At 35.1% G+C, this 72,089-nt stretch overlaps 3 protein-coding genes, 3 long non-coding RNA genes, 2 other non-coding genes and 1 pseudogene across 11 annotated transcripts in view; 3 read left to right on the top strand and 6 right to left on the bottom strand.

The window, feature by feature from the left end:
* Window positions 1-411: 411 nt before the first annotated feature.
* TRNAE-CUC lies at window positions 412-484 on the bottom strand. The gene has a single exon. It is a non-coding gene; the product is annotated as a tRNA-Glu (tRNA).
* A 20,998-nt stretch (window positions 485-21,482) lies between these two features.
* LOC110905799 lies at window positions 21,483-23,143 on the bottom strand. The gene is made up of 3 exons (XR_002573428.2): window positions 23,067-23,143; window positions 22,091-22,156; window positions 21,483-21,649 (listed from the first exon to the last, which is right to left on the bottom strand). It is a non-coding gene; the product is annotated as an uncharacterized LOC110905799 (long non-coding RNA).
* Window positions 23,144-29,760: 6,617 nt separating this feature from the next.
* On the bottom strand, window positions 29,761-31,421 carry LOC110905800. The gene is made up of 3 exons (XR_002573429.2): window positions 31,345-31,421; window positions 30,369-30,434; window positions 29,761-29,927 (listed from the first exon to the last, which is right to left on the bottom strand). It is a non-coding gene; the product is annotated as an uncharacterized LOC110905800 (long non-coding RNA).
* A 524-nt stretch (window positions 31,422-31,945) lies between these two features.
* LOC110907222 lies at window positions 31,946-32,967 on the top strand (annotated as a pseudogene).
* A 6,160-nt stretch (window positions 32,968-39,127) lies between these two features.
* TRNAE-CUC lies at window positions 39,128-39,200 on the bottom strand. Its single transcript has one exon. It is a non-coding gene; the product is annotated as a tRNA-Glu (tRNA).
* Window positions 39,201-42,060: 2,860 nt separating this feature from the next.
* LOC110909144 (protein PIN-LIKES 7) lies at window positions 42,061-46,009 on the top strand. Of its 2 annotated transcripts, XM_022154160.2 has the most exons (9): window positions 42,061-42,404; window positions 42,739-42,818; window positions 43,154-43,278; window positions 43,358-43,479; window positions 44,071-44,415; window positions 44,497-44,597; window positions 45,319-45,371; window positions 45,451-45,636; window positions 45,727-46,009. In XM_022154160.2, the coding sequence occupies exons 1-9, from the start codon at window positions 42,270-42,272 to the stop codon at window positions 45,849-45,851; spliced, it is 1,272 nt and encodes a 423-aa protein (XP_022009852.1). In that variant the 5' UTR covers window positions 42,061-42,269; the 3' UTR covers window positions 45,852-46,009. The 2 variants fall into 2 exon arrangements, with proteins under 2 accessions (XP_022009852.1, XP_035838675.1); XM_035982782.1 differs by lacking the exon at window positions 42,739-42,818 and having other exon boundaries at window positions 42,270-42,404.
* Window positions 46,010-46,158: 149 nt separating this feature from the next.
* Window positions 46,159-54,526, bottom strand: LOC110909145 (exosome complex exonuclease RRP44 homolog A). Its single transcript, XM_022154161.2, has 24 exons — window positions 54,310-54,526; window positions 54,078-54,215; window positions 53,455-53,612; window positions 52,294-52,349; window positions 51,962-52,084; window positions 51,753-51,877; window positions 51,410-51,650; window positions 51,158-51,314; window positions 50,450-50,690; window positions 50,197-50,353; window positions 49,725-49,793; window positions 49,505-49,630; window positions 49,353-49,405; window positions 49,155-49,261; window positions 48,951-49,005; window positions 48,724-48,823; window positions 48,505-48,616; window positions 48,282-48,402; window positions 48,101-48,160; window positions 47,503-47,608; window positions 47,318-47,413; window positions 47,165-47,246; window positions 46,550-46,615; window positions 46,159-46,440 (listed from the first exon to the last, which is right to left on the bottom strand). The coding sequence occupies exons 1-24, from the start codon at window positions 54,361-54,363 to the stop codon at window positions 46,242-46,244; spliced, it is 2,802 nt and encodes a 933-aa protein (XP_022009853.1). The 5' UTR covers window positions 54,364-54,526; the 3' UTR covers window positions 46,159-46,241.
* Window positions 54,527-61,855: 7,329 nt separating this feature from the next.
* LOC110909146 (glutamate receptor 3.6) lies at window positions 61,856-67,418 on the bottom strand. The gene is made up of 8 exons (XM_022154162.2): window positions 67,248-67,418; window positions 66,131-66,439; window positions 64,687-66,017; window positions 64,272-64,549; window positions 63,586-63,617; window positions 63,042-63,448; window positions 62,504-62,937; window positions 61,856-62,129 (listed from the first exon to the last, which is right to left on the bottom strand). Exons 2-8 carry the CDS (start codon window positions 66,432-66,434, stop codon window positions 62,099-62,101), a joined length of 2,817 nt encoding a protein of 938 aa, XP_022009854.2. The 5' UTR covers window positions 66,435-66,439; window positions 67,248-67,418; the 3' UTR covers window positions 61,856-62,098.
* Window positions 67,419-71,883: 4,465 nt separating this feature from the next.
* The window catches only part of LOC110909147, a 2,875-nt gene continuing 2,669 nt past the window's right edge, over window positions 71,884-72,089 (top strand). For 2 of the 3 annotated variants that reach the window (XR_002575182.2, XR_004878704.1), the window contains exon 1: window positions 71,885-72,089. This exon is cut by the window's right edge. This is a non-coding gene — a long non-coding RNA (uncharacterized LOC110909147). The other variant, XR_002575184.1, reaches the window with a different exon arrangement.

Here is a 72,089-nt window from a genome sequence, read left to right as displayed (position 1 = left end):
CCCTCATACGGGTTTTTTTCTTTTTCTTTCTGTAAGTCAAGTCTATTGTGCATATGTTATTATGTTGCATGAAGTAGCTTGATTAATCAGTTATAGATTAAGAACTAATCATTGAAGTATGAAATATTTGAGCCATTCCAAGTATACTAAAGAATACTTTGTGAAAAGACTAGTCATCTCTTTTATATCCATTTACTCAAATACGAACATCGGTCAACTGAAAATATAAATAGGTAAATAACAGTGACTGTTAATTTTTTTTATTTTTAAGTATCCAACTTAATACTTAACTATTTTATTAGTTGTTTGATGGAACCATAACTATTTTGGGCCTACTAATGGAATGTGTCAGTTTAATTTCCAGGCCCATATGACTCGATCAAACAGCTTTTGAAAAAAAAAAAAAAGAAATTCCGTTGCCGGGACTTGAACCCGGGTCTCTCGGGTGAGAGCCGAGTATCCTAACCAACTAGACTACAACGGAATATATACTACGAATGTAATATATAATTCAAAAACAAGAATTTACAACCTTATTAATAAAAAACAAAAAAAGTGTAATGTATCATCCTTCTTGCACAGGGGCGGATCTATGCCACTTTTGTGGGTTTCCAATAACCCATTCGGTTTAGAAAAAATGGGAAAAATTAGTGAGAAACTTGTATGATTTAGAAAAATTTAGTCTCATTAATGCCCCTTCCACATATCAAGCAGCTATGAACGACATGTTTGGATTGGACCCTTCTTGCGCAGGTATGTGTTGGCCTTTCTTTTGTTATATTTTAATTTATAGTCAAAGCATGGAACAACATACAAAACATCCGCAAACAACATTGGAATTATTAGCTCAACAGCAGTTCTTTGATATTCTATCTACATATTGTTTTGGTAACCTTGGCTGATACCAACAGTTTGATAAGGTCTCAACGCCCATTGGAATGAATCCACCTGGGAAAACTGACTTGTTGACCAACAGTTTCCGTCTTTTCAACTTTAGGACAAGTCGTTTTACAGGGACAGAAGTATTGATAAGCCACTGAAAGTTTATTCGAGACAAAGAAAGAATATGTATAGGGTCCATGGGTCTTTGGAACTGCTCCAGGAAGTTCTAGATATCTCATTTGACCCACTCACTCAAGTCAACCACATATGATTCAGTTAAGCAGGGGGAGCTACAAGCAGTTTAGTAACCTCCATCTACTACTATCAATTTAGAGATCTGAAGCAGTATTTTATTTTTGTCTTTGTTTATTGCATGGAGATTTGCCCCATCTCGAATAGGGACAATCATATATTTGGCTCAGGTAATCTTCTACTTTACTTAAACGATTCAAGTAAACACAACATCAGGATACATAAATCAAATACTATAGTTAGGGTGTGCAGTTACCATATGGCGCGACGTTGTTCGAGCCACATGTAATGATGATTGCCTCCTCGATCATTGCCTTATCCTCAGTGTAAAGGCACATGTTTGACAAGGATTTTGTGTGTCTCAAGCCGTCTGCGTCTATCGGACCACAATGCTTCACAACAGGACGCAAAAGATATAACCAAACAAAGTTAAGGCTATAGGGTGTGGTCATAACCCTCAAGACCCTCTACGTCAGTGCCATGTCACCCACCTCTAATCCACAATCCAAAACCACTACCCTAAGGGTGTGGTCATGACCCAAACAAGTATCCCCTTATTTATTTTAATTTATCTCTGTCTAAAGAAAAAGGAATCCAGGATATAGGTTGCTATGGACGTGTATCACTCTATCTTGAGATTTGCTGCAACATACTAATAAACTACAAAGGTCACAAGGCACAATAGAAAATTTGATTGTCTCAGGAATCTAAATTTCCACACAATGAATGAGCAACTGTGCATATACACACACGTCTGATTTTGATTGTATTTTTTACAAAAAAAAAAGATGGAAAGGTCATTAACATAAAAATTGAACATCGTAATAACAGTACACAAGGGCATTTGAATTCAATAACAAGAGGAACTAAAAGCTCATCTGTCACATCTTATTGGTTTATTGTATTTATAACAGGATTTATTAGGTACTAGCGGAATAAAACCCACGTTTGATTAAACTAAATATTTTCTTGATTCATCGTTAGTGGTAGCTTTAACAATAGACTCGAAATCAAGTTCCAATACAAAAGATTCAAATTTAAAGCATGAATTAAGAGCAAATGAATATCGAGTTTAGACCAACCATAATAAGCCAAAGCTGCCTCTTCAATTGATGAAAATCATACTTAAGAGTAGAGATGGGCATATTCGGTTCCTTTTTATACCCGGAACCGGTTCCTAACCGTACCCGGTTCTTGTATGAGTGTCACTGGAACCGTATCTTGGTGTAACCGGTTCCAGTTCTTACCCAGGTTTTAACCATTAAAACTGGAACCGGGTGTAACCGATTCGGGTATGGTTGGAACCGGGTAGGAACCGACGGGTTTTTTGAACCCGGAACCGGTTCTTCTATACGTCGGGTAGGAACTGGAACCGGTTTCAGGTCGGTTCTACCGGGTCGGGTTTAGAACCGGTTATTATGCCCATCTCTACTTAAGAGGGAAATTGCTCAAACTGGGCATTTTCGCTAATATCTGAATTCTTCAAATTTCATTAGGTTCAATCTATTCAATATTTTTAATAACTTGGAGTCTTATACACTACTTGATCAAAATTCTCTTTAGGTCCAACCAAAGCCCTTATCACACAATCCTGAAAAGCTTGCAATTTATAACTTCTTGGCCATAGAATATTTTTCAAGTATAGTCACGGTGGCAAGACAACACATCGAGTAGGTTGGGTAACAAAAACTTATTAGTATGGGTTGAAATGGGCAGTTGGTTGGTTGGTTAACCCGCAAAACCCAATGATAGCAATATCAATTTAAAAAAAGTAACTCTTTCAACAACTTCAAACCCGTTTGGCTTATTCCCTTTTCGGCTGAATTCTTTCTATTCAACTCGTTCTAGACTTCTAATCCTAAACTATCTGTCCAATTTTAAGCGAATTAAATACAAACTTCATTCTAAAAGCTACCCAATATAGGTTTAAAACACAAGAAACATTAAATATTAAAAAGGCAAAAAAATAGACCTAAGTCAAATCAAATTGGCTTAATTTGTCAAGAAAATATACATCAATCAGCAAGTATTAAATGCATTTTGTTTAAGGTCATGAAACTAAAGTTAAGGCATATATGTACCACCCATAACAGAGATAAAACAGAACCAGAATTAACCCATTTATAGGTAAAAGGGACAGATTTGCCATATCTTGAGGTATTCTAGAAAGTACAACTTTGTGATCATTGAAGTATTCTAACTTATGATACCAACTATAGGTGGCAATTAGGCAAAACAAGTAACTTTGAATTTGGTTTGGTTTGGCTTCAACCCGACAAGATCACATTCGCTTAATAACTAAATCGCTAAGCTGAAACCAATATTTTCAAATTGTTCATAATAACACAGTAACACACAGGTAAATTCAATTGCCACAAGAACACACATAAGTGGGTCAATATACAAGATTAATCTTAATACGGATATCATGCAATTCTACCTACACCCAAATCCATCATGAGACTGTCCTCTTATTTAATCAATAGCCGTATCAGTCGAATTTTGTGCACAATATATTTAAGAGAAGTGAGGATAACTTTTGTGGATTAGATTTTCTATATAAAGATCCTTAACAGGGCCACACTTATTTTCATTATCAATTCAAAAACAGAAAAATAATTGATGATAATATTCACTAGCCACTGGAACGTAGAAATGGTATTCGGTTTCTAGAACTTGCAGTAAGTAGCAACATAAACACATGTGAAGAAACTAATCCATGAAGCAACAACCTAAACACACCCGTACAAGCATGAAGTCTAAAAGTACTTAACACTTCTAAACAGGTGTTTCAAATTTAGCTTGGAAGTCAAACTAAAAACAATAGAAAAGCTTGAACAAGAGCAAAAGGTAGGCAAATTATTCCCCTGAAAAACCTTATTACCAACAAGAAAGATAAGTAAAAATATAGCAAAGTCAACAACAACACTAAGAACAATCCTTGAAAAATCAACCACCTAAGCACTAAGAACAAGCCTCATAGTACCAATACATTTGGCAAGAACGCAATTCTCACAACAATAATAGGATCAGTAGAAGTCTCAAAGTACAAGACACATTGAAATGAGTCTTTAGGTGTTATAATTCTCAGTACTATAGGATCAGTAGAAATCTCAAAGTACAAAAGGTAAATCATTTCTAACAAATACAGGAAAAAAAATATTTCATTATAAAGAATGAAGATACTATAGGGGATTCCCGGTAATGTAACTTGTAAATGATGAGACATCTCCATTAGTATGGGAATGTACAAATGAATAGCAAAAGAGCATGCTAACTAACAGGGCCGGCTCTGTAAATTCGTGTACCCTGTTCGAGCTCGAAAAAACGTGCCCTTACGCCTTAACGAAATTGGGCTCACTAAAGGTCTAAACCTAATGTCAATGGGCTAATAACTAATCTAAACCATAAAAATAGTTTGGTAACTGGGCCTATGTTGGTGTTTGTATGGGTATACCCTATTAAAAAATATATTTTACATATACATATCGGGTTTTTTCATAAAATGAAGTGCCCTTCGAAATATCGGGCCCTGGCCGGTGGTCCCCCCCCCCGGCCCACCCCCAGGGTCGGCCATGCTAACTAAAGAAAACATAAAATCTTTAAAAAATATCTAGGGTTTTAGTCAATAGGAAGTTTGGTCACTATGCACTTTAAGGATAGGGATGGCAATCAAACTCGCACCCGCTGGGTAAACCCGAAACCCGACACATTTGGGACGGGTTTGGGTTCGGTTAATCGGGTTTGGGACGGATTTGGGAATAGTTTTTATTTTTTTCGCGGGTTTGGGACTTAGTGATATACCCGTTTACCCGACCCAATTACCCGATAAAGTGTACCCGTTTACCCGATTGTATACCCGATATAATTTCTTTTATATTATTAAATATGTATATATATGATACATCCATTTTTTACACATATAGGTATTCTATTCCGTATACATTGTAGTTATTTGATATATATTTTTATAATGACAATACAAAATATAACCGGTTAGTAGTTACCCGATAAATACCCAATGGGTTTTGAGATGAGTATATCCAACGGGTAATCTTTTTAAATTAACGGGTTTACCCGAAACCCGCGGGTATACCCGATACCCGATGGGTATTTACCCGCTAGAAACCCGACGGGTTTTGGGACGGGTTTGGGACAAGCTTATCTAACCGGGTTTGGGTTTGGGATTACCTAAACCCGTCCCAAACCCAACCCATTGCCATCCCTATTTAAGGAGAGAGGAGAAGATAATTTGCTATTAACAAAACACAAAAGCAATTAAGAAAAGACAATGACCTTGTGTTCTTCATCTGATGTTACTACCATGTTAAAGGTCTAAAATTTTCACCAAGAAAACGTCAGGATTTCACCAAGAAATCAGATGATCGTCAAAGTCCACAAGGGAAACAAATCAACAATGCATGCATAATGATGGCTTCTAATCAAGCCACTGATACTAACAGGTCCACAACGGAAACAAATCAACAATGCATGCATACTGATGGCTTCTAATCAAGCTACTGATAAAAGATTAACAGGCTCAAATTATGAAACCTTGCAATAAAGAAAAAGTTAAAAACATTAAAGATATATAAATCTAACACATCTACACTTAGAACAATAAAATTTTAGTATTTTGCCAAGAAATTAGATGATCTTCGAAGTCCATAAATGGGTTTGAATATGATAGATAACCTTATCTATGAAACAATGCATACATACAGATAGATGCGTTTAGTCCATAGTCAATATTCAATTTTCAGGTCTCAGTATGATCATGCAAGATGATGGAATGTACAACTTTGTGATCAACACAGTATTCTGGCATATGATATCAACTAGAGGCCACAATTGGGTGGGTCAAATGGATAAATTTATAAAATGGTTCAAAATGATCTTGTTGGATTGCGGCAAACACTTTTTGAATCTTCTAATTGAATAGTGTATATATAATTTATTTAAAGCTTCTATTGAAAATGATACATGAGGTTATTCTATAGAAACACACTTTCAAGGGAGTTTCGACCTGTTTTGGCACCTTTTCACCCAAGTTCTTTTTATTCGACCCGTTTTAGTCCTCAACTATCGGTATCAATAGTCAACAACTTAGATGCATTTTTTAATCCCAAAAAACATTAAACCTTAAAGAAAAATAGTAATTACTTAAGTTTTGCTAGGCATAATTAATGGAGAAATTACTTACCAAAAAGCACTCAAAAATGCCAAAATACAACTAACCATGTTTTGACCCATTACCCAAGCCTGAAAAACAAACTTGTCGCTAGCAGGTTGGGTAACAGATTTTTTAGTCCAAGTTCAAATGGGCTGTTGGATTGTGGTTAACCCACAAAAATCATATAACGAACAACCAACTACTAGATGCATTTGGTTATTTAAGCTAATGAAACTAAAATTAAGGCATATAGCAGAAGACTCAACATAGCAGCACTTTGCTTGTCCATGAGCTACTATTTCTATTTTAATATATAGAAGGTAATATCTACACAATTAATACTAGAAACAGATTATTAAAAAACAACAATGATTATTAAAATAAAAAAGTTATAGGTCACTTGGCAATGAACAGAGTTTAATTATAAAAAGAGTAAACTTCCGTTTTGCTCCCTGTGGTTTGGTCACTTTAATGGTTTTGCCCCAAACCTTTAAAAATAGCCAATTTCCTCCAATAGTTTGCTATGGTTTTTCCATTTTGCTCCCCGCCTCTAACTCCATCCAAATTGTATGTTATTTGAAAGGGTATTTTGGTAACTTCAAGTTTATAACTAAGGGTATTTTAGTAATTTTAAAGATAAGATTTAATTATTTATTAGATTTATATATACATCAACCAAACCATACAAATCCTCCGTCATCCATCTGCAACCCTATACCTTAAAACCCCCAAATCCTCCATCATCCATCTTCATCGCAGATGGCTTTAAGAGTAGCATCTCACTCTCATTAACAAAGCATCTTCATAAGTCCCTTTAATCCTCACTACATTAGGGTGTTCAGACAAATGGTGCTGTACTTTCACAAATATGACATTTCAAGATCCCAATTCCAATGTAAAACATAATAAATTCTAAAAATTGATCTCTAGATAACATCTCCAGTATCTATAAACTCATTTAACAGAGATAAGAGGGGGGGGGGGGGGGGGATCGGTTGTACTAAAAGAAGATAGCTACTTGATTTGGAGCACCAAACACACAGTCAAACATCCCAGTTAGAAAAGTGAACAGATCTAATAATGCGCTATTTACAATCCGCTGAAACAAAAAACGTCAAATCAGGCACCAATTAATTCGCAACAATAACACTGAAGATGAATCCGAACAAAACCTGAATACTGACAGATTTAGTAAGGGTGGCGGAGTGAGTGAACCGATCATAAGTTTAAATAATTGGTGGTTCATGGCGGAGGTGGAGTGGCTGCTGGAAGGTACCGGACCACCAGAGAATCAGAGATGATAGGCAGAGGAGAGGGGCTGGGAAGTTTTGGCATTGTTTGAAGGTAGAAGTAAGACATCGGAAAACAAGTCAAATGACAAGAACACAATAAACTTGACCGAAAATAACTTAGGAATTTAAACTTAGAAAGTTGAGATAATATATAAACCCATTTATTAAAGAGTCAAAAAAGAAAAAGTGAAGTCAGGGCAAACCCATATGAAAAACGCGATCAGAGAAACAACCTAAATACACCTGATCAAGAGTGCGGAGCACACAACGGTTTGAAATGGATGTTTAGGTGTTCCCCTATAAAAGTACAAGCCTCAAAGTACAAAACACGTTGAAATGAGTGTTTAGGTGTTCAAGTAAGTGGAATCGCAACTCTTGAATATATGGTAAGTCATTTCTTAAAGAAAAGGAAAAAATATATCTCATCATCAGAAATGAAGAAAATTGGAAAAACAAATCAAATAAACCAAACCAAGAAAGTGGAACTGAAATCGCCCTTATTGAAAAACCAAACCCTCATACAAGAGCCAACATACACTTGATCAATCGTGAAGCACAAGCCTCAAAGTACTTAACATGTTCAAATGGATGTTTAGGTGTTCTAATATGGGGAGACATTTCCAAGTTAAGAGTGTTGAACCAATCCCTCATACAAGAGCCAACATACACTTGATCAATCGTGAAGTACAAGCCTCAAAGTACTTAACATGTTCAAATGGATGTTTAGGTGTTCTAGTATGGTTAGACATTTCCAAGATAAGAGTGTTGAACCACAAGTTAAAAATCAAAGAAAACAGAAAAGGTAAAGACTGAGAAGCTCATATAAAAAAATACCAATACCAAAGAAGAAATCAGCATAAAAGGATTAGCAAAGGAAAGACCTTTGTCAAGCACGAAATCCCCACAACATCCTATATACACCGGATAAAGCGCAAAGTACAAGCCTTAATGTACAAGACAGCTTGAACCGAGTTTTTAGGCATTAAAAGGGTTTCCGGTTCTCAAATGTAAGATGAGACATTATCACTAGCATGGGAGTGTCCAACCAGACACACTCAAAATCAACAGAAGTTAAGTAGAAAAATAAAGACCTTTATCAAGAAACCAATTTCCACATCAGTGACAACTTATTTACATCTCATCAACGGAAAAGTACAAGCCTCAAAGTACAAGACACGTTGAAATGGATAAGTAAGTGTGTCATGCAAGTGGGATCTCAGTTCTCAAATATAAGGTAAGACATTTCAGATACACTATATTAGAAAGTATCTCATCATCAAGAACGAACAGAATTAAATAACAAATAAAATGGTTTAAACAAGAAAACAACAAATGGAGTGGAACAGCAAACACCTTGATTAAGAGATCAATCCTTGCTATAACAACCAGCATACACCCCAGTCAACAGTTAAGTACAAGCCTCAAAGTACCGAACATGTTTGAATGGGTGTTTTTAGTGTTCTAGTAAGGTGAGTCTTAGTTCGCAAATGTAAGGTGAGAGACATTTTCAAGATAAGAATGTTCCAACCAAAAGGTAAAAATCAAAGAATATAAAAAATCTCATTCCCAAAGAAGAAAACAAAAATTAAAAAATTGAAACCAGCAAAAAAGGATTAACAAAGGAACCACCTTCATCAAGAACAAAATCCCCACAACAACCTACATATACCCAATCAACCGTGAAGTACAAGCTTCAAAGTACAGCATAGCTGGAATCGAGCTTTAGGTGTTAAAAAGATTTTCCTGTTCTTGAATAGGGGTAAAAAATCATCATTGTTAGAAAAAAAAAAATACATTAAAACAAAAATAAACATAAAATACATTAAAACAAAAGTAAACAGGTCAAATGACAAAAAGTACCACAAAATTTTGTAAAAAACCGATCGCCACAAAATCACCAAAAAAATAAGTACTGGGGTAAAATCAAACACAACAGAAAAGATTGAGAACATGTGTAACCTATTTAAGAGAGAAATTGAATGCAAACAGACTACGAAATCCAACCATACACACTCAATATCAACAAAATTAAGAACTTTATCAAGAAACCAATTTCCACATCAGTGACAACTTATTTACACCTCAATACCTCATCAACGGAAAAGTACAAGCCTCAAATTACAAGACACATTGAAATGGATAAGTAAGTGTGTCATGCAAGTGGGATCTCAGTTCTCAAATATAAGGTAAGACATTTCAAGTACACTATATTAGAAAGTATCTCATCATCAAGAACGAACAGAATTAAATAACAAATAAAATGATTTAAATAAGAAAACAACAAAATGGAGTGGAACAACAAACACCTTAATTAAGAGATCAATCCTTGCTACAACAACCAGCATACACCCCAGTCAACAGTTAAGTACAAGCCTCAAAGTACCGAACATGTTTGAATGGGTGTTTTTAGTGTTCTAGTAAGGTGAGTCTTAGTTCGCAAATGTAAGGTGAGAGACATTTCCAAGATAAGAATGTGACGACCAAAAGGTAAAATCAAAGAATATAAAACATCTCATTACCAAAGAAGAAAACAAAAAATAAAAAAAAAGTTTGAAACCAGCATCAAAAGGATTAACAAAGGAAACACCTTCATCAAGAACAAAATCCCCACAACAACCTACATATACCCAATCAACCGTGAAGTACAAGCCTCAAAGTACAGCACAGCTGGAATCAAGCTTTAGGTGTTAAAAAGAATTTCCTGTTCTTGAATAGGGGTAAAAAACATCATTGTTAGAAAAACAAATACATTAAAACAAAAGTAAACAGGTCAAATGACAAAAAGTAGCACAAAATTTTGTAAAAAAAAAACTGATCGCCACAAAATCACTAAAAAATAAGTTCTGGGGTAAAATAGAACACAACAGAAAAGATTGAGAACATGTGTAACCCAATTACGAGAGAAGTTGAATACAAACAGAGTACGAAATCCAACCATACACACTCAATATAGTAGCAAAATAAAGAACGTTATCAAGAAACCAATTCCCACATCAATGACAACCTATTTACACCTCATCAACGGAAAAGTACAAGGCACGTTGAAACGGGTAAGTAAGTTTGTCAAGCAAGTGGAATCTCAGTTCTCGAATATAAGGTAAGTCATTCCAAATAAAGTAGAGAAAAAATATCTCATCATTAAGAATGAAGACAACTAAAAAAACAAATCAAATTATTTGAACAAGTAAGGAACAAAAATGGAGTGGAACCACAAACACCTTGATTAAGAAATCAATCCTTGATACAACAACCAACATACACCTGATCAACAGTTAAGTACAAGCCTCAAAGCATTGAGAATGTTTGAAGGGGTGTTTAGTTGTAGTATAGCGATTCTGAATTCATGAATGTAAAATAACGGAAAATAAGAAGCTTTTTGTTAATATAAAAATATCAAAAATAACAAAACTGAAACCAGCCTAAAAGGTTTAGCAAAGGAAACACCTTCGTCAAGGAAGAAACCCAACCGACAACCTACATATACCCAATCAACTATGAAGTGCAAGCCTCAAAGTACAACACAGTTAGAATCAAGCTTTAGGTGCTAATAGGAATTTCCTGTTCTTGAATAGGGATTAGAAAAACATCATTGTTAGAAAATAAAAAATAAAAACAAAAGTAGACAAGTCAAATTACAAAAAACAGCACAAAAATTTGGACAAAAAACGATCAAGTTCTGGAGTAAAACAAAAAAACAACGGAAAAGATTGAGAACATGTGTAACCCGATTAAAAGAGAAGTTAAATACAGAGTAGAGAAAATCGAGACCAAAAAACTTGGTAAGTAGCAAAAGAAAACAAAAATACAAAAATCTCAATTGGACTTTACATATGAAAAAAAAAAGGATTGAATCAAAAGAAACAATCCAGAGTGTATGAGTTAACATGTAACTGTAGAGTACGAGCATTTCAGAATGTTTACATAAGTACTCGATGACAGATTATCAAATTCAGTCACTAAATTAAAACCCTAACCCCGTACTTTCAGAACCAGAAATTCTTGTTCTTCTTTTAGAAAAAAAAAAAAAAAAACAGAATAATCAAATTAGGGCTTCTATTGGATTACTTTCAGAACCAGCAATTCTTTAGAAAACAAAACAGAATAATGAAATCAGGGCTTCTATTGGATGTAAGATCATCGTCAATTGAAAGGAAAAAGAGGAAGTGGCGGTCGTACCTGATGAGTCTCTGCTACATCGTGATGATTGAAAAACCCTAACCGTTCGAAACCCTCGCAAGGAGCAATGCTTGTTTAAAAAGACACTGAATAGTCAAATTAGGGTTTTCAGATTTTGAATCGGACCGTTTGGATTTGGTAAACAGATATTTGAAAGAGGCGGTGTTGTGTTGTTGTTTGCGCGTCAACAAGTCAAGACCGTTGTTAACTTTTTTATTTCCTAACTTTTTCTTCTCCATCTATTTAGACACTTATCAACACCAACCGCGCTATTTACGATCTCTATAGGACTATAATTGTCAGAACTAACATTGTCACTTTTGGTCTGGTGATTGTTCATATACGACTGGTACAAAACTATACGAGTCGTATAAAAGACATAATGATTATTTCCTTCAAAATTTGGCAATAATGTAGGTGTTGAAATTATTTTTTTAATATTAGTTTTTATATATTTTGTACTGTACCGTATCGTATCGTATTCTTTTTCAATATTCGTTTTAAGCATTTTATACATTTTCAATTGTATTGTGCCGTGTCGTATTGTGTCTTATTGTATCGTATCGTGTGGTATCGTATCGTATATTTTTTCAATAGTAATTGCAAACATTTATACATCTTGTATTGAATCGTATCGTGGTATATTGTATTGTATTATTATGTGTTATATATTAAACGTAACCAACCAACCATTCGAAACAATGTAAATAAACATCAAAGATTTAAACAATTCTCAACGTATGTGATGTATGCTTTTAGTTGATTTTTAAATGTGACTTTTAGGCGAATTTTCTTATTATAGTTTTTATTGTAATGATTTTGAGTATCTGTATTGGATAACAAATAAACGATTTGATTGTATAGACTATAGAGTTAGTATCATAACTGAAGTTATCATGTTTGGAAAGTGTCTTTCTTATAACACCAAATGATGATGTGGTCTTTGATTATGTACATGGGTCATGGCCCATCCAGAACCGGGTACAAGCCCATGCACCCCAAATCAATATATGAGCCTTAAATGCCTAGCCATAGCCCACATGGCAACTCTAGGCTACGAGGAAGGGGCTTCAAATCTAGGGCATATATACTTATACCCTGGAGGCTAGAAGAACACCAAGGAAGCGACCCTCACTCATACTAAATACAACCGTGGGTTATCATGATAACATGCAAGGAATTTCTAAATGTCAAGAACATATCACTTGGTTAGCTAAAGAAACATAGGCAAAACATGTGACCTACTCGGCTAGGCATATCGCCGTAACACTAATCATCATCATAATAATAAGAACAATTTAAAACACTATAAATACCAAGGTTTTCACCTCAGCAAAGATATGGACATGGGCGGAGCTTTATCCGATTTTTTCGCTCGTAGTGTTAATTTTACTGTAAAAGTTTTCGAAAAAAAAAATTGTAGTGTAAAATATTGGATTTTTAAGAGTCCAACCCTCACCGATTTGGATTTTGAGAGTCCATCCCTCACCGAGTTTTCATTCAAGCTCCGCCACTGGATATGAACACTTGATCCCTCACTCAATACACTTATTTTCCATTGTTGCTCTGTAAGATTAAATATATTACGTATTAATATTTAATCTATAGCCATCATAATCATTTACATTATAGAGATCAAAATATATTAGAACCTATTATTTAATTAGTTGGTAATTGTTGATGGACCATATTACCCTTAGTAACTAATTAGGTTTCCTCCTGGGTGCTTATATAAGGAGAGTTATGTGGAGGTTTAGGGGTTACTCAGATATACAATTCACACACCCCATTAGCCATAACATCATCACGAAACCTCCTCTCCATAACCGATACCCCTTTTCGGTTCTCTAAGTCCCCATCATCAGTCAGCACCCTAAGGAGGAACCAGATCAAGATGACAGGCATGTCGAACTCCATTACTGGATTCTCCTCTGCACTATCTGCTGTGACAGGTATGATTTATATTGTTTTCTTCATGCATAAACAGAACTGAACCAACATGTGGTATCAGAGCATATGTTGATTAGTCAGTTCTGTTTTCGTATCCATAATTCTGGGATTGAAACTTGGAAAACGGATTATTTTTTTTTATAATTTCAAAACCGTCACAGCCGGTTTCGAGTCATGAAGATCGACTTGAAATCATGATTTTCGGAAAAAGATTAATGATATGCTCATTCGGAATTAACTTGTTTATGTTTAGCCGAAATCTGTTTAGAAAAAACTATTAAAATTCAGGTTTCGGGTTCCAGAATTTATGTTTTATGTTTTAGGGTTCATCATGTTCTTGAGAAAATTCGAAGTATTCTGTTATGATTTGGAATATGATTTGGATTATTAAGTGTTTTTCCTGGTTTTGATCTATTTTTGTCCTCTAAATTTTTTAGAAAAACTGTTAAAAAGATAAAGAGATTGCAATTTCGAAATCTGTTGACAAAATTAGATCAGCTTAAAACAGGAAAGAATATCTCTTAATCCCTTAGATTTCGAATTTTCGGTTATGATATCACAATTAACAGCTGTTAGCGAGGTTGCTACTCGAGACCATGAGGTTGCTACTCGCAACCATGAGGTTGCGACTCGCAACCATAACGTGATCACTCGCAACCATGAGGTTGCGACTCGCAACCATAACGTGATTAGTCGAGACCGTAGTTGCGACTCGCAACCATAACGTCATTAGTCGAGACCGTAGTTGCGACTCGCAACCATAACGTGATTAGTCGAGACCGTAGTTGCGACTCGCAACCATAACGTCATTAGTCGAGACCGTAGTCGAGACCGTAGTTCGATCCGTGCTAACGGGTGGTTTGCTATTAAATGATTGGTTTTGTAATTATTTAGTTAATTAATGAGGATCAAATAATGTTTTACAAAACCAAAATGGCTTTACTTGAATGAGCTTCTGATGCATCATTTATGGCCAAAGCTGACTTGATGCATCTACTTATCATCCAAGTATTACGAAAGCTATGTTGTGTGTGCATCATAAGCATGAATGTCTTAATTTCTGGCCAAAGCTGATTTAATTCATTCATAGATGGCATACTCAACAAGTGCATAACTAAAGTGTTTGTCTCAATTTCTGGCCAAAGCTGATTTGTTACAACCACTTTGCACATATGCTTAAATGATTACACTTCTGGCCAAAGCTGTTTTGTCTTCGTTTAAGTAGAACTTTAAGTAGTCTATTATTTTGATGTTAGTAATAGACATATCACAACCTCTTCACATAATGATCCTTATATTAATGATCCTCAATTAATTTTGTGATCATTTTGTCTGCCTTATTCTTAGTACCCATATTTTTTACTCACTATAATTTTCTTCTATAAATCTATATCTCATCCACTCTAATTCCTAAGCCTAAAATGTTTTGCTTTATTTAAAGTTTCTATAAGAATTAGCTCTTAAATTAAATCCTTGATTATCTCTTAAGACACGGTAACCCTATTGCTCTCTTCTGATAAGGCACTACAGAAGAAAAGTAGAGCATGATGATTAGGGTAAATCGAACATGATGTCTCTTATGATAATCAAGAACTCTCTAACATAATTGCTATCACTAAAGTTATTCCAGATTCAGTTTTTCCTAAGACTAATCTATAATTGTGGAATAATCACAAGAACTCCTAAGGCGCATGTCTTCATTTAAAATTATAAATTATAAGGTTAAGTGGTATATGTGAATATATTATAATGTACAATACCATGACCCATAAAGTTAAGGGCTTACGCATGGAAATAAGTACATTTTCCAGTACATTACATACTAAGTTTTCATTTGTACGATTTGATGCATTATAAATCAGCTATAACACTCAAAAGTACCAAAGTATAACGAGTGTGTTGATAAGCAACATATGTACATAGAAATAAATGTTTGAAACTGGAAAATAAGATGTTATTCACCTTACAACCACTAAAACCTTAAGAGAGGATTGTTCTAAAGTCCATAGACAAATTACAAGTGCTAATCCCAACGTTAAGGTTCTTCAAGGGAAAATCTCACTGCATAATTATGTCATTAGACTAGGCATAAGCAACGAGACTATCCATTATTCTAAAGAACAGTTGGATAAATTAATTAGATAGAAACTTACTAATGATATTTAAGTCTGATAATTTTAATATTCCAATTAACACATGATTAGTTGACTCTAGTTCCATACGTTTCCTTACCAGAACTCGACAAATAACTAACATGAGAGTTAGTGACAAAATTAAATGTTAAGACTATAAGAACCATAATGAACAGTCTTCCAACAACGCTTTTCGATACCTTATATATTCTGATTAATCAGAATATAGTATCATGATTAAGCAATGTTATGAAGGTTATGAGGTTTGCATGGTCATCATAAAGTCACACTTATCTTAAACTCTCCTCTTATTTGTTCTAAATATCTGGATAGAAACATTACTAAGATGAAACTAGATGATTCCTTATTTTTTTCACAACTTTTGTCATTATGCAAATGAGAATTTGACAAAAGGAAAATGAGACTTATAAATTTCATCCATTAGAACCAAAATTCATGAGAAATCATGACATGGTTAATGAGGATGATTATTCATCTAATCTCATTTTAAGTGATTTTAAATCATGACGTTAAAGCCCTAAAATATGACTTGGCTTAGGGAATAAGCATGGGTCCATCATAAGTCATTCATTGACATTTGTGGAACTTATTCCAAATGGAATATTCAGACATAATTCATTTATCATTTAACAGACTATCAACTTGTATCTAAATTTTGTCACATATGGCCCACGGTCTTAGAAGAAATTTATTCATACATATACTTTATAAGATTTCTATTAAATATGTTCCTAAAGTTTCTTATGATATCTGGACATTAAAGAAATCAAATAAAGTCTAACGTATATGTGATAGGTTCCCGCGTCACGTAGCTCATTGAAACTTTTCTTGTAGCATTTTAGAGATATTAAAGATCAGTGGGAGCATTAAGTGTCTTAATAATAACTTGCAATAGTTGCAAGAGGTGGGGAGTGAAAATTTTACATTACCTTATAAGTTTGCACCTCTTGTACAAGACACCGCTCCATCATGACACTGTTCTATCATCAATACTTGTCTCCTCAAATCTAATGCTACTCTTACAAAAGTTTCATTGTTTCTTAATTGTGGGCACACTTAGATTTCTTACCTAAACTAACATAATCCTCAACAAGAGAAACTACAACAACTAACGTCATTAACTTGTTTCTCTATTAGAATTTGTTGGTCGTTTCACATTGACCCTACGCATGCTGAGTTCCTAAAGATTTCTAAGTTCGGTGGGAGCAGTCAAAGTCCTTATCATGATTTGCAAGGAATACAAGAGGCGGGGGGAAGAGTGTCATTAAATTTCACTCTGAATTTAACTCCGATTACACCTCTTGTACACTATACTGCACCAACTCTTACAAACTTAGAATGAAAATGATAGCAACCTAACCAAGAGCTAATCCATAAAATTGAAACTTCTAATGAACCCAATAATCAACTCAGGAGGTCATCTAGGTTTAAAAGCCTACTAACTTTGATGATTACATAACCTCCCTAATTGAAGTTGAAATGGATTTTGGAAATGTTTACTGATCCTATCTCTTCAAATTAAGCCATTAGTGTAAATCAATCATATGAATGGAATAAAACAGTTTTCTAGTAAAACTGATTTTATGTGTTTGTGTAACATTTGGGATTTGATTGAATTACCTTAGAGTGTTCATAACTAAACCAAATCCTAATATAAGCGTTAAGACACTCAAAAGCATGATTGGTTGTCAAAGGTTGTTCTCAGGAAGAGATAAATTATTAAAGAATCTTTATTGCATATCTAACAAAAGATTTCTTTGAGGATCATCACTGTTCTAGTAACTTATAATAGTTTTAAGCTACATTAGATGAACATTAAAACGATTTTCCCTAATAAATGGCTGACACATTTACATGTTCATTAGATAACAACCTAAAGTTTCAAAATGAAGGTTAAAGAACACTTTATTTGTAAGCCAATAATATCCATGTATGGGTTAATGCAAACATCATAATGTGATGAAAAGCTAACGTAATTATTTTCATCAAGAATCAAGTGGATTAATGTACCTACCTCAAGATGAGTGGGAGCAACCAAAATAAACTTGTCTATATAGATGACATTCTTTGACAAGCATATGTTACATAAGTCAAAGCATTGTTAACACAAACTTTGATATAATAAAACTCAGAGATATCTCTTACGTGATTGATATCATAACATACTGAGATAGACCCAATGGGATATTAGTTTCGTTCCATAAGTTTAACATTAAATGGGTCCTTACATATGTAACAATCAATATTGCTCTCCTTTAGAGGACAATAGGATAAATGAGATTATTTATTTATGCTTCATTAATTAGAAGCCTTATGTGAGTTTAAGTCTATACTCGTTTAGATATTACTCATATTGCAACACACTAGATATGTCTAGATTAATGTGTAGCATCTAATGGAGTATTACAATATCTTTAAAAGAAACGAGAGATTACAATTTAAAGAAGAAGTGAGAATTAAAACCGGTTTATTACTCTAACTTTGAGATATTCGAAGATTATAAAATGCAGTTTCGGGTATATCTTTATGTCAGCAGACAAAACCTATTTCATGGAGGAGTCATAATGCACTGATATTAAACAACCTGAGTTATAACGACATAACATGGTCACTAAATGTTGTTGGAAATTTAATCAGTGGACTCATAAGTTTATTAACTCCATATAATGTTTTGAAGAATTAGTGTGATAAAGTCAGCTACCATAACTCCTTGAACAGTAACAGTTCAAGAGGTGCTGCATTAAGTTTCGATACGCAATTAATTATTCGTTTATGAACGAATTGAGGAAACTAAGTTTTGTATCGAATACATTCATGATATGCTTAAGGATCCTATAACTGAATGGCTATTACCCATAAGTCTTATTAAGAGAGCTCATAGACGGGTATTAATTAATAGTCATGCGCAATTGCATATCGTACTATGAATGACTAAGTATTAGTTAATTTTCCTCAAGTTTGATTTTGTATGTCTGTTATAATATGTTCAACCGGTATAATGGCATATAGACAAATAAAAGTTACAAATAAAACAAAGGGCTTACGCGTATTTTGATCATGATGATTAGGTTTTAAATTAAGGCTATAGTATGATTAATGGGGGTCCTGAGTCGCATAATGATTCAACGGCTGTATTTTTCTGCTATAGTACTTGTTTAAGGCTAAAATGAGTGTTAACTCCTGATCAGGCTTATCTAATACTCATAGTAAATGATTACTCGGCTAAGTGGGAGAATGTAAGATTAAATATATTACGTATTAATATTTAATCTATAGCCATCATAATCATTTACATTATAGAGATCAAAATATATTAGAACCTATTATTTAATTAGTTGGTAATTGTTGATGGACCATATTACCCTTAGTAACTAATTAGGTTTCCTCCTGGGTGCTTATATAAGGAGAGTTATGTGGAGGTTTAGGGGTTACTCAGATATACAATTCACACACCCCATTAGCCATAACATCATCACGAAACCTCCTCTCCATAACCGATACCCCTTTTCGGTTCTCTAAGTCCCCATCATCAGTCAGCACCCTAAGGAGGAACCAGATCAAGATGACAGGCATGTCGAACTCCATTACTGGATTCTCCTCTGCACTATCTGCTGTGACAGGTATGATTTATATTGTTTTCTTCATGCATAAACAGAACTGAACCAACATGCTCAAGATGTAGGTGGATCGTTGTGTGAACTAATGTGCATGCCCAATGTTAATAATAAAAAAATTGGACGTTTAGATACTTATTAAGCCCAAGGTACTTTAAACATTCAGAAATATCAATAAATCAAGAACCATAAAACATGTCTATTATCATGAATAAGTTAACCAACAAATCATATAACAAAAAATACTTGTATGATTTTGAAGTTGAATTCTACTTTTATCATGAGTTGGATAGGGATATAATTGTATGTATTTTCTTCATTCAAAAGTGTACACTATTGAAAATTTGGCGGCCTGACTTAACAAAAGAAAGAATTTCCAAGTCTACAATTGCTGATACAGATCATTCCCAACTCTGTTATCCACACATCAAACCCCTTTTACACTTGCTACATCCCTCATACGAATGTGTTCGTTTTTTCTTGAGTCAAGTCTATTGTGCATATGTTATAGGAGGTAGCTTGATTATCATACGAATGTGTTTTTTTTTTTTTTTTTTAAGTCAAGTCTATTATGCATATGTTGTATGAAGTAGGTTGATTGATCAGTTGTAGATCAACAAGTATCTTGTGTGTAAAGATTTACTGAAACGCTTTTTCTCCTTTTTTATAAAACTAGTAATAAGGCCCGCGCGCGTTGCGGCGCCAGGACATCGCAAGTATCGAATAGATTTGTTCAAGTGTTAGGTAATGCGTTAAGCATATGAAAACGCGTTTTTCCCAAACTAGTGTGGGTGGAAAACTTATTTACCAAAATGGGTAATTTGAAAAATATTTACCAAAATGGGTGTTTTTTAAAAACTCATTTTTCTCACTCTTAATCTTAATCATCTTTTCAAAAACATAAGAAAAGAGTTTCACAATAAATAACAAATATATATATATATATATATATATATATATATATATATATATATATATATATATATATATATATATATATATATATATAGGGAGCCGCTAAAATGAAAACCACTCCCAGTTGTAAGAACCATGAGAACTACTCTCCCCCAATCAGATTATGCCAACTTAAAGGGTATTTTAGTCATTTACACCAAATGTCAAATCTCTGCTCTCTCTCTCCATTTAAATCACCTGACTTTTTAAATCTCCTCTCTCATCTCTCATCTCTCATCTCTCATCTCTTCCTTTTTCTATATTCAAAGTTCCATTCAAAGATCCAGACCACAACAAACACCCCATGAAACCACAACAAACACCCCATGAAACGCTCAACGAGGACAGTAGAGAGACAGAGAGAGACGGCAGAGGTAGGTGGACGACGGCGATCGAGGGGATTTTCCGGCGACCCGCCTGAGAAGATGACGATGGTGAGCGACGGTTAGTTGACAAGATCGAGGGGGTTTTCCGACGAAGCACAACCCTTTACCTGTTTTACTACACTTTACCGGAACCGGTTTGGGAATTGAGCCTGGTTTTAGGATACAGAAAATGTTTTCCACAAACAAACCCTCTTATGTTTGTTTTTGTATGATCTGCTTCTGCATTTTAGTTTTTGTTTTTGGCTTCATGTTCGGACTATTTCTGCTAGGAACAAGCTATGGCTTCTGTTGCTCACCTTCATCACTCCCCTCTCTCCGGAAACAACCTTCGCCATTCGCGTATTCCTGGCCTTCAGTAACCAACCCTTACCTGCAAAAACCTTGTCGGTTTTACCGCTTTGCCTCTATGATTTAAGCCAATTGATATACTATCTATTCGACAACCGATTCCCTGTACCGGTGGTGGAGGTGGTAGTGCTGGTGTTGGCAATGGAAGCTGTGGCGGAGGGGGAGGTAATGGTGGTGATAGTTGCCCGGACAAAGGGGGGAATGTCACACCCCAACCAATGGCGGAAACATCGGGATGAGACGAAGTGTGAAGATTGCTAGAGACATCATAACGCTATTTGTGACAATATTTAATAAACCGATTTCATTTCATAGATAAATAGTCAAACATACAAGGAAATCCAAATAACAAGTTCAAAAGAAATTCGTAGCAACATAATCAAAATTTGATACAACATTTAAACCTAACGTCTATATGTGTATCTAGGCATCATTGCTACTTCATTTTCATGGCATCATCATCATCAACCTGTAACATGTTAAAATAAAATTCAATGCAAAAGCAAAGGCGAGTACACAAGGTTTAAATAGCATAGCATAAGTATAAAAACATTTTACTCAAATCCACATGGCAATTTGTAAGCGAGGTAATTAGCATGCATAACATTACATTTAAACCCAAAGTGTCCACTAGTATTTAGCATCCCTCGCCACAAATGTGACGAGACCGTATAGTATAAAGACCTAACAATCCCCCGTCGGGTGGTGTGCTACTCCTATAGCGCTATAATTGTTAAGCGAGGGTATAACATAGTAATGGCATAAAGCATGTATTATCTAGCATAACAAGTAGCATGTATAACGGATTGAGTTCATAAAGCATGTTTATGTGTGTGTAAGTGTAATTTTGTATGGTATCATGTTACAACCCAAAAGTGGTTTAAAATGTAAATGGGTCGAGTGTACTCACGGTTTTGCAAGCTTTCCCACTTGAATCCGTGAAGAGTTGATTTGATGGGGGGAACACCAAGTTATCCTACAAGAGGAAGGTCAAGGTGTATGAGTAATTTGGAAGAAAGATGGGATATTCGGACTTTAAGATTCAAAGAATGAAAAAGTAAATATTATGAAAATATTCACTATGGTATTAGCACTTGTCTTGACACTATAGTAATCCCTAAGGATTTTTATGTGATTTCATAGGTTCAAGACCTATTAGAATCGTGACAAGGAACTACACACATAGTGATAAACTTATTAGCTTGATAGGGGATTTATATAATCACTACCAAGGGTTCGGTTTTAAGGTTTATCATAGTTATAATATACATAATAATTTACTTAGTCATGTAGGAGGCGGGAGGTTGGACCTTCCACTTTGGTACCTCTTGGTGTCATATAAGTCAAGTAGGAGGTGGGAGGTGAAACCCTCCACTTTGGTACCTCGAATGATTTATTAACATGTGGTCATGTAGGAGGTAGGAAGACGAATCTTCTCTTTAGGAACCTCATAGATATGTACAAGAAATAATACAACTAACTAAGCAAAACATCAAGTGGTGTGTGGACATGTATGTAGGTTAGCCTAGGCTAGCCAAGTAGTCACACCATCTTCAAGTTCAAGACTTGACACCACTTATGAGCTAAGAACTCGATTAAAACAGAAAGTTTAGAGTGTTTAGACACTCCTATTAAGTGTAAAACAACCTTGGTTTGGCTTTACTAATCATACAAGAGACTAGAAGCATAAGAACACAAGTTTGTTTGAAGTAAACAAGAGTTTAGAAAGTTTTTAAAAACACAACAGAAAGTTTATGGACACTTTTAGGGTATTTCCAGGTCTGATTTCTCCAAGGAGAGATCAAGGAATCAAGCCCAAAGATTATCCAAGCATTTAGAAAGAAGAATCAAGTGATTTGGTTGAGTTTTGAGCAAGTTATGCTCACTTTTGTAAGGAGGTATGAATCTGTCCGAATTTCTGAATTGCAAGAACTTTGAGAGTGATTTTGTAGAGATTAGAGAGTGTTGAAAGTGTCTAAGTGCTTGGAGAAGGTGGGTATTTATAGGGAAGGATTAGGGTTTAAGTTTGGTTGGCATTTAAGAGTTTAGTTGGGGGTTAAAACAAATAAAAAAAAAGAAATTGTTGCTGCCTACGAGGCTTGCACACGGAAGGCTGGCTGATTCAGCCATCAACTATCTTCTTTTTGTTACATAAAAGGTTAGATATTGTATTAATTATTTAAACAACTTTCCATTAATCAAGATTAATATTCATAGGTGGTTTTAACACTCAAAAAAAAAGTTGCCAAAGAGGCTGTACTCGTTACCTTTGTTTCTTTCTTTTTATTTATTTATTTATTTTTTTTTTATGAAAAGTAATATTTGAAATGCCAACATCAACGAATGTTGATGTTTGTTGTATTATTATTATTATTATTATTATTATTATTATTATTATTATTATTATTATTATTATTATTATTATTATTATTATTATTATTATTATTATTATTATTATGTTATTAGGATTATTATTATTACTAATATATTATTAGAATTAACCACGTATCTAATAGTTAACAAGCATGTATATGTTATGAGTACCAGTACGTCGGGTATCGGTTGCGCGTATGAATTCGAGATTGGTAACGTATAACCCGAGTATTGCAACACGTGTAAGCATGTATAAAAAATAGAATTTCATTATGACCAAAGTATCAAACGAATGCACATATCAATGTATAAGCATGTATAAACAAAAGATCAATTTCATTACGATCGAAGTCCCAGATTTACAACGGTTTGAAACGAAATACGAGATACAAAAGGAATAAGCTTCCAAAAATAGAAATACGAACAAGACTTGCTATAAATGGAAAGTACGAAAATAGCCGGGCGTTACAGTCTCCCCTCCTTTAGGAAATTTCGTCCCGAAATTTAGGAAGACGTAGGGAAGAGATGAGGATATTTCGACTTCATTTCACTTTCGAGCTCCCAAGTAAATTCAGCGCCACGTTTTCCTTCCCATCGAACTTTAACAATAGGAATTCGACTGCGCCTCAGTTGCTTGGTTCCTTGGTCCATGATTTCGACCGGTTTTTCCACGAAGTGAAGCGTTTCGTTGACTTGCAAGTCTTCGAAAGGAACGTGGAGTCCTTCGTCAGCTAGACATTTCTTTAAGTTGGACACGTGGAAGACGGGGTGTACGTTGCTGAGTTCTTCGGGCAGGTCTAGTCTATACGCAACCTCGCCAATCCTCTCGAGAATTTTGAAAGGACCAACGTAGCGAGGTGCGAGTTTCCCTTTCTTGCCAAATCGAACCACGCCCTTCCAAGGGGATACCTTGAGAAGCACGAAGTCACCTGTCTCAAATTCCATAGGTTTGCGTCCTTTGTCAGCGTAACTCTTTTGTCGGCTCCTGGCTTTCAATAAGTTGTCTCGAACCTGTAAAATCTTGTCCGTCGTCTCTTGTATAAGCTCGGGACCGGTGATTTGGGCTTGACCAATCTCGTGCCAACAAATAGGCGAACGGCACTTGCGACCATACAATGCTTCGAAAGGTGCCATTTGAATACTCGCGTGATAACTGTTATTGTACGAGAATTCGACCAAGGGCAAGTGTGAATCCCAGTTGCCACCAAAATCTATTACGCATGAACGAAGCATATCCTCTAAGGTTTGGATAGTACGCTCGGTTTGACCGTCAGTCTGAGGATGGAAGGCAGTGCTAAGGTTGAGTTTAGTACCCATAGCAGATTGAAAAGTTTGCCAGAGACGAGACGTAAAACGAGCATCACGATCAGAAATGATGTCGATGGGAATACCATGACGACAGATTATCTCCTTCATGTAGACCTTAGCCAATTTCTCGACTTTGAAATCTTCACGAATAGGGAGGAAGTGAGCTGACTTGGTCAATCGATCAACGATTACCCAAATGCTGTCATGACCAGCAGTAGTGCGAGGAAGCTTAGTGATAAAATCCATGGCAATGCTCTCCCATTTCCAGATAGGAATTCTTGGTTGTTTGAGTAAGCCAGAGGGACATTGATGTTCAGCTTTCACTTTGGAACAAGTGAGACATTTTGAGACGAAGGTGGCTATATCCTTCTTCATTCCAGGCCACCAATAGGATGTACGCATATCATGGTACATCTTGTCGGCACCAGGGTGAATAGAATACTTCGTGTTATGGGCCTCCTTCATCAGGAATTTGCGAAGATCATCACGGTTGGGAATCCAGATGCGATTGAGATAGTATAAAATGCCATCAGATTTGGACACGAGACTATTTTCAGCACCACATTGCATCTCGTTGTAGAGGTTACCCTCATTAACGGACGTATACTGAGCGTTACGTATGCGATTTTGAAGATCGTGGACGAGTTGGAAACAACGGATACTTTTGACATGAGTTTTACGACTAAGAGCGTCGGCTACTACATTCGCTTTACCTGGGTGGTATTTGATTTCGCAATCGTAGTCGTTTAACAATTCCACCCAACGACGTTGACGCATGTTTAGTTCCTTTTGGTTGAAGATGTGTTGAAGGCTCTTATGGTCGGTGAAGACCACACATTTAGTACCATAAAGGTAGTGTCGCCAAATCTTCAATGCAAAAACGACTGCACCAAGTTCAAGGTCGTGGGTAGTATAGTTTTTCTCATGAATTTTGAGTTGTCTCGATGCGTAAGCGATAACCTTGTCACGTTGCATAAGGACACAACCAAGGCCGAGGTTTGAAGCGTCGCAATACACGACAAAATCATTGTTACCATCAGGAAGCGTTAGGATAGGAGCATTGCATAGCATGTCCTTGAGCGTTTGAAAAGACTCCTCTTGTTTGGGACCCCAAACAAAAGGTCTCTCTTTTTGAGTCAAGGAGGTCAAAGGAACAGCGATTTTTGAAAAGTTGGAGATAAAACGACGATAGTAACCAGCAAGACCAAGAAACGAACGGATTTCAGATGGGGATTTAGGTGCGATCCAATTCTTCACAGCTTCGATTTTAGCGGGGTCAACGTGAATTCCAAGTTCGTTGACAGTATGACCAAGGAATTGAACCTCTTTTAGCCAAAATTCACACTTGGAGAATTTGGCGTATAGACGTTCAGTACGAAGGAGTTCAAGGATAAGGTGCAAGTGTCGCTTATGCTCTTCTTGCGTCTTGGAATAGATGAGAATATCGTCGATGAAGACGATCACAAAACGGTCCAAGTATGCTTTGCACACGCGGTTCATTAAATCCATGAAAACAGCAGGTGCGTTGGTCAAACCAAAGGGCATAACCACGAACTCGTAATGACCATAACGCGTGCGGAAAGCGGTTTTAGGTACATCTTCTTCGAGTACTCGAAGTTGATGATACCCAGAACGAAGATCGATCTTTGAAAAGCAGGTCGCGCCTTGCAATTGATCGAAGAGGTCATCAATGCGAGGAAGAGGGTATCGGTTTTTGATAGTAAGCTTGTTGAGCTCACGATAGTCGATACACATACGAAATGATCCATCTTTCTTTTTGACAAACAAAACGGGAGCGCCCCAAGGAGAAGTACTAGGGCGTATAAAGCCTTTGTCAAGAAGCTCTTGAAGTTGACTCGAGAGCTCTTGCATCTCAGAGGGTGCTAAACGATAGGGGGACTTAGCGACAGGTGTAGCACCAGGCACTAAATCGATGCGAAAATCGACAGAACGAGCAGGAGGCGGACCAGGAAGATTGTCGGGAAATACATCCGGAAAGTCGCGTACAACAGGAACGTCGCTTATGCTTGGGCCTTTGTCCTTCTTTTCCACAATGTGGGCGAGAAAGGCGAAGGTACCCTTGCGTAAGCACTTGTTTGCTTTGATACACGACATAAGCTTAAGGCCTTGAGAAGGCGTTTCACCATAGACGTGTAGGGAATCACCGTTTGGAAGAGGAAGGCGGATAAACTTTTCAGAACAAACAACTTCAGCACGAACTCGCCTAAGCCAGTCCATGCCTACTATGATGTCAAAGCTACCCATTTGCATAGGTATAAGGTTGATCGAAAACGTATGATCGTTGAGAATCAAGGAACAATTGGAGAGAACGGAATCGACAGTGACGGTTTTACCATTAGCGACCTCGACAGCGAAAGATTTTGGCAACTTAGAGCGTTTACACTTGAGCAAGGACTCGAATTCTAACGACACAAAACTTTTATCGGCGCCAGTATCAAATAGACAAGAAGCATAAATATGGTTCACAAGGAACATACCAGTAATGACATCATTCGCGTTTTGAGCTTGAGCAGTAGTGAGAAGAAAGGCTCGGCCTCGAGCGGGTTGTTGAGCCTGTTGTTGCTGCTGCTGCTGTTGTTGCTGTGGTTGCTGTGGTTGCTGTGGTTGTTTTCGTTGAGGACAGACATCTGCCATGTGGTTGACATCACCACACTTATAACATGCTCGCACACGAACGGTTTGGTTCTGAGGTTGATTGGGAGCAGGGTGTTGAGCTACCATAGCCTGGTTTTGATCGGGCTTCAGGTTGTTGCGACAACGGTTGGCAAAATGCCCTAGTCTGTTACAGGTGAAGCATTTGCGACAGGGGGTGCCAGTAGGATGATGGTAAAAGCATTGGTTGCATTTGGGCCACGACCCAACGTAGTTTCCTTGTGGTCCAAAGGTTGTGGGATTAGCGGCTGGTACGGTTTGTAAAGGTTGTGGGTTTGGCGGAGTGACGACCGCACAATTTTGGCTCGAAGCCTTCCGCTTCTTGCCTTGGTTTTTCTTAGACGGTTGGGAGGGTTTGAGCTCATCAGGAGCGTCAATTGTAGCTTGGTGTGCACTCTTCGTTGAAACCTTGTCAAAGGTTCCATGAAGAACGCAGTTGTTGTTAAGTTCGGTGGCTATACGAAAAGCATCTTCGATGGTTTGGGGATTAGCAGAGGCAAGGTGGTTTGTCAGGGAAGGTGCAACACAACGAACGAATTTGGCTATGGTCTTAGGAACGGTCTCAACTTGTCCAGGGCAAAGAACACTGAGTTGTTTAAAGCGCGTAATCAGGCCATCCATGTCACTCCCCTTCTGAGTAAGGTTCCAAAATTCGTTCTCCAATTTTTGGAGTTCATGAGGGGGACAGAAGTGGTCTTTCATAAGCTGTTTGAGATCGTCCCAAGGCATAGCATGTGCGACCTCGTTTCCTCTTTTGTTACGTTCAGTCGTCCACCACTCGAGTGCCTTTTCACGAAACACCCCAGTTGCATTCAAGGTTCTTAGTTCGTCAGGGCAACCACTTTGCAAGAAGGTAAGCTCGATGGCATCAAACCAGTTCATCATGGCGGTAGCGCCATTCTTGCCAGTAAATTCTAAGGGTTTACAAGCCATGAATTGCTTAAACTGGAAGGTCGGTTTGGGTTTGTCTGCCTTTGAGTCAACAGAGCCATGCGGTGAATCGGTTTGAATCTTGCTAACGATGTCGGGTAGGACTTTAGCAAATTGCTTGGCCATAAATTTCATGCAATCTTTTTGAGACATGGCGGTGGAAGTCGAACCCTTCTTTGACTTGCGTCTCTTGGAGGAACTAGACGACATCTAAAAGATTGAAAAAGAGAAGGAAAGGATGAGACTTGATCATTAGTTGAAAATAAGGTTTGTGTATGTAAAAGCAAGTAAATGTTCATGTATCAAGTAAAGTTCACATAGAGCATAAGTTACCACATGCATTCAACAAGTATAACACATAAGTTGCGTAAAGAGGGTATAAATTTAGTTTGTTCACGAGAATTATTATTGTTTGTGATTTCGGTAACGTGCGAAATGATTAAAACGACATTTCGAAATGAATGAACGTTCAAGTATAAAATCACATATAAATTGAGATACATAAAAGAGAGGCTCAATAAAACATAGGATTGTTTCGGGTAGAGAAACGTCGACAATTCCAAAGTGGGTCGAAAGTCCTTTCGATTTAGAGATATTGTGCTTTGGCCTATAAGTAAGATACTCTCGTCGAGAAGCGATTAACGGTATCTTACCCTTCCGGTTACTACACATCTCTAAATGATTGGAACATTCGGGACTTTGGCGAGAATAAAAATCAAGGAATGGGACTTAATCGACAAGATGCGGGTTTCACCCCTAACTTGACGATCTCGTACCCTAAATGTGGTTGGTACTTGTCGGCCAAAGATAAAATTTTGACACTTTGACAAGGGTCCACTAGAGTTGAAATGGAAATTACCATTAAGTTGTGGATGTCACTCCTAGCTTAATGGTGAATTTCGTGCAAAATAGATTAAAGGTAGAGTGAGAGTCGTTTACCAAATTGTGGGTTTCACGCCTATTTTGGTAAAGTTGTCTCGTTGATGTTACAAGAGTATAAAATAGCATAAGTGTATTCGTGTTAGCCTTAGGAAAGGCGCATAAATTTAATAACAAGAAGTGTAGCTAGGAAGCATGCATGGTAGAGTACAAAAGTTTTAAACAACAAATAAGAGACAAAATTCCTAGGACTATAGATTAGGGCAAAAACATGGCAATTTTCCTAATTCCCTATAGTTATGGCTCTGATACCAATCTGTCACACCCCAACCAATGGCGGAAACATCGGGATGAGACGAAGTGTGAAGATTGCTAGAGACATCATAACGCTATTTGTGACAATATTTAATAAACCGATTTCATTTCATAGATAAATAGTCAAACATACAAGGAAATCCAAATAACAAGTTCAAAAGAAATTCGTAGCAACATAATCAAAATTTGATACAACATTTAAACCTAACGTCTATATGTGTATCTAGGCATCATTGCTACTTCATTTTCATGGCATCATCATCATCAACCTGTAACATGTTAAAATAAAATTCAATGCAAAAGCAAAGGCGAGTACACAAGGTTTAAATAGCATAGCATAAGTATAAAAACATTTTACTCAAATCCACATGGCAATTTGTAAGCGAGGTAATTAGCATGCATAACATTACATTTAAACCCAAAGTGTCCACTAGTATTTAGCATCCCTCGCCACAAATGTGACGAGACCGTATAGTATAAAGACCTAACAATCCCCCGTCGGGTGGTGTGCTACTCCTATAGCGCTATAATTGTTAAGCGAGGGTATAACATAGTAATGGCATAAAGCATGTATTATCTAGCATAACAAGTAGCATGTATAACGGATTGAGTTCATAAAGCATGTTTATGTGTGTGTAAGTGTAATTTTGTATGGTATCATGTTACAACCCAAAAGTGGTTTAAAATGTAAATGGGTCGAGTGTACTCACGGTTTTGCAAGCTTTCCCACTTGAATCCGTGAAGAGTTGATTTGATGGGGGGAACACCAAGTTATCCTACAAGAGGAAGGTCAAGGTGTATGAGTAATTTGGAAGAAAGATGGGATATTCGGACTTTAAGATTCAAAGAATGAAAAAGTAAATATTATGAAAATATTCACTATGGTATTAGCACTTGTCTTGACACTATAGTAATCCCTAAGGATTTTTATGTGATTTCATAGGTTCAAGACTTATTAGAATCGTGACAAGGAACTACACACATAGTGATAAACTTATTAGCTTGATAGGGGATTTATATAATCACTACCAAGGGTTCGGTTTTAAGGTTTATCATAGTTATAATATACATAATAATTTACTTAGTCATGTAGGAGGCGGGAGGTTGGACCTTCCACTTTGGTACCTCTTGGTGTCATATAAGTCAAGTAGGAGGTGGGAGGTGAAACCCTCCACTTTGGTACCTCGAATGATTTATTAACATGTGGTCATGTAGGAGGTAGGAAGACGAATCTTCTCTTTAGGAACCTCATAGATATGTACAAGAAATAATACAACTAACTAAGCAAAACATCAAGTGGTGTGTGGACATGTATGTAGGTTAGCCTAGGCTAGCCAAGTAGTCACACCATCTTCAAGTTCAAGACTTGACACCACTTATGAGCTAAGAACTCGATTAAAACAGAAAGTTTAGAGTGTTTAGACACTCCTATTAAGTGTAAAACAACCTTGGTTTGGCTTTACTAATCATACAAGAGACTAGAAGCATAAGAACACAAGTTTGTTTGAAGTAAACAAGAGTTTAGAAAGTTTTTAAAAACACAACAGGAAGTTTATGGACACTTTTAGGGTATTTCCAGGTCTGATTTCTCCAAGGAGAGATCAAGGAATCAAGCCCAAAGATTATCCAAGCATTTAGAAAGAAGAATCAAGTGATTTGGTTGAGTTTTGAGCAAGTTATGCTCACTTTTGTAAGGAGGTATGAATCTGTCCGAATTTCTGAATTGCAAGAACTTTGAGAGTGATTTTGTAGAGATTAGAGAGTGTTGAAAGTGTCTAAGTGCTTGGAGAAGGTGGGTATTTATAGGGAAGGATTAGGGTTTAAGTTTGGTTGGCATTTAAGAGTTTAGTTGGGGGTTAAAACAAATAAAAAAAAGAAATTGTTGCTGCCTACGAGGCTTGCACACGGAAGGCTGGCTGATTCAGCCATCAACTATCTTCTTTTTGTTACATAAAAGGTTAGATATTGTATTAATTATTTAAACAACTTTCCATTAATCAAGATTAATATTCATAGGTGGTTTTAACACTCAAAAAAAAAGTTGCCAAAGAGGCTGTACTCGTTACCTTTGTTTCTTTCTTTTTATTTATTTATTTATTTTTTTTATGAAAAGTAATATTTGAAATGCCAACATCAACGAATGTTGATGTTTGTTGTATTATTATTATTATTATTATTATTATTATTATTATTATTATTATTATATTATGTTATTAGGATTATTATTATTACTAATATATTATTAGAATTAACCACGTATCTAATAGTTAACAAGCATGTATATGTTATGAGTACCAGTACGTCGGGTATCGGTTGCGCGTATGAATTCGAGATTGGTAACGTATAACCCGAGTATTGCAACACGTGTAAGCATGTATAAAAAATAGAATTTCATTATGACCAAAGTATCAAACGAATGCACATATCAATGTATAAGCATGTATAAACAAAAGATCAATTTCATTACGATCGAAGTCCCAGATTTACAACGGTTTGAAACGAAATACGAGATACAAAAGGAATAAGCTTCCAAAAATAGAAATACGAACAAGACTTGCTATAAATGGAAAGTACGAAAATAGCCGGGCGTTACAGGGAAATTCGACGACAATTCATCGGTAGACAGTTTGGGGCCATTTGGGGCTTTACTTAGTGGTTGGAGATCAAGGGTTGCTGCTGATCCCCAATTTGCATTCAAGGTGTTAATGGAGGAAGTTGTGGGTGTGAGTGCAACCGTGTTTGGTGACATGGCAACGAGTCCAAATTTCGGTCTAAACGAGCCTGATTTCGTGTTTTCGACACTAGTCGTAGGATCAATTTTGAATTTTACCCTTTTGTATCTATTAGCACCCACCATGTCATATGGATCAACAACCCTCCCTTTCATATTCGCCAATTCGCCAAACAAGCCACATGTTTGAGCCCGGTGCATATAGTGCGGTGAACCGGCTAGGGACATTTGTGTACAAAGGAATATTGTTTGCAGCAGTGGGGTTTGCTGCTGGTTTAGTTGGGACCGCGTTGTCCAATGGGTTGATCAAAATAAGGAAGAAAATGGACCCCGGGTTCGAGTCACCTAACAAGGCTCCACCTACTGTATTGAATGTGGTCACATGGGCGATTCCTATGGGTTTAAGTGCTAATTTAAGGCACCAAAGCCTGAATGGGATCGAGTTTTTGTTGGCGAAGGGGTTGCGGCGGTTGTTGTTTAAGAGCTCCGTGTTCGGGTTGAGACTGGCGAACAACGTTCTTAGTGGAATGAATTTTGTGATGTTGGCACGGGTGACCGGATCGCAAAGCGCTGCTTAGTGGTGAACACAAGGTTGCCGATGAATAGGTTTCGAATGAGCTAGAGCTGAGCTTAAACCTAAACTCAAACTCAAGGAAAGTGGTAGCCTGTTTTAGTTATAGAGGGTGTAAATTAATTGGAATTGATATGTTTCAAACAATTTAATGCTGAATTCTATCTGGTCCTTTCCAAACAACTGAAACGTTAAATATCATGAAAAAGCATGAGAACGAATAAAAACAACAATTAAAACCATTTTTTTATAATATAAACCTCGTTATGATTATAATTATAATACATATTAAAACTAGGTTAGTGGTTCCGGCGGAGGCGGAGGTGACTTTTTCACCGATGATGCCCGGCGACTTGAGGTTGGCAGATGAATTTGATTTTTGCGTTTGATTTTTCTGATTGTCCCCGCTTTCCTCCGCTGATTTGTTTTGGTGGTTTGTTTTGATCTTGATAATTGATTGCATTTAGTTGTTTGTTTACTGCGGTGTTCTAGATTCGAACCTTAGAGTGGGTTGAGTTGGCAGTGATTTGTAAAAACAAAAGTTATACCGTAAACTTTTTAACGTAAAATGTAAACTTTTTAACGTAAAAACGTTAAACATAAAATGTAAAAAATTTACGTAAAACGTTAAAAGGTTTACGCAACAGTAAAAAGTTTTACGTAAAAAGTTTTACGTAAATCGTAAAACGTAAAACGTAAAAAGTGTTACGTAAAAACGTAAAACGTAAAAAGTAAAACATAAAACGTAAACAAATAAAACATAAAAAACCGGCGCGTAAAACATAAAAACGTTAAAAATGCTGAGGTAAAAAACCGGCACGTAAATCGTAAAAAAACGTTAACATAAAAAACCGGCGCGTAAAACATAACAAAACCGGCGCGTTAAAACGTAAACTTTTTTATCGTAAAACGTAAACTTTTTGACGTAAAACGTAAAAATACGGCGCGTTAAAACGTAAAAATTTTAACGTAAAACGTAAAAAAAAACGGCGCGTTAAAACGTAAAAAAATTAATGTAAAAAACGGCGATTTTCTGTTGCGTTCGGTTTTGCTTAAAAACGTTTTTGTAAAAAAAAAAATTAAACCGTAAATTGTTAACGTAAAACGTAAACTTTTTATCGTAAAAACGTGAAGCGTAAAAAGTGTTACGTAAATTTTTTCGTAAGTTTTACGTAAAACGTAAAACGTAAAAAGTTTTTCGTAAGTTTTACGTAAAGGTTTTCGTAAGTTTTTCGTAAATTTTTTTCGTAAGTTTTACGTAAACTTTTTCGTAAGTTTTTCGTAAAACGTAAAAAGTTTTACGTAAAACGTAAAACGTAAAAAGTTTAACGTAAAACGTGAAAATTTTAACGTAAAACGTAAAAACTTTTACGTAAAACGTAAAAAGTTTAAAATTTTAATGTAAAATGTAAAAAATTTACGTAAAACGTAAAAAGTTTTACGTAAAACGTAAAAAGTTTTTCGTAAAACGTAAAAAGTTTTACGTAAAACGTAAAAACTTTTACGTAAAACGTAAAACGTAAAAACTTTTACGTAAAACGTAAAAAGTTTAAATTTTTAACGCAAAACGTAAAAAGTGTACAAAAAGGGGCGCGTTAAAAAAAGTGAAAAAAACGGCGCGTTTAAAACGGCATGTAAAAAAACGACGCATTAAAAAACGTGTAGAAACGGCGTGTTTTAAAAAACGACGCTTGAAAAAACGGCGCGTAAAAAAATGGCGCGTTAAAAAACTTCGGAAAAAACGGTGTGTAAAAAATTTTGCGCGTTAAAAAACGTGGAAAAAAACGGCGCGTAAAAAAAGTGTAAAAAACCGCGCGTTAAAAAAACGCCGACTGAGAAAAACGACGACTTAAAAAAACGGCGCGTAAAAAACGGCGTTAAAAAACGGCGCGTTAAAAAAACGCCGATTGAGAAAAACGACGGTTTAAAAAACGGCGCGTTAAAACGGCGCGTAAAAACGGCGCGTGAAAAACGGCGCGTGAAAAACGACGCGTGAAAAACGGCGCGTGAAAAACGGCGCGTAAAAAACGGCGTTAAAAAACGGCGTTAAAAAACGGCGCGTTAAAAAATCGGTGCGTTAAAAACGGCGCGTTAAAAACGGCGATTGAGAACGGCGCGTTAAAAAACGGCGCGTTAAAAACGGCGCGTTAACAAACGGCGTGAAAAAACGGCGCGTTAAAAAAACGGCGCGTTAAAAACGCCGATTGAGAACGGCGTTAAAAAACGGCGCGTTAAAAAATCGGCGCGTTAAAAACGCCGATTGAGAACGGCGCGTTAAAAAACGGCGCGTTAAAAATGGCGCGTTAAAAAACGGCGCGTTAAAAACGCCGATTGAGAACGGCGCGTTAAAAAACGGCGCGTTAGAAACGGCGTGTTAAAAAAACGCCGATTGAGAAAAACGACGCCTTAAAAAAACGGCGCGTAAAAAAACGGCGTTAAAAAACAGCGTTAAAACGGCGCGTTACGCTTGAAAAACGGCGCGTAAAAAAAACGGCGCGTTAAAAAAGGGCGTTAAAAACGGCGCGTCAAAAAAACGTAAAAAGTTTAACGTAAAACTTAAATTGTAAAAAGTATAAAAATCTTTTAAAAAAAATCTGAATTTAAAAATGTTTTTAATAAAGAAATTATGTTTAAAAAATAAAAGTAATAAAAAGTAATTAATGAATAGGACAAAAAAGGTAATTTAAAATTAATATATATAAAAAGACAAAATAGAGTTATTTTACTTAAATACCCTTTTGTATTATAATATTAAAGACATAATAAGACAAAAAACTTTTAATATTAATATTAACTACTTTTAATCACATCCATCCATCTAGTTGATCTAAGGGCCATAAAGTGGTTCTCATGGTTTTTACAACTAGAGGTGGTTTTCATTTTAGCGATCCCATATATATATATATATAATATATAGGATTAGGTTCAAACGTGAACATTTTCTCCAGCGTGAACTGCGTGAACTTATCTGGGCCCTTGATTTCGTAGATGATAGATCTTAGATCAATGGCAGAATTGTAATTAAAGGTTTAATAAATTTAATTTAAATTTTAATCAAAAGGGTAAAATAGGGAAATTTCATATTAAAGATATGGAAACTAATTAAATTGTAATCCCCTAAAATCCCTATATCAGTTTCAATATATTCAACCCTAGATCTAGAATCATTAACTGCCGTCTCCCCAACCATCCTTCTTCCTATACTACACACACAAAACTCTTAACCATTATGGGAGAGAGATCGAGCGGCAGAAGATGAAGAACGAAAGAGAACAACGGGAGAGATGGGAGGGAGAAAGAGGGGGTCGCACGGCGGCGGCGGCGACTCACGGGTGGCTTCCAATAGAATATAGGGTTTTGTTGTTTAAATCATCATTCAGACCCAATTTCAGATCTAAATGTTAACACCCAACAACCCTTGTCACCGTCGCAAAAATGTCCACCAGTTCTTCCATTTTCATCCTCTTCTTCACCATTGCCACCCTCTTCACATCCAATACGGAAGCATCATCCGTCGATTTCGTCAAGAAAATAGTCTCTTCTCACTCCATAGTCATCTTCTCCAAATCTTACTATCCGTACGTATTTTTCATTTCATATGATATCCCTATCAGTTCCGCATTCGTTTAATTGTGTATTAAGAAATTATTTATATTTTTGATTTGTTTATTATTGGTATAAATGTTTGAAAATGTTTTTTTAATATTGTGTTGATCATCAGGTATTGTAAAAGGGCTAAAGGTGTATTCAAGGAGTTGAATGCGAAACCGTATGTACTCGAGATCGATGAGAGAGGTGAATGGTTTTGGATTCTTTTATTTGCACTTCTTGTTATTGCTCTTGTGCTAAATAATTTCTTAATTTGAATTTGACAATACGTTGGATGATATTAATTGCTTAACTGATTGTAAAGATTGAATGCCTTGAAAATCCTGCTAGATGTTTTAGTCAATAGAGGTGTAAACGAGCCGGGCGTTATGAAGCTCGAGCTCGGCTCGGTTCGAGCCTACTTATTTTAGCTCGAGCTCGCCTCGCGAGTTAAACCAAAGCTTGATGAATGGTAATTAAACATCTTTCAACTTCACATTTGCGTTGATGTTTTGTTTTGTATCTTGCTGGTTGAAACCCTTCTTTGAGCGTCTATCCGATGTACACATGTGTATTCTGATTTTGCTCTGTTTTTAATGCGATGTACACATGTGTATTTTGATTTTGCTATAATTTTTAACCCAATGTACACATGTGTATAGCGTCTGCTTTTGTGATATCTAATAATTTTTTGTGCATTGAATGTGTAAAGTTGTTGATGTACACTTGTGAATTATGCAAAATATTAGCTGCTGAGTTTTTTTGTGATATTTTAGGAGATGTCGTTAACGAGAAAAGTGGAGATGGAAGGTCGATAACGATGATTCACGTATGAGGTCGATAAGGATGATTCACGTATGTTTGTTTGCTTGGTCGATAAGGATGATTCAGCATGCAACGCGGCGAATAGTTGTAAAAGACTATGTCTTTTTTATTTTTCCGATTATGTTGCGTTTATTGTTTTCACGAAACTGGAACTTGTAATTGTATGTTTTTTTTTTTTTTTGTTTGGCAAACATTATGGAAATTGTTATTTGCTTAATATAAAATAGGTTTACAAGTTTTGTTTGTTTATATGTATGTATTATGTAGCTAATTACACATATGTACCATGCTGAGTACACATGTGTACTATTCAATTTATATCAAAGTACACATGTGTATACCGTTGAAATATGAAGGTTACGTGAATCTTAAAAATCATAATCCGAATTCTGGTGGCGAAATCTAAAAAATATAAATGAAATAAAGATAATGTGGATAATGAATTTAAAATAGGAAAGATGTAACTTCATTCAATTATTAAAATAATGATTTAAATATAATTTTTTATATAATTACAATCATACCCTTAACAACTAAAAAGGAAATCAATGGTCCAGATCAGTTCACGCAGTTCACGCATGGGATTAGGTTCACGCTGGAACCCTACCCTATATATATATATATATATATATATATATTGTTGGATCATGATAGTTTGGAAAAAAAATTAACGTTTCTTTAATTTAATTTTGCTATGAACATTTTGTTTAACTGAAAAAAATATGTTTCTTTAATATTGTTATGAACATTTTGTTTCTAACTCTTTTAAAATACAAACATGTTTAGTCTTTGATAAATATTTTCTAGTTATTTTATAAATACTTATTTGTAAAACGAGAAAGACTTTTATACTTTTTTTTCTTCAATCAACTCATTATTTTTTTTATATATAGCTAACTTATTATATTTTTATTTTTATAAGTTTAAACTATTACTGATTACATATTAATCTAGTTTTATTAATTTTTTTGTCCAATAAGTTGATGTTCATGCTTAATAGGAGTAAATATTACCATTATCTTCGCTTTCGTTTATAATCCGGAAATTACATGAGCAAACTTTATATTAAAATTATTTATCTTACATAAATATAAAGGGAAAATAAAAGAAAAACATTAAAAAACAAAAATGAAAGAATTAAAATAAGTTAGTTAAAAAATAAAATAAACCGTATAATGAGTTGTTTGGTAAAACAAAAGTGATATTGAATAAAAATAAAAGCAAAAAAATGCAATGTATTTGTTTAAAATAAAGAAATAAATAAAAACACTCATTGGTAAATAATTTTTTAAAATAACCTATTTTGGTAATTATTTTTTTCACCACCACCATTGTGGGAAAAAACTTAAAAGAAAACACCTATTTTGATAAATATTTTTCAAATCACCCATTTTAATAAATATTTTTTCCACTACCACTCTTTTGGGAAAAAACTCGACTTTTAAGTAAGTATAGAATATCATACACAGTATAACTAAAAAATATTGTATTCGCAAAAATACTTGTTATGTCATTTATATCTATTTAATCAATTAAGAATGTTGGTCAACTGGAACATAAAAAAAGTGGAAAATAACTGTAAAAAAAAGATATGAAACCAATAACTCTTATGTATTTATAATCCAATTTAAAAATAATAACATTTTATAGTTTGATGGATAATTATATCATTATTTGGGCCTTACTATGAATGTGTGAGTTTAATTTCCAGCCATGCAATGGACCATATGACTCCAGCCTTTAAAAAGAGAAAATTCCGTTGCCGGGACTTGAACCCGGGTCTCTCGGGTGAGAGCCGAGTATCCTAACCAACTAGACTACAACGGAATACATTTTAGTAATGTAATATATAATTCAAAAACACGAATATAGTAACTTCGTATCATACACCCACTAGACATCAGAAAAGAAGTACTTTAAATTAATGGTTCCTAAAACAAATGATTCAAACTTAATACGACGACAATCATCTGTTTTAGACAAGCTAGAACTATATAATAAGCCAGTTTGACTCTTCTAACGATTAAAAGAAATTGTTCAAACTAAGAGCATTCACAATGAATTATTTATCCGTATCCATATATTTACACTAAAAACAACTATTTATACTATTATTTTAGTTTGTATTTACCATGTCATAGTTTTTCGCGTGTGAATGAGAGACATGGTTGAGATAGTTGTAATAATTTCAGTTTATACATGGTTGTCAAACAATGTTAATAAATCATACCTTTCGGGTATGCAATTACTCATCTCGTTTAGTCGTTTTCGTTTCTAATTAATGAAATGAAAATGTGGGTTTGCAAAGAAAAAAAAACAAACGCTTTCGAAATTTGTCATCACCTCCTTTCAAATTCTATATATATTAATTCATAGCATTTTGATGAATAGTAACTTGGTATTATTTTTTTGTCTTTTTATAGTTCATCTCTCAACTTTCAGTATTGACGCTTACACACCCCTTCAACTTTCTAAAAACTTTGTGAAATGTCGTTTTTACCCCTCGAGTTTTACGTTGCTAATTTTAGTGTACGTGTCAGTATAAATTCAAGTTTGTTTATGGTTCGACGTAAACTTTTTTCGGAAATGACTAATGAGTCGGGTCAAATATTTTCTGAGTTTTCTTCTCTGGGTGCTATTGCATGCGTCAATACAATAACGAACCGAACCCGTACAAACCGAATTTCTGCCACGTCACTGCCTTTCTAAAAACTATATACAATATCACTTAATTTGGCCCCCTCGACTTTCTAATACGTATCAGTATAACTTCGACTTTCTCTACGTTTTGCGTCATGTGAGTCACTTGTTAGAAATTCATGTTTTTGTTTACCGCCTTTTTCCGGTTTTACGTCCACTCCGCAACGCGGAGCGCTTAAGACTACTTCCATTTAATAATAATCACGTATTTGTCATCACCTCCTTTCAAATTCAATTTAATAATAATCACGTATTTGTCATCACCTCCTTTCAAATTCAATTTAATAATAATCACGTAAACAGTAATAAATAATTAATTTCATTGAATTTAATCATGTCAACAGTCAACACCTGGAATGTGATCGGAAAAGAGATGATTGCATGCAGAGCACCGCAGTTGGACGGAGGTTATTAGGGCGGTGTAGTTTGTACCGCCACCACAACAAGACAAGACAAAAGATGAGTTCTAAAATGACTTGACTAGCTTCCTAGGACATGACATGTCGTTCTAATTAAAAAACAATAAAAGATAAGTATGACATGGTAATGTGTAGATCGCTTCAATGATGGTATCTGGCATTAAATATTTTAATATCTTCAAATCTTGACCTTTAATGCACGCTTCACGTGTTAATTTATTTAGTTAACTATACATATAGTTTATGTGGTCTACCTTTGAAAAGTTTTCAATTATGTGAATTTCATTTTGTAACAGGTTTTTTTTTAAAGGTAAATTTCTTTAATTCCTGTCGTCTGTGGGACTTGAACCCAAGACCTCTCCTTCTCAAGATGTTTAAAAGTTTTGTCTTTGCCAATAAACCACCACCCCCATTGGTTGTAACAGGTTTAGTTCTAATACTAATTTCCGATACAGTTTCTTTTAAATTATTGTCAATTGAGTCAAAATAATAATAATAATAATAGGAATAAAAGTGTGTCAAAAAAATCAAAATATGAAAAAGAAACAGAAAGAGCACTAGGGATGGGCTTTTTTTCTCAAATATTGTACTCGTATCCGTACTGATTTTAGGTATTCGGTACATGTATCGGTACCCAGTTTTATTGATTTTGGTAATTCGAACTTTCGGTATTGGTACGGGTACGAGTAAAAACGGGTACTGGTACCGAATTTTATATAGACCTTTAAAAGTTTTTTTTTATTATGTTTTATTTCGTATGGGTTGGGTTCATTTCGGAACTGTAAATAATTGTAGAACTTTCAGAACTCCTAATAAACAATCAATTTATATATATTTTTTTTGTATTTAGGATCTTTTTATCATCTATTATATGTATTTTTATGATTACATACATGTTAAAAGTAGTTTACATATGTTTAATAGCCAAATTATATAAATGTGTAATAACTAATTACATATATGTAAAAAAACTAGTTCACATATGTGTAATTATAAATTTACAAATAAAAAATAATAAAAATTACTCTTAACATGTATATAATCATAAAAATACACATAATAAATGATAAAATTATCCTAAACATAAAAATATATAAATAAAAAGATTGTTTATTAGGAGTTCTGCGAGTTCTGTAAATATTTATGGTTCTGAAATGATCCTTACCCTATTTCGTATTATGGTATTTATATTTTATAGTACTCGTATTGATTTTACTTATATGGTACCCATATCATTTTGGTACTCGTACTATATTGGTACTCATGTCAATTTTACTTATTTAGTAACCATACGCGTGCTCAAAAACTAAATAAAAACAAAATGGTACCAAAGGGGGTACCGTACGGTATTTGGTACACAGTTTTGTTCAAATTCATACTGGTATTTTCGATAACGGTATGAGTATGAGTACAGGTACCAATCTCATCCCTAAACAGCACTAGAGCAGCCCCTTTTGTCCGAATATCGTGGATGACAGTTGGGTAACAAAAATTAGTCCATAAAGAAGGCTGTCGACTCCTGTTATCTCTATTATTTTTATAGTGTTTTCACATAATTAAGAAAAGCTAGAATCCAAATTCAACTTGTGTAGTATATTCTGTCGTTTCTTTGTACATCCACTGTCTCCTTCAAATTGCTTGATAATAATTCAACCAATTTGAATTTGGTTTTGCTTGTGATCCAACATTTTCCAGGATCTTTCTTCAATCGGCTATATATAAACAAAAACAAACCCCGCAAAAGTGGAGACAGTAACGAATCAAAAGAATCCGAGTTATGGGGTTTTGGTCGTTGTTTACGACGGCATCAATGCCGATATTGGAGGTGTTGTTACTCACTGCTTTAGGAGCCATCATGGCTACCCAATATTTCAATCTTCTCTCTAGCGACACCCGCAAATCGCTTAATAAGGTAAGCGCGTGTTTAATGCTATTTGTAACAAGCTTTTATTATGTTATCATTTGATGCAGTTGACTTGTTATGTACTTATGTATGGTATGATATGAAACTAAAAGTTGTTAAATCATTGTTTTAATGGTTATACCATGTTAAAATACATGAGTCACTTTTTCAGATATATTACATCAAACTTCAACATAACAGTTTATGCTACTTGGTTGATAAAAGATTTAGTTTATTACATCCACTAACAGAATATGAAAATTTGCAAAAAAAAATAATAATAATAATAATAATAATTCTGACACAAATTAAAAGATCTAATGAAAGGACAACTTTCTCCCAGATTGTGTTTGTGGCGTTTACCCCCTCGCTTATTTTCGCTAGTCTTGCAAAGACCGTCACCCTTGAAGACATTATCTCATGGTAAGAGCTTAGCTTACCGTATATATGTTACAGATTTGCATGCATGTCAGTGCCACATTGTGATGGTCATTGGTTAAAGCCGTCGGAAAAACATAATTCAACGGTTTTTAATGAGACAGAAAAACCTTTGCGCTAATCAAAGGCTAAACGGTCACAAAAATGTAATTAGTGGTTGTGTTGGTTAAGGGGAAAAAACCTTGTTTACGACGATTTTGGTGGGATTTGAGAATGTTAAACCTATATCAGTAATAGTTATTTAACTTATTTATCATGTTGAATATACTGTATGTATGACAAAAAAGTCCATAATCTTAAATACATGATTAATCTTGTAGGTGGTTTATGCCAATAAATATTGGGATAACGTTTCTTTGTGGAGGAATTCTGGGGTGGATAGCAACAAAAATAATCAGACCAAAGCCACATATGGAGGGCCTACTCATAGCTATGTGCTCCACAGGTACTCTTTGTAATTATCACTATGTTTGTTTCTCTTAAAAAGTCCAATGAAACTATTATGTTAACATATATCCATGCAGGAAATTTGGGAAACATTCTTTTGATAATAGTCCCTGCAATCTGCACCCAGGGTGGTAGCCCTTTTGGTGAACATAGTGTCTGCAAGTCCAAGGGACTCTCTTATTCATCCTTCTCAATGGCTGTAAGTTACAACTCGTTAATCTCTCATGATTTTTGTTTATATACTAGATTTACCACCCGCCGCAATGCGTCAGCGACAACCAATACTAAAGTTACGGCGTGTTAATGCAAAGAAATTAGACTGCAACGTAAAACATAAAAAATAACAATTAAGTTGATTTACGACCCGCGCGTTGTAACGAACCTGTCGAACGGGAAAAAAAATAGACGACGTAAAAACGTTGAACCACACACGCACGTTGAGCCATGTTAAATTGCAAAATCTAGTACGAAGCGTAAAACGGAATGTAAAAAGTTGAACCACACACGCACATTACGCCGTGTTAACTCGCAAAATTTAAAACAAAACGTAAAACGAAAGATCTGCGAAATATGAAAAGTATGGGGATCAAAGTTGAAACTAAAAAAGTTGTGAGGTTAAATCACATAAGATGGAAACTTTTGGGTTAACAGTAAAAAAGTCAAATAGATTTGGGTGAAAAGTGTAATATCAAAAAAAAAGATTTGAAGAACTCCCAAAGCATTTGAGTACAACACCTATATGCATAAGTATGCCGGGAAGCTAAATAAGCTAATGCATGATTATGAACAGTTGGGCAGCTTCTACATCTGGACTTACACTTACCAGTTATTGAAAAGCTCGAGTTTAAGGTACACTGCGATGAAAGAAACCGAGGACTCACCACCAGAACCCAACAAGGACACAAACGCCGATGAAAAAACTCAACTTCTAAATGGAGAAACCCAAGAGTATATCGACGTTGTTGTCCCTTTATCATACTCGACTAGTGACAACACACAAATCCAACCCGTAAAAACTTTACACCAAGGATTGTTAAGCAAGGATGAGAAGGAAGATAAATCTTCCTCAAGCAAACTAAAAGATATACTCCACAGTGTATTGGAGGAACTGTTGGCTCCACCAACCCTTGGATCTGTAAGTCTTAAAAAGCAGTTAGTCTTACATCAGCTTGCAACGTACATATAATAACAAATGAATCCTTTGATTTGTGTTCAGATTGTAGGATTAGTTTTTGGGGCGACACCATGGCTGAAAAACCTTGTGATAGGCGATGAAGCTCCATTACGAGTTATTCAAGATTCCGTTACATTACTCGGGTATGTATGTTTGTTTATATAGGAGAATCTTGGGGACGTTTGGTTCGCAGGAATTCAATGGAATTTAAGGGAATTGGAATTTGAATTCTATCTCTTAAGATGTTTGGTTCACAGAATTTGATTGAATTGGAATCCCAATTCCAATCTTCATGTATTTGATTGACAATGGAATTGGAATTAGGCATGAATTCCTTCAAATTCCTTTAACTAAAGGAATTCAAAATCCTTCCTATATGTGAAGGAATTAAAGTAAATTCATTGGAATCTTCGACCGTTTTGACCCGCACCGTTTCAACCCGTACCTTTTCAATCCGAACTGGTTTCGATCCGAATGGTTTCGTCCCGTACCGCTTCGACGCGAACGGTTTCGACCCGTACCGCTTCGACGCGAACGGTTTCGACGCGTACAGTTTTGACATGTACTGTTTCGAAGCGAACCGTTTCAACCCGTACCGTTTCGAATCGAACCGCTTCGACCCGAACTGGTGGTTGTGGGTGCCGGGGTGATGGATTCCAATTCGTTTGGCAACCAAACACAACAAAAATTCCAATTCCTATACAAATTCCAATTCCAATTCCAAATCATTCCGCGAACCAAACGCCCCCTGGATGGAACCCTAACTAACAAACATCTGCATTGTTAGTTAGTTAGTTAAGTGGCTAAGTGTGTAGTTTAGTGATCAATCTTAACTAACTAACAAACATCTGCATTGTTATCCAGGGATGGAACCCTACCATGTATTACTCTTATACTAGGAGGCAACCTTATACAAGGTAAATAATGATTAAAGGTATTGCCATTAATTATATGTCTAGTTGGAAATCGCGTGTTTTTGAATCGAATTTTGTACAGGTTTGCGAAAGGCAAACATTAGACCAGTTATCATAATCACAATGATTTGCGTTCGATACGTGATTCTTCCCATTGTCGGAATCATGGTGGTTAAAGCAGCTACTAGTCTAGGAATACTTCCAGCCGATCCCCTATTCAGTTTTGTGCTATTGATTCAGTATACCGTCCCCCCGGCCATGAATATCAGTAAGAAACTCTTCTAGTTGGTTAATAAACACAAGAAAAAATATGAATGGTCGATAATAAATTAATATCATTACCTTGATCGATGATCAGGTACGATGGCGCAACTGTTCAATGTGGGACAAGAGGAGTGTTCGGTGCTTACGATGTGGAGTTACTTAGCTGCAGCATTTGCGTTGACTGGATGGTCAACGGTGTTCATGTGGATTTTGACATGATCAATCATTTGTTTCGTTACAAATGATAGTTTACGAATGGTATGACGACGTTAAGTTGTACATGACTGCATATAACCGCCTCATGATTATTGCAGATGCACGAAACAAGCATTGTATTTGTATTATTTTATTAAATTCATTATATATATTAATTGTTAGTATTTGTGTTATTTAATTAAAATTATTATATCAATTTATTGTTAGTTTTTGAACAGTGTGGCCGTGTGGGTGTCATGAAATATCAAAATATATAAAGGTAAGTCACACGAAAAATATATAAATATAAAAACCGCAAGAACACAAACAATATGAAAAAAGGTTGTATATAAAAAGAATAAACCATGGTCTTTTAAATATATCTAAAATGACATCAGTAGAAAATCTTACATTTTAAATGAGAGTGAGCTGAAGTTTAGGTCGGTTGGGTTGGGGTTCAACGACCTCCATATGAATCTTTACAGGCTGAAGAACACCGTAAGAAATCGACCCGTCGACCTTCTTAATCATCTGTTGCTGCTCATCCACCACCCATTCTCCCCCTCCTTTTGCACCTCTCATTGTCAGGTGCACTGGACCTTCAATACCATACCTACAATATGAAAATAACATTATAAGTTTATGTCCTTATTCAAAATTCAGTTCAATTGACCTTGAAAGTCAAAGTAGAATATGATAAGTTCTAAAAGTCAAAGTCGTACTTTGGCACGAAAACAATGAACCCATTCGCTCTTATTTTCACAATTCTGGCTTCAGTGTCAGTAGGCCTGCAAAAACATAAAAAGAAAAAGGATGATAATCATGATGATTTTGTTCGTGTTCGTTTGTTAAGGAAATGTATGTGTTCACGAACTGTTCATGAACATTTGCCGAACGAGATTTTCTGTTCGTCTTCGTTTGTTAATATTCGGTAATGAACTTTCATGAACACAAACTAATGCTGATGAACACAAATGAAAGCAAACAAACACAATCAAGCGTTCATGAACATATAAAATACATTGAAACTTATTAAATATTTTATTTTTCAGAATTTTGAAGTATTTAAATAAAATATAAATATTAAAACCACTAATGAACTACCGGACACAAACGAACACGTTACTGAACGTTCATGAACATAATTGAACGAACGCAGCCTCTATTCATGTTCGTTCATGTAATTAAACGAACGGAGTTTCTTGTCCGTGTTCGCTCATTTATTAAAGGAACAAACACGAACGAACTTCCCGCCGAAGGGTTCACGAACTGTTCGCTGAACGTTCGGTTCATTTACAACCCTAGGTGAGGGGCATTAAGGATTTTAAGTTGAGTACCTTTTTCTGAAAAATATAATAGTATGGAGTTCTATGGAGGAGCGACTTGCCATCTGAGCATTCCTATGCCGATAATTTAGATCTGGAAGAAAAATATCAAATGATCATTAAACATTCAAAATAAAATTATGAAAAAGAGTTTAGACGTCTTACTGTCAGCAATGCTAGTAAGTTGTGGTCGGTCCTGGAATATTGGCGGAAGCTTGTATATATCTAAAGATGCAGCAAGCAACCTGTGCACTATGACATCTGCAACCATTTAAGGTGGTTAGATCTCACGGTACAAATAGATGACACCATCCACCCGTGTGATGGATATTTATGGTAATTTTAGTTACCTGCGTATCTTCTAATTGGTGAGGTAAAATGTGTATACAGAGGTGCAGCAAGCCCATAATGGTGAAACTCTGGAGGGCTAAGATCGCCACTACAGAAGTAAACAGCCTGAAATAAAAAGATTTATAAATGAAAAGAAATTCCCAGATAAAGAAATAAAAAATAAGAGTAAAATGCCAGGTTTGGCAAGTTTTGCGACTTTCGTCCAAAGGTTTGTTTTTCCGCATTTGGATCCAAAAGGAAATCTTGCCATTTTCATCCGGCTTATTAACTCCATCCATTTTTCTCCGTTAAGTCAGAGGGCTTTCCGTCTTTTTGGTTAACTTAAAAGCAATTCGGTCTTTTTCACTTTATGTAAAAAGACTGAATATCCATGGAAAAGACCGAATTGCCCTTTAAGTTAACAAAAAAGACGGAAATACCCCTGACTTAACAGAGAAAAATGGATGGAGTTAACGAGCTTGATGAAAATGGCAATATTTCAAACCTTTTGGATCCAGATGCGGAAACACAATCGAAAGTCGCAAAACTGGGCAAACGTCAGAGACGAAAATGGCATTTTACTCTACAAATAAAGATTAAACAACTAAATATACCAACCTGTGTCATGCATCTTGTTGCTAGAATACGGATCAACTTGTTAAAGTATGGATCATCACCCTGAAACATTTGATATACAAAAAAATAATTACTAAAAAACTGTAACAAACTTTTGTAATGATTTGGCAAATAATTTTAAACTTGATTCATTTGCTGTTAAATTTTGGAAGACAGAACGAACCACAGCACGGTCAAGCGAGTCAGCAAGTGCTTTCGATGATGACACATCTAAATCAAGACCAACAGCAGCAGCAGTGCGTAACAAAGGTTCAAGCATTTCTTTGGTTGGACTAGGATGCCGCCTGTAAATAAAAGTAAAAGAATTAAAAAACAAAATCCATCAAACATGAATGCATTTATAGTGCCACGTGTCATCGGACATGAATATTGAACCAGCAACTAACCTTAATAATGAACACTGAGGGAACTTCTTAAGAATTTGTTCAGCAACTGAAACATTAGCTGCAAGCATAAACTCTTCAACCATTTGGTTTGCTTCTCGGATTTGATACATGCCTGCAGAAAACAATATACAAAAGATAAAAATGGGATAAAAGTTAAAACAACCTTTTTGACTTGATATAAATATTATTATTATAAATGTACAATACGAGAAAATTTACCAATATCAAGAGGATCATGAGTCTCAGTGTCAACTTGGAATTTGACTTCTGCCGAAGCAAGAGTTATGGCCCCTCTTTCTATACGCCTTTGCCTCATTATCTACAAGTTAAAAATGTATTCTCAATATTAGTGTGTTGGCTTACGTGATAATTGTATCGTATACTCTTAAAGAGTTTATGTTGTATTGAAATGCAATGCACTTATGCTATTTTACACAATCACATACCTTTGCTAAAGCATTCATATTTCGTAAATCCGCAGTTACTGGATCCATCAGGCGGCTGAAAGTGCAAAAAAAATTATATCATTAGCTGAAAAGAAACAATATTAAAAATAATAAACTAATTAATGTAACAAATGACGTATTAAAAATATTATCCGGTGCGAATGATCAAGAATTCAAGACCAAACTAGTTAGATTTTCATGCACCTATCATCCATCCTTGCTTGAGCTTCAACATAAGACAAAGCGGCACATGACTTGATCACACTCTTCGTATATCTGGTAGATATAACATGTGCTTCAGGAGTCATTTCCTAAAAATATTAAAAAATTAATTTCATCAAGAATGTAAGCAACAATGCTATAGAAAGAGGGAATAAAGTCGATATAATAATAAAACCATACCCAAATAACAGAAAAGGCAAGTCTCTCCACATCAGCCCGAAGAGAACATATATCTGCAAATACATTTAGTAAACACATAAATAAACCGACGATTCAATATTATCTTGCAAATTGACGGTGCATATATTCAATTTAAACATCTGCAGCAGTACCTTCCGTAAGAGGTTTAGGAAGCATGTCAATACGACGTTCAACAAGGTAGGTAGAAGTTCCTCTTTGTGTAGCTTCACTATCAAGGGGTGTCCCAGGGTGAACAAAATTTGTGACATCAGCAATATCTTATCAACTATAGTAAAGAACACATTCACAAACACAAACTCACTAATCATCATTGGTTAAAATTTCCATAAATAAAACATGTTTCGAGGATACGAACTCCAACTTCAAAGTTCCCGTTAGGAAGTGGGGTACAGTGCAATGCATCATCAATATCCTTGCACCCTGTACTAACCAGAAAACTTATTTCATATGCAACACTATATAATCAGAGGTTAACTTACATTAAAAACAATGTTTTCAGAACCGAACCGGACGTCGAACCGGTCACCTTACTGGTTCATTGGTCAGGCTGGTTGAACCAGTCGAACTGAATGTAAGAACCAGGTGATACCGTAAATATTATAAAAACAAATAGAGTAAAATTTAATTTTTTTTAATAAAAAACTGGTTCAACCCTTAAAAATCCGGTTCAACCGGCCGTTTTTCCTGTCCGACCGCCGGTTCCCAGTCCAACCGGCTAGTTCAACTCAAAAAGGGTCTGATAGGGTGAGCCGGACCGGTCAGACCCCCGGTTCCCAGTCCGCTTTTCAAAACATTGATAAAAAATATCATCTTTTGCTTTTACCTGGCGGGTCCACACTAAATATGCGTAAATGACGCAAGTCCTGTCTTATAGGATTTGACAAATCTTCTGACGAAACCGACCAAGGTAAGGGGGGCAGGCATGCCAAGACTTGTGAAGAAAATGGTCTTGCATCAATATCATTTTCTATAAGCACAACCTGCGCCATTTACTCAGTTATATTAGAATTACATAAAAAAGTCAAATGTATATCTAATATGTGCGAAAACATTATAAATATAAGTATATAACTTACCTCTGTTTCAGTTTCACGGTCTCCGATATCTCCTATTGTGCGAACATAATGACCGGAAGGGTATCTAGATTGGCAATCCCAAGTGTCAACAGCAACGATAATTCTTTTATCGAGAAGATTCCCGAGCTGGCGAGTTTGGATTCGTATCTTGGGAAATCTTCGATCCTTAGAGACAAATAAAGCATGAGCTATACCAGCGTTTCCAGCTGGCATAGGCATTGGCTCCAAAGATCCACAATAACTGTAAAACATGATGTCAAGTAAAAACCGAATCAAGTAATAGGCGTTGCGGGGTCAGTTTTTTTAACGTGATTTGAGAGTACTGATTTTTTTGCAATTGTTTACCAATCAAAACGTAAACTAACTGAAAACATCTTAAAAAATAAGCCCAAAAACATATTATATTTGACATGACTCGTTTTTGAAAGAAAAAAAAATATGTTTCACTTGAAAACGTATTATATATGACATGACTCAATTTTGAAAAATAAAAACCACGTCAAAGCGTAAACCAACTTGAATTTATACTGACACGTACATAAAAATAAGCACGTAAAACTAGAGGGGGGTCAAAATGACATTTTACAAAAATTTTAGAAAGTTAAGTGGGTATAAGTGTCAATGCTGAAAATTAGGGGGGTACGTTTCAAAAAAAAGTCAAAATTACTGTAGCTAAGTGGTCTTCCTATTGTGTATATAATAACTTACGCATGCCAGTTCCTCTTTATAATGCCAACAACGCGCCCAGAAGGACGAGAAGGAGGATTATTCGCATTCTCAGAAGATCCTTGTGCGGGATTGGTGACTCTTGGAACCACATCAGCGCTGCTCGGTGCCAGGTGGACACCATCATCTTCTTCATCATCTGATAAACACAATTTAAAAAAAGAATATTTAACAATTGAATTAACAAAGAACTGTTCTACTCTAAGTCTGGAACGTTATTCTGCTGTTAAATACCTTCTTCAGCTATGTGAAGAGACGCTTCATTTTGCCATTGATCTTGAGGCAAAAGTTCAACCGCAACTACGTCGCCATCAAAAGCTCTATTCATATTTCCACGCCCGGATATTATTATTTCATCACCGATACTCTCGCTTCCAACATATGCTTCGAAAGGATTATAACGGTTAACACGAAGTTTGCCTTGATGGTATATTCCACATCGTATTCCAGATGTGATCTCTGACATGGGCTTATGCTGGACCAAAAAAAAATGCGAAAATGTGATTTAAGTAGATACGATACAAGTATACAACCATCAAATGCGTTCTTGTAACTTTGAGCATTAATAAAATAATACCTCAGTATATATAGCTTTCTTCTTTGAAGGCCTCAAATCTTCGATTTCCATATCCTCGGATGAGTTAGGTTGAACAAGCAGATCAAGAAGGGCTGGTTGACCAAGTGATTTCACGTATGACTCCACTGAACAAAAGTAAAAAAGTAAGGCGTTACGAACATTAAAATTGGTAATCATAGTTAACATATATTTACTTGGTTAATTCGTACCTGTATCTGCAGATATTCCCTCTTCAGTGGCCTTTCTTTTATTTTCCCTATCATTTGTGACCATCAAGATTCTTGTGGGACCACCAAGATGGTTCTGGTACCACTGGGCTGCAACTCTAATAGCTGGAAAAAAAAATCAAAGATTTAATTCTAGAGAAAAAGAAAAATTCGGTTTCTGAATTTGATCTTTGAATCTCACTAAACAAGATATGATAGTAACAATTCCTATAAGTCATCCATTGCCATCATAGAGTATGACGCCAAATAAGTATTCTAAGCCATTCAACTGTGCTTATATTACATAAAAAAAGACAATGAAATAGATATTTAACCTCTGTCATTGCGATCGTTTGGACTCTCGCCTGCCATAGCCTTCACATATGTGTCCCTTCACATACAATAAAAGATCATTTACATAAAACGGATGGCAATATACACATACCAAGCATAGTTGTTAATGGCGAATAGCGACAAATAGCGATAAGGTACCTATATGCTACATAGCGAATAGTGATAAATAGCGAAGCGCTATTTTATAAATAGTGATACACTAGAAAAAAAATAAAAAATAAATAAATGTATACCATATCAAAATACCCTAGTATGTAAGCTATTTTACATGTATATTTAACAAGAACCTAAAATCCAGCTATTTTATAGCTATATTTAATTGCTATTTATATTAAAAAAATTAAAGGTCGCTACCATCACTATCTATCGCTACAGAGGCTATAACGAGACCATGGTTTTAAAAAACGGTTGAGGCGTGCGCCTCAAGGCGCGCCTCAAAGCGAAACGCCCAAAACACGATTCTGAGGCGCGCCTCATGGGGTTTCTATTGTACGTGCGCCTCAGGGGTTTCTGATGTTTGTTTTTTATGTTTTTGACTTTTTGTGTCAATTTCAAGCAATTTATGTCTTTTTATGAGTGTTTTTGATATTTTGATGATGAATTTAGTTAGTATTATTATTTTTATAAGATATATAATTTTATATTATTTTTTAGTTCCGCCTCGGGCTTACGCCTCGGTTCGCCTCGAGGCTTACGCCTAGTGAGGCGAAGGGAAAACGCCTCGAAACTCGTTTCCGTTTTTTTAAACCTTGAACGAGACAAGACCTATACGCTATGCTATTCGCTATAGCAAGCGTAGCGATCCCTATTGACAACTATGATACCAAGTTACCGGAGTTAAAACAATGGAAGGCAAAAATAGCAAAACTGTAACTGAAATATTGGATACTTATACTAAAGTCGTATTCTTCGTAAGGGCTAAAAGCTGATAAAATTTAACATAGAAAACATATATTGTGTTCACAAGTCAAAAACAAAAGTTAAAAGGCAAGGGATGATCCTTAGTGTCACTTGAATCAACAGTACATAGGGAATAGCATGTTCATATACATAGATTGTTCAATAGTGTAAGACTTAAGATGGACAGACAGTTAAACACACCGATGTTCAATGAAATCTGTGCAATTTAATAAGCAGCTTACTTGTGGTGTTCGTTGGAAAAAACAAAGAATCTTCTTAAAGTATTGCTACATAAGGCCCTGAGTCGGTTGTAAACTGCAAGATTCTTGTTCTTGACCTCATCCAACACCACAGAAAGCACCACCACATCATCAATTGCTGAATTCTCGAGTAAATCGATCTAAAATGAAAGGTAAACTTTTATCAGCATGTGTAGACATATACTTAAGTTAACAGATACATGAACACGATAACATTTAAGAGCTTGTAAATATTAACAGATACATGGCATCATTATGACCATGGCCGCAAATGAAACTATTTTACTCCAATGACGACATGCCACGTGATACCCGTCCCCTCTAATCCAAACACTACTTCTTGTCTAGTTAACTTGATTACAGAGATAGTTTCCATTGTAAAAGAGCTTCCATGGTTCAACGTAAGTTATACGGTTCGACATCAAACGAATATGTATATGTTCCTACCTCCTAAGATAGTTTAGAAAAGCTACAATTATTGTATTCATTATAACATTTAGTATTACTTTGACATACCAAGACAGATAAAAACAACAAACAAATATCATAAATTTAAGAAACAGACCACAAAATGAGTTATTAAATAAGAAGATGATGAATTTTACCTGATTCAGAACAACATTAGTATCAAGAACAAGGATTGTACATTCAGGGGAGGTAAAGCGAGCGCCTTTCGTATCACAAACTTTGCAAAACGAAGCTCCACAGTATATATCATCTCTAAGATAATGTTCTCTGACCACCTGTGCTCAAAAAGAAGATTAATTTATCACATACGGTCACTAGGGTTATAAAAAATTAGGGTTTTTTAGAAGATTGCGAAAGGGGCGAACTTACTTTAACAACTTTGCCCTGTTTCGTCTTTCGAACGAATGATTTGCTTTGTAACATGATTTTGGGGCTAATTTAGTGATTTAGGGGTATGAGAAACGAAGAAGGATGGTGGGTTTGAGCTCCAATGGCGGCGGTTTATGGGGTTTATGATATTCACCTTGTTGAAGCTGTTCAAATCCTCTGGCTTCTTTTAATTGTTTTGTTAATTTTCTGTATTTCGTCAATTTATTCTTTTTTTTAGTAATTTATTTTTCGTTGCTCGAGTTTTAATTACTTTGAGTTTTAGTAATTTCTTTTTTCATTCCTCGAGTTTTAATTAGTTGAGTTTAAAATTATTATCTTTTTTACTATTTGAGTTTGTAACTAACTAGTAGATGCTCCGCCCGTGTTGCGGGGCGATAGCCGAATAATTTTCAACCAATTAAAAAAACACCATTATAATTTTGCTAAGGAAAAAAAAACAAAAACGATGATAAGACCGTAATTTTGAGCTCAGGGCAAAACTGTAATTTTTCAGAACTAATGAGCCAGTGTTAGGCAACTCCTTGACACGAAAAAAAATAAAATCGAGTAAACCAATTAAAACAAAAAAACCTTTATAGTTTTGGTAAAAAAAAAAAAAACTAAAATGATGGGAAAAACGTAATTTTTAACTGAGGGCGAAATCATATTTTTAATTCAGGGATAAATCGTAAACTAAATGGACCAACAGGCGAGTGCCAGGAAGTTGCTGGCACGACTGTGATTTTGCACTCGGGGCAAACTTGTAATATCACCAGGAAGGCAAAATGTTAATTTAAGTTGAGGGCAAAATCGTAATCTGACTGTGAGAAAAAAAACTAACGGCGAAAGTATAAATTTATACAGGGCAAAATGGTAAATTTGAGCCGAGGGCAAAATTAGAATTTTTAGCCGGGAGGAAAAGCTTAAATTTATTTTTTAGCGTGGGCAAAAACATAACTTTGACCTGATGACAAAATCGTAATTTTAAGGGGAAAAACTAATGGCAAAACTGTAAATTGAAACGGGTCAAAATCGTAATTTTTAACCGGGAGCAAAATCGAAATATTTAGCTGGGAATAAAAGCGTAAATTTATTTTTAAGCGGGGGCGAAAACATAAATTTGAACTGATGTCAAAAGCGTAAATTTAAAGCAGGACAAAATCGTAAATTTGTTGGGACAATAGGAGAGTGCCAGGCAGCTGCCTGGGAAAAAAACAAAAAAGAGTCTGTCACCCTTTTTAGCCAATTGAGGCTAGGAACTATTGAATGATGACGTAATCATCATATAAATGTAGTAGATGATAATGATAATTGAGTTTAGTTAACTAACAATTGCAACAATTTAAGTTGAATTATTAAGTATGAGATGACCAAAATACTCTTACTATTAAAAACAATTAAATATAATAGTTTATTATATATACACACAATATACACCGAATCAAAGCAATTCGACGCACATAATGACACCAACTCAGAACTTGACACATACAAAATTAAACCAACGTCACCGTCCAAGTCGGTGGTTATCATCTTTTGTGAAACTTTTTCCCGTCAATCGACATCATATCTTCATCAAATTTATTTGTAACCGGCTTATCGTATTTTTCCAACAATATCAAGGCATCATACTCGTTTTTATATGTCGATATATGCCGTTTGATAATATGTGTGTATGTGTGCACAATTGAATCTTGAAAGTGGATATGTTGCAGTGCGTTTTATCCCTATTCTATCATTTCGATTGCTTCAATTTGGAGGTTAGCGTTTTTCCTCTTATGTTAGAAAGAAAAAAAAACTGATAAATTCGGGGACAGAAAATGTAATTAAACAAGATTAACGTTAATCGAGCCGAGGGTGGTGGAAGATGTAACTCAAAAGGAGGCGTATGGTGGTGTTTGTCGGTTTTGTGGATCGCCAGATGTGGGTTTCTTGGGTTTTTTAAACAGAGCCATCGGATTTGTCGGTCGCCAGGACTGCTAGCTGGTGGTGATGGTAGCGTTGTTGTATGGTGGTGGTTGTGGTGTTGTATGGTGGTGAGGGGAGGGGTTGGGGGTGTTTAAGTGGTGAAAGAGAGATAGGGTGTAGAACGGGAGGTTAATTATTTATTTATTTAGAGTAAATTACGATTGTGGCCTCTGTGGTTATATCACTTTTACTCTTTTAGCCCAAAAAGAAATCTTTTAATATCTGAGCTCCCAACATCTTTCTTTCTCACCCTTTTGGCCCCTAACACTAACCACATCCATTTACTTTTAGGGGTCAAAATGGTTAAAAAAAAGACGTTGGGGGCCAAAAGGGTTAGAAAAAAAGACGTTGGAGACTCAGATGTTAAAAGATTCCTTTTTGAGCTAAAAGGATAAAAGTAATATAACCACATGAGCCAAAATTGTAATTTACTCATTTATTTATTTATTTATTTGTTTTGTTTTCTAATGATACGAGCATTTTTGTCCTTTCACATAAAAAACTATCAAAACTTATGGACTTAGATAGTTACAATTAGAAGTTAGAACAATCATGTACTAAGAGAGTTGAAATTTTGAAAATTGGACTCTAAGTAGTTCAAAACACCTAAACACAGAGACTAAAAAATAATTTACTTTTTTTCTCGTTGTTATATAAACAGTATTTAAACCTCGTGTGTTGCGGTAGATGCATAAAACCATGACAAAGACTCAATTGATTATAGCTGCAACAGAGGCATAATACCGAAGCTCGTACCTTTTTTTCTAAATTTCCTCAGTTTTTTATTTCTTATTTTTCGTCATTATTATTAATTATGAAAATGTTATACCAATTAAAATTAGATGAACTTATGTTTTTAGTCTATGTGGGAATATGGGTTGGGTTATATTACGGGAGGTAGGATCAAATACAAACTAAAAATCATTTAAAAAGTGTTATGTGCTCCAATCAAATTGTAGATAAATGGTAAAACAATATCAATTATATTGAATTCCCTATAATTATCCTAATGAGCAATCGGATCATTTTTTGAATCCTTCTTTTTTTTTTTCAATGTGATGATATAATTCACATATGTGCTAAAATCAATTATCTTGTTTACTTTACATGTGTTAATATAATTCGAAAGTGCTACTTTTATGTATGCATTATTTAGTATGTGTTAGTTTAACTTTTTTAAGTGTCAAAATATGTTCTCACGGTTTTTAGGATAAATGTGGTTTGTACTGTAACCATCCCATGTATCATGAAAAGAACAATATTCTTTTCCCCATTGCAGACAACAGCGATGGGCAATGTAGATGCAAACAACTATTTACTTGTCAAGTTATACACAAAAGGGATCGAGAGATAAATATTGATGTAACGCACCACATCCAGGCATGATGGACTAGGTGGAGAGTAGCCACTAGGGTTTTATGCGACAAGAGGTTCCTGAGTAAACTAAAGGGATAGTTCTATAAATTAGACCCGCTATATTTTACGGTACGGAATATTGGATCATTAAGAAGACACAAACATGCAAGCTGGAGGTAGCAGAGATTAGAATGCTAATGTGGATGTGTGGGCACACTAGGTTGGATAAGATAAGAAACGAGGTTTGTTGGGAAATATTAGGGGTGACTATGATATCGGATAAAATAAGAAAAGGAATGTTGAGATGGTATGGGCACATGAAGATGAGAAGTTACGAACACGGTTTAAACAGTGGAAACTCCCACGGTGGAGGGGATGGGAGTAGAGGCAGACCGAGACTAACTTGGGATGAGCGGATTAAGCAGGATTTGTTACACCTGCATCTTTCTGAGGACGTGGTCGAGAATAGGAGTTCGCGGAGACGCAAAATTTAGGTTAAATGCTTTTAGGAATGGGGTTCAATTAGTTCTTTTAGTCTTACGTCACGAGCTTAGTTTCTCATTGTTTTTTTAGATAGCCTTTACATGTCATAGCTTATTTATCTGTCTTTTTACGTGGTACTTTTTATTGTTATATTTTCAGCAAAGGTGCAATATTTGACTAGATGTGTACATCCTAATTTGACTTCTATTTGTGTTTACGACTTTGGAGTTGAGGGTCTCATCGGAAGCAACCTCTCTATCCCAATGGATGAGGTAAGATTTATCTACATCCTACCCTTCCCAGACCCTACCACGACAATGGACGGGATTCTACTGAGTATGTTGTTGTTGTATGCTTGTGTAGTTGTGTTTAATTGGATTTTTTAGTAAATTTTACTGAGTGTGTGTTCGACATTAAAAATGTATGACGCTAATGTATGTACGAAATCTTTGTATCAATGTTTACTTTTTACTTTGACTTGTATAATAGAGTTTTTATAATTATAAAATGTGTGTGTATATATATCCTTTTTATAGAGATGGGATCAAATACAAACCTCAATATGTGTAAGAACTATAAGAACCAACCACTATTAGACATGTGTCCTTCATTAAAAAAACTAGACAAGGGTATTTTAGACTTTATCACTCTATTTTTTGAATTTAATTAATTCCAAATTTTAATTATCCCCTATATTCATGCACTATTTCAAATCAAATTTTGAAAACTTCCAACAACAGGCACTTTATAAATCAACACAATCTTCACAAATCGCAACAATAGGCACTTTGTTAATCAGCACAATCTCCGCCAACAACACGCAATTTGTTAATCAACACTTTGTAACAAATTATTACAACTATATGATTGTTTTAAACTAAGATAAAAGTCAATAAAGATAAGTACCAAGAATTCAAATAAAGAAATAAACAGATAAACTAAAATAAAAAACTTGAAATTAATTTTCCATTACGCAATTAGCATGTGTATTTACATAAATTTAGTTTCCTGTTGTGCTTGTTTTTCAAGTGCAGCAAAAATCAAATTTAATTCCCTGTTGTCCTTGTTTTTCAAATGCTGCTAAAACATGTGCTACTTATTTTTTTCAGTATGTTTTTAATGTGTTGTTTACACATGTGCTGGTATGTTTTTGTAAAGTTCTGTTAGCACATGTGCTGATATGTTGGTATGTTTTTAAAGTGTTGTTAATACACGTGTTGGTTAGTTTTCAAAGTGCTGATTAAAATCACCTTCAAGCAGGATAAAATCTTATGGGAAGAATATTTAACAAATATTATGAAATATCTCGATGGGCAATTATATTGTAATTAACACATAATCAGCACATTATCAGCACAATTATAAAACAAATTTTGTTAACTTTTTTAAAAGTTACTTTTATAAATAAAAAAAGTATAGCAATATGGTACTCATATTAAAGATAAAAAAACACTTGATTTTATGGTATATTTAAAAAAAAATAACGAAGTATATAAAAGTTATTTTAGTTTAAAAAACCTTGGTGGAATTTGTATTTAATTGAAAATGTCAAATGACTAGCAATTTTGCATAATTAGCCCTAACTTGTTAGTACTAATTTTTAATTATAAGAGTTTTATTTATAATCAACCATAACCCTTGATTTAAACTATCAATGGTTCAGATCTGTTCTTACAGTTAGCACTGTTTGTACAGGATCTTAACCCCCTTTTTATAATTATCTTTTTAGATGTAATTACCTGTTCATCCATGAAAATCATTTTAGATGCGAACCTTTATATTATAAGCATCCCGTGAGACATTGAAATTGTTAGGAAAAGTTATAGCAATCGAGTAAAATTTAATAGCGAGTATGTGTAAATAAATACTAACCCTTTTAGATTAATATCTACAAAAGTAACCGTACACAGGGGCGTAGCTTTCAAGGGGCCGGGGGGCGTCCGACCCCCCCGAACTTTTCGCTCAATAGTGTTATGTATGTACGTTTCGTATAGAATTTTTTAGGAATATACGTTTTCGACTCCCCGGTTTTATAAAAAAAATTTACTTATATATAATTTTTAGGTCCGGTGACTTCCGACCATCCGATGGAAATTTTCAAGCTTCACCACTGACCGTACATTAACTTTAACTTCCTCGTCATTTAGATGAAAATTATGTAACTAAAGATAAAAATGTAATATTTTTAAAGAATTAGTAACCAATGATAAAAATGTAATATTTTTAAAGAACTAAGATTAGGACTCCCATATACATATATTTACTTCAAATTGTTTGTTATATTCTTACAATTAATTTATATCTATAGATAATGATTATATTTAATTTAGTATAATGATTATCTTTAGTTATAAAAAATAAATATTTATATTTAGGTAGGAGAGAGAGTCGGGAACACAATAAAATCAATAGCTCAAGTGAATGACACGTGTCCCCCATAGGTTTCTTTTAGAATTAACTGCCATTTCATCCTTGTGGTTTGTTCACTTTTGTCATTTCGGGTCAATTTTAAAATTTGCACCATTTTCCTCCCTAACATACTGGAAACGTGTCATTTTAGTCTAAAAAATTAACCCCAGTTTTATAAACTCAGTTAGCTCAGTGGTAAAATGGTAATTTTACATAGTTTTTTTATTTTATTTTTTTAGACTTTAGGTTTTATAAGGAAGAAAATAAAAACATTAGCAGCTGGCCGGGATCGAACCCGTGACCATATGCTTAGAAACGAACAGATAAACCAACGAGCGAAAGCGCCTTTTACTCGAAAGGTCCATTCATTTTTCTTTTGACATGTATTAAACTTCAGAGGTTTTTAAATAAACCAACGAGCGAAAACGCCTTTTCTTTTGACATGTGTTAAACTTCATAGGTGGATGAAAAATAGGTGAAAAGTGGGACTGACAATGGCCAATGAAGTCTAGTTGGGATTATTACAGGTCAATTCCCCAAAAGAAATTTTCCGGAGACTTTCAATAATTGGGGCTTTTACTAGAAAAACGTTCTTAAAGGTCCGTAACAAGGTTACAAAGAGGTTTGGGACGGAAATATTGAGTTTTCCGGCCAAAAATGAATTTTCCAGCCAAAACGTTTTTCCGGCGACCGGTGACTAACGACGTTAGGGTTCTGTTAGACAGGGTCCATTGGAGGCCAATGTGTTAATAGTTGGGACTGTTAGTGCTTATTTTTGAAGAACTTTTCTTTTTTTTGCAATCTAGACTTTTTTTTTTACTTTTAACCCAAATATTTTGCATTTTAACCCCAACTCTTTTTTTATTTTTAATTTTGGTCCACCATGCTTTTCATCTTTTCTAAGTTTTTCGTTTCGTTCTAAATTTTGTGAGTTAACGCACCACAACGTGCGTCTGGAATTCAACATTTTTTTCGTATTTTTTCCCGTTTGACTGGTCCATCGCAACACATCTATTTTTCTCCGTTTGACAAATTCATTGCAACGCGCAGGTTCTGGATTGACTTAGTTATTTTTTTATGCTTTACGGTTCGGTTTAATTTCTCTTCAACGAGCGTGCGTCATTCAAAGATTTTATGTCTGCTTTTCGCTCGGTGTTATTTTTTTCCGTTTTTATTTATTTTGTTTTTACGAGCTTTTCCGGTGTTGGTGTTCGCTAACAGTGGTATAACATTGATACTAGTTTTACGACAAACACTGCAATGTAGGGCCTTAATACCAGTTGATTTATAAAATAAAAGGTGTTGCATACAAAAAGAATGATAGCGGATGTACAACTGTAGAGGCTTTGTATAGTGGTGTAGTTGAATTTTAGGAAGTATTTGATATATTCATCTATCAGCTTTAGTTCTTAGCTAGCCAAGTTTGTCAAATAAATCTAGTAACCTCGAGAATCCTTTGTTATACCAGATACAACAACAAAACAATACAACACTAAACTGGTGGTGTACGGATGGTGGTGGTGGTGGTGGCGGGTAGTGGTGGTGGGTGGTGGTGTTTAACCTTCTGCAGACTTTAGAAGATCTTAGAAGTGGTTGTGTCAAGTCTGCACCAAGAAGAGAAGCGTATTCAGAAAAACAAACAGTCTGCAGATAGAAATGTCTGCGCGTGGTCGGCGCGAAGCAAACAGAAGAGGCAGCGCATATCTAAACAGAGTATAACACGTCGATATTACAAGAAAACCCCATTTTAGTCGTTCATTAAAGGCATTAAGTAACTTAAACAAGTATGATCATACATATGTAATCTAATGTAATTTTTCTTATACATATAAACTAACATCTCTAGGGTTTGTATGATTTCTATAGCTTGAAATTAATAAAAATGTGGTAACTTTAGGTAACTTGCTATGGTCAAAAAATCAAATTACAGTCCACATTACAACATTTTAATCATTTGCTGTCCAAAGACAAATCTAACCTGCTGCATTTATAGTTCTGAATTGACGCATTATCTACATCTGTCCGGTATGAACTTCCTTCTGAATATTTTCTCTTTGAACGGGCTTTTATCGTCTCTTCTTTTTCATCAACGAATGAAACGAACGTCTGAAGAGGTCCCGACCGAACACTTCTCCCGCTCGACTCAGAAAGCATCGGATAATGTTTGTAAAATTGCCTTATAATTAATCCAATGTATATGATAAGAGCAAGAAAACAAACTAATCCGCATATTATGAATAGGCCTCGAAAGCTTGTTAATTCAAGTTGGTCTACTTCGAATTTCGTTCCTTGGGAGCTGCACGCGCTTCTCATCAACCATTTGTCATGTATCCTTTGTAGCTCACCGCTTTCCGATAGTTTTAAAATAGCCGTTGACATATCGGCTGCTAACGGAGAGTCCCGTGGAAAGGCCTGTGACAAAATATGATCGGAAAATATTACGATTGACTTTGAAGTCAAATCTTTACGAGTGGAAAAACAATGTTCAATGAAGACTCTTGACCAACAATACTTACAAATCCCCATCCATTTTTGGTAAACTCTTGACCGACAATGCTGAAATCACAACGGGTTGAAAGAAAGAGTTCGACATACGCACGTTCATCGACAACGGCAGCAACACCGCCGTTTTTGGGACCGTCTCTCAACGCTTTGTCGAAGTCTTCGGGCAATGAAAGCGGAATTAACCGAGATTCATGAATGCCGTATTCGGCTATAAGATAATTACGGACAAATGAATTTTCTTGGTACCCAATGGGATCCTTGCTTGCCATTAAACTATCGATTCCTTTAATAGGCGAATAAAGTTTTTGAACGGTCAAGATTGAGGTCAAACTAGCAGTGTAGCTTGAGTTTATTATCAGAACCACAAATAACCATAAGATTAAAACCATACGACCGAGAGTGCTCAGCGTGTTCTCTCCTGCATAAAACATGATCACGTAAGATTATACATCATTTCATTTCGTTTTGGAAAAGATGATTCATGTATGAAACGGAGCATGTGAATTATGAAGAGAAGCAAGAAGTAACGTTTTCGGAATATAAAAGAACACTTACTGTGGGAGGAAAACAAAGTTGAAAAGCTAAACCTGCAAAAAAGAAATCCAAAATTGATTATTTAACCCCCTTAATAATCAGATAAACAGAATCATAATTTGTTTATTTGAACATGAGTAAAATGCCATTTTCGTCCCTGAGGTTTGGCAAGTTTCGCGACTTTCGTCCAAAGATTTGTTTTTCAGCATTTGGATCCAAAAGGTTTGAAATCTTCCATTTTCATCCGGCTCGTTAACTCCATCCATTTTTCTCGATTAAGTCAGGAGTATTTTCGTCTTTTTTGTTGACTCAAAGGGCAACTCGGTATTCGGTCTTTTTACATAAGGTGAAAAAGACCGAATTGCCCTTTAAGTTAGCAAAAAAGACAGAAATACCCTTGACTTAACGAAGAAAAATGGCTGGAGTTAACAAGCCGGATGAAAATGGCAAGATTTCAAACCTTTTGGATCCAGATGCGAAAAAACAAACCTTTGGACGAAAGTCGCAAAACTGGCCAAACCTCAGGGACGAAAAGGGCATTTTACTCTTTAAACATTAAAATTGATTGTTTAAAAACACAGATCCAAACACCCCCTAAGTAAGGGGATTGGACCGCATTTACCATGTGGTGATTCAAGAACAAAAAACAGCAAACTTTATGTAGTTTTGGTGCAGTCTTTAGAACAAAAACAAAAAACGACACTTACCATAGAACCGTAACAAGCTGTTTTTTGGGAGGACCACGGAACTCATCGTTTATACGATGTTCTAGAATCCAAACAACAGCTCCCACAACTATGAAAAAGATTCCCGAAACACACCACATTAAAGGAGAAAACGGTCTAAGAAAAGCCCACGTACTAGAGGTTGACCTCCGAACCGGTGCCACTACAACCAGCCCAGATTCAATAAACGGTTGCGAAAAATCTGCTAATCGTGTCCGATTAGTAGTTATAGCAATATCTCCCACTGCAGCATCATAAACCTGCGACAAATTTATTAAATTCCAATAAAAATTTAACAAGAAAATCTACCTAGAATCATGTTGGCTTACAACATTATGAATCTTTTTGCTTTAAACGTAACAAAACGGAAATTATAAATAGAACAAAAAGAACTCACTCCAGTGTTTATCAAGCTCACAAGCATGGTGTTGCTAGGGTTCTTGACACCGTCTCCGTACGATTGAAACTTATAAGGAACGGCATACGGAAGTAAGTTTACGGCAGCCGTAAAAACATCGATACAGTATCCCTTAAACGCATCACTGTTCCTTGATTGTCCGACAAATTCTTGAAAACTGACTCTCTTCGGAACACCGATTTTTAACTGCTTTCCGTTCTCCGGGAAAACCCATCCACGCGGTTTTTGAATTATTTGACCAGGCCAAATCACGGCGAGTAATGCGTCAGAAGAACTTGATTGCTGACGTGGCTTCATGTTGACTGTTTCCGGAGGAGTAGTTGACAAACCCGAAGCGTTTGACCAATACCCGATTCTCCTAACACCTGTGCCGATCACATTTAGAACTTCAAACGTGGGGGAAACCAGGTCTTTATTAGACGTAAACGCGAAATCCCCCGTTAAGCCTTTCATTTTAACGTTTAAGATGTCTTGAACCAATAAATTTCCTCCATCGAAGATACTTAAAGAATCAAGATTCAAGATTTCTCCTTTTATTCCTTTTAACTTAACGTCTTTCGAGAACGAAATGTTTCCACCACGATCAAAATAAGCATCAAGTGCATGAGCAAGCATATAAACAGTATCGTATGCATATAAACAATAAGTACTTAATCCAAACGCAGTTAAGTTTCGCCACTGAGACGCAAACTTTCTTGTGCGGTTTGATTCTTTTGTGTATGATTTTAACGTAATAAACCCTTGCATAACATCAACCGTATTAGTGGGGAGTGGAGAACTAATGTCGATAACCGTCGAAAGCCAATTTGTCGCAAGCCAAACATACCCGTTATCCAACATTTGAAGACTTTTAGCCACTTCGAGTATATCTAATCCCCAATTAGCATAAGTATGGACAACAAGAACTCTAGACTCCATTAAAGCAACTTGAACTAAAACATTACTAATATCTGTTTTCGTGGCTAGTGGTTTAATAGGCGCTTTATGGGAAATCTTACATCCTCTAGCGGCTAATTGATCTCCTAACGAAATTATTCCGTTTCTCCCGTGATCATCGTCTATGTAAATTGCGATAACTTGTCGCCATTCGTAGTATCGGACTATGTCTGCTATGGCGGCCATTTGGTAAAGATCACTGTGCGTTGTTCGGACGAAAAACGGATATTGGAGTGAAGATAACGTAGGATCAGTGGCTGTGAACGATAATAACGGCACTTGAAGCTCGTTTGCCACATGGGAAATCACATGCGCTAAAACCGAACTTTGTGGGCCGATTAAGGCCACGGCATCTGTCTCCATGACTTGCAAAGCTGTTAATATAAGAAATAAATCAAAACGACAAGATTTTAATTAAAAATTTCGTACCATCTTGAGCTTGTACTAGTCAACATTGACTTTAAAAGTTAAACCGTAGAAGATTTACCTGCCATCATGCTAAGAAATCCACTGTATTTTGAGTCATGAAGGGTGAGTTTTAGCTCGGTTCCATTAAGAACAGTTGGATCAGCATTGACATCTTCAATTGCAGCTTCTAAAGCGATCTTTGCTACCTTCCCGATGATGGAATCGAATGTCAAGATAGACGCAATTGATACGACATCTGGTCGTTTCGGAAAAGTGGTATTGTTGACTCCTTCAGTGAAACATCCACTGAAATTAACCACCAAAACCACCAACGCCCAAACCAAAGTCTTATCCATTTTTTTCTTAAAAAGGGCCGGTCTCATACACCCTGATATGCCAAAAACATAGATGTCAGTAGCGGTTAACAACGACAAGCTACCTATATGCTATGTAGCGATAGCGACGAAATAGCGTCCGCTATATCATGTTTAGCAATAAAGTAGAGAAACGGAAAAATACATGTTACCGAACCGTGGAGACGAGGAACATACAGAAAAATACATGTTATAAGACCAAAACTGAGGTATCGAGCAGTGGAGATGAGAAAATAATGAAAATAAATATATATTTAAAAATGTCGCTATTTATCGCTATATACCATACAACGACATATGACCTATACGCTACGTAGCGCGTTATAGCGAGCACTATAGTCGCTATTGACAACTATGGCCAAAAAGACACAAGGATCTTAGTTTCTGTGTTGCCAGTTATATAAACACCAAAGATCCCATTAATAATATTAGCAAGCAGTAACAACAATGATATAAAATTTTGAGTGAGATAGATGATAGCAGTAAGTTTGAGCAATTTTTGGGTAGTAAATTCACAAGTTAATATACAGAAACTTGAATCTTTACCAACTAGCAAGAAAGTTCAAGTGAACAAAAAAAAAACAATTCTCAAAACTCATTCAAGCAAAACATCAAACATCTTGTGAGCAACTTTAAAACAGTCTAACAACAAACAACCCATCAAAGTAACCTATACCCACATCAGAAAATAACCCTCAGTCCACAACAAACATCAAGAAAGTCCCAGAAATGAGAAAAAGATCACACCTTTATCCTGTATAATCCTATTGTACATACATGTATAATAACACAAAAACAGAGAAAGAGAGAGAGAGAGATTACAGAGAAGATCAGACTAATTAGCAGCCATCTACTACAGATGGCCAAAGAAAGAACAATGAGCGAAATAGGTGAAATTGAAAGAGGATGTATGGTAAAGAAATGATTGGAATTTTGGGATAGTGATAATAGTCACAGGAGATTTTGAAAGAGGTTGGGCAACAATAAGTGGCCATTTGGTTTGTCTGTTTCACATGTTTTGTGAATGGTGCGGAGAAATTTCCCACTTTTTCTACTGATAATTGTCACTGTAAAGTGGATTAGACATGTGCGACATTGACGCATGTCGTTTGGGAGTTTCTTCTCACATGTTTTAATATCGACATAGTGTTAGGTGTTCATGATATATAATCTTGTAACCTTTTTTTCTCTAATTATATTAGATCATGTTATAGTTTTCATGATATTAGAACATAACTGCTCAATAATTAATAAATCATCAAGATCATGAACTCTTGATAGTGGGGGTGGGGTGGGGTGGGGTGGGGGGGGTAACCCCCGAACTTTTCGCTCAGTAGTGTTATATTACGTAGCTTCCGTATATAAATTTTAGGGTATATACGTTTTCGACCCCCTCGCCGGAAATCTCAAGCTTCGCCACTGATGAGTTCCTTCGTTTTTATAATCGAGTTGTTGATATAGAATTGTCATTTGAGAAATACACTTTATTGACGTTTGGCACAAATTAGCTTGAAAAATAACTTGTAAAATATTCATAATCAATACAAAGTATTATTGCTTCAAATAATATTGTGTTTTTCTCTATTTGCTTGAATCGATACGAGGGTCATAGAAAGACTGGGTCTAGTCCAAGATTAAGTGCGACATTATGAGCTTATAAAGATGAGTCTGTAACAATTTACTTTCACGTGTTCTAACCTTTTGGTTTGTGTCGTTGCAATATTTATTATGGTGTTTGTGACGAAACGTATCGTCGGGCGTGAAAATAACCGCTAGTACATGGGGCAACAACCATATGAGAGACGATCGTCGACCCACCTCTATAGTGGCATCTATTTGGTCGCATTTCCCATGCGTTTCGTCACACCTCAATGAACTAATACGTGATGGGTTAGTCCCGGTCCAGATGGACCAGACCAAGCCTAGTGGTATAGGTCGAATGTGAGTCCCATCCCTTCATTATTTATTAGAAGATATGAAAACGTAATTAAAGACAACAACATATGTATTGTTGAGTACTTAAAGTGTTAAATTATTAGAATATTCATAACTCGTTTATAATATGGCTTCGCTTGGTATTATTGTTATTGTTATTGTTATTATTATTATTGTTATTATTATTATTATTATTATTATTATTATTATTATTATATTTTTTTATTAGAGTGAAGGGAGTGGTTACCTATTTGGAATAGGTAAACTCCCTATTCACCCAATCGGACAGTGTCATGTCAATTTACCTATTTTGTTTATTTAATACTAAAAAACGTTGACAATTGTTTACTTATCTTGGATTAGGTAAACTATTATTTAAAGAAAAAAAACATAATAAATGAAACCATTGGTAAACCTTCACCTTCACCTTCCGCTCATCGGTAAACCTTCACCGATTCCATCCCCTCACCGATCGGTAAATACCATCAGCGGCGGTGTTACCGATCGGTAAACCGCTTACCGATGGTGTTTACCGCACCACTCCGCTCTCCCTTATAACACAAGATGTTAGCTACAGGATTTTTTCATGATTTGTATTCTGACCACCATTGTTTAGGGTTTTAGTTTTCTTCCTCCATTTTGTCAGTTTATGATTGAACTATTAAAGTATATCCCATTGTATTGTAAATATAAGACAAAACATGATATGAAGACCACTGCGATAATGGTTCTTAATTTTTTACTGTTAATAGTTTATTTCAATAAAATTGAATGACTTAAAACTATTGTTAAAATTCAAATATACGCATTGATAAAAACATTGTATTTTGATGGTTTTATTATTGTACTAGGTTATTCACCCCGTGTGTTACACAGATTAAGTAAAAAAGAAAATACCAATAAAAAACGTATTAATAATATATTAATCTCACGTGTTATTCTCTATATTAATTTAGGAATAGAATTATTGACTAATAATAATATATTAGTTTAATACTTTAATATCTAATATATTTTATATTATTAATACATATAATAGCATATAAATCTAATCTAATACTAATAAAAGAATGGAATATTGTATTTTAATAATTCCAACTATTCGCCGTTGGCCGCCAACAGTCCTAACTTTAAAAATAACCACTGACAGTCCCAACTATTAACATATTGGCCACCAATGGACTCTGACTAATATAACCCTAACGACGTTAGTCTCCGGTCGCCGAAAAAATGTTTTTGGTTGGAAAACTCATTTTTGACCGGAAAACTCAACATTTTCGACCCAAACCTCTTTATAACCCTATTACGGACCTTTAAGGGACCTTTTTCTAGTAAAAGCCCCAATTATTAAAGTCGCCGGAAAACTCATTTTTTGCCGGAAAACTTTTTTTTGGCCGGAAAACTCAACTTTTTGGCCGGAAAACTCAACATTTTCGTGCCAAAACACTTTATAACCTTAAATCGGACCTTTAGAAACATTTTTTCAGGCCAAAAACGGTTTTCCGGCAACTGAAGACTAACAGCGTTAAGGTTATGTTAGTCAGGGTCCATTGGTGGCCAATATGTCAATAGTTGGGACTGCCAGTGGTTATTTTTTAAGTTGGGACTGTTGGCGGCCAACAGCGAATAGTTCGGATTATTAAAATCCAATATTCCCAAAAGAATCCATTTCATTTCACATGGCATTCTCTTATAATAAAGGATTTCATCAAAATGCCATGTGATAATTTCTCATGCTACCTCAACCATAATAAATAATAAGTAAATTAATATAAGTACCATTATCCACCTTAAAAAATAATTCTAAATAAACCTCCTCTCCCTCAAAAGAAATCGATATACCATGATACTTGGGTTAATAAATTATACTATACGATACAAAGATAAAAATATAAGAATTACTTTATCTCTTGAATGTACCGATATTAGATAACGATTATTAATTAAATTCGTATAACAACTATTAATAAGAATATACCGATACTTGTCGGTGAATTAAAATATTAATATTAAAAAAATAACAAAATCTTAAATTTATTATATTAGAATTAACCTTATAGTTAATATCTATCTATACATATAATAAAAGAAATCACTTTGAAGACACTTGTTATCATATTAGGCCATGTTTTATGGATAATTATAATTTTAATTTAATCTCTTCTAATTAATTATAGATAATCCTCCTACTAAATATTATTTAGATTAATTATTACTTTTATATTTATCTATTTATTTCAAATTCAAACTTAGTTATCTAATTTGATATTAGAGTAAATTACGATTTTGGCCCATGTGGTTATATCACTTTTACCCTTTTAGCCCAAAAGAAATTTTTAACATCTGAGCCCTCAACGTCTTTTTTCTAACCCTTTTGGACCCCAACGTCTTTTTTTCTATCCCTTTTGGTAGGGGCCAAAAGGGTTAGAAAAAAAGACGGTGTGGGCTCAGATGTTAAAAGATTCGTTTTTTGATTAAAAGGGTAAAAGTGATATCACCACAGGGGTCAAAATCGTAATTTACTCTTGATATTAACTATATATTTGAACGTTCAGTTTAGTTTGGTATCAAATAGATTTTACGAAACTTTTTATTAAACCCGTTTAATACACGTGTTTTTTTATATATATACTTTTTTTTTATTATTTACTATACAAAATTACATTTATTCGACCCGTGTAATAGATGAGGTTTTTTAAGATATAACTTTTTTATTATTTGATATATAAAATTAGATTTATTAAATTCGTACAATACACGAGATTTTTCTAAGGATATATATTTTTTATTATATAGTAACGGAAATTACATTTATTCAACCTGTGTAATACACATATTTTTAAAGATGTAACTTTTTTATTATTTGCTATATAAAATTACATTTATTCAACCCGTATAATAAAGAGGTTTCTTAAAGATGTATTATTTTATTATTTGGTAAACAATATTACATTTATTCAACTCGTGTAAAGCAAGCGGTTTGAAAGATACAACTTTTTTATTTGGTATATAAAATTATATTTATTCAACCCGTACAATATGGTTCTTATAGATATAACTTTTTATTATTTAATATATAAAATTATATTTCTTCAACTCGTGCAATAAAAGAGGTTGTTAAAGATATATTGTTTTATTATTTAGTATATAATATTCATTTATTCGACCCGTGCAATACACGGGGTTATAACCTAGTTAATTTACTATAGTAAAAATTAATAATACATAATCAGTTAATATTATACGACATTCTAAAATCTAACATGTAACGCTTAGGAAAATATACTAGATAACGTAATACATTCTTTACACCTTAATATATCACATATAATTATAGTCTTATTTCTAACACCTTAATATCTATAATACTATAAAAAGGAGAAGTGATGTACACAATTGTAATTTTACCACAAGTATAAATTTTGAAGCATGATGTACAATAGTATACAAGCCATTTTAGATGGGGTTTCATCAAAATTTTAAGACACTTCAGGGTTAGTATAGGGATTTCACCAATGCAAATTCATTATAGCCTGTAAATTGAAGACGTCCCTTCGTTTCCACTCCCATCCCCTGCCTATACCATACAAATCCCCATTATCGATCTAGGGTTTCCTACCTTAATCAATTATCCTCTTCCTTTTGGGGTTTAGCGATTATTTATACTTCAGAATCTTATTCTTCTTATTTCACGTGGAATTCTAAAAGAAATGTAAATGAATCGTTAAG

Source organism: Helianthus annuus, chromosome 14 (assembly GCF_002127325.2).
Source record: "Helianthus annuus cultivar XRQ/B chromosome 14, HanXRQr2.0-SUNRISE, whole genome shotgun sequence".
Lineage (NCBI taxonomy): Eukaryota > Viridiplantae > Streptophyta > Magnoliopsida > Asterales > Asteraceae > Helianthus > Helianthus annuus.
The sequence above is the reverse complement of the archived record's forward strand: the minus strand, read 5'-3'. Positions and strand labels throughout refer to the sequence as shown.

Bases quoted from the DNA above. Each gene is read 5' to 3' on its own strand.
- LOC110909145 (XM_022154161.2), bottom strand. From the start codon at position 54,363: ATGTTACAAAGCAAATCATTCGTTCGAAAGACGAAACAGGGCAAAGTT. The intron at 49,794-50,196 runs GTAAAAGCAAAA...TGGTTAGTACAG, and splicing joins ATTTAGTGTGGACCCGCCAG to GGTGCAAGGATATTGATGAT. The intron at 48,161-48,281 runs GTTCGTTCTGTC...CAAATGTTTCAG, and splicing joins ACTCGCTTGACCGTGCTGTG to GGTGATGATCCATACTTTAA.
- LOC110909146 (XM_022154162.2), bottom strand. From the start codon at position 66,434: ATGAGACCGGCCCTTTTTAAGAAAAAAATGGATAAGACTTTGGTTTGG. The intron at 66,018-66,130 runs GTAAATCTTCTA...TTATATTAACAG, and splicing joins ATTTCTTAGCATGATGGCAG to CTTTGCAAGTCATGGAGACA. The intron at 62,130-62,503 runs GTTAGATTTGTC...TTCTTGGTGCAG, and splicing joins CAGAACTATAAATGCAGCAG to ACTTGACACAACCACTTCTA.
- LOC110909144 (XM_022154160.2), top strand. From the start codon at position 42,270: ATGGGGTTTTGGTCGTTGTTTACGACGGCATCAATGCCGATATTGGAG. The intron at 43,279-43,357 runs GTACTCTTTGTA...ATATCCATGCAG, and splicing joins CATAGCTATGTGCTCCACAG to GAAATTTGGGAAACATTCTT. The intron at 45,637-45,726 runs GTAAGAAACTCT...ATCGATGATCAG, and splicing joins CCCCCCGGCCATGAATATCA to GTACGATGGCGCAACTGTTC.